The 72,089-nt window shown below is 38.6% G+C and overlaps 4 protein-coding genes across 5 annotated transcripts; 3 read left to right on the forward strand and 1 right to left on the reverse strand.

Annotated features, from left to right (window-relative positions):
- Positions 1-14,384: 14,384 nt before the first annotated feature.
- Positions 14,385-27,633, reverse strand: LOC122001777 (A disintegrin and metalloproteinase with thrombospondin motifs 18-like). The gene is made up of 6 exons (XM_042556694.1): positions 27,439-27,633; positions 21,378-21,536; positions 17,588-17,755; positions 16,494-16,648; positions 15,238-15,404; positions 14,385-14,863 (listed from the first exon to the last, which is right to left on the reverse strand). The coding sequence occupies exons 1-6, from the start codon at positions 27,614-27,616 to the stop codon at positions 14,809-14,811; spliced, it is 882 nt and encodes a 293-aa protein (XP_042412628.1). The 5' UTR covers positions 27,617-27,633; the 3' UTR covers positions 14,385-14,808.
- A 13,918-nt stretch (positions 27,634-41,551) lies between these two features.
- LOC122001778 lies at positions 41,552-45,058 on the forward strand. 2 transcript variants are annotated; one of them, XM_042556695.1, is made up of 5 exons: positions 41,552-42,006; positions 42,101-42,171; positions 42,265-42,406; positions 42,958-43,130; positions 44,763-45,058. In XM_042556695.1, the coding sequence occupies exons 2-5, from the start codon at positions 42,145-42,147 to the stop codon at positions 45,018-45,020; spliced, it is 600 nt and encodes a 199-aa protein (XP_042412629.1). In that variant the 5' UTR covers positions 41,552-42,006; positions 42,101-42,144; the 3' UTR covers positions 45,021-45,058. The 2 variants fall into 2 exon arrangements, with proteins under 2 accessions (XP_042412629.1, XP_042412630.1); XM_042556696.1 differs by lacking the exon at positions 44,763-45,058 and adding an exon at positions 44,343-44,756.
- Positions 45,059-45,966: 908 nt separating this feature from the next.
- LOC122001779 (GTP-binding nuclear protein Ran1B-like) lies at positions 45,967-50,148 on the forward strand. The gene is made up of 7 exons (XM_042556697.1): positions 45,967-46,520; positions 46,977-47,025; positions 47,113-47,230; positions 47,732-47,817; positions 47,897-48,084; positions 48,142-48,219; positions 49,728-50,148. The coding sequence occupies exons 4-7, from the start codon at positions 47,791-47,793 to the stop codon at positions 49,795-49,797; spliced, it is 363 nt and encodes a 120-aa protein (XP_042412631.1). The 5' UTR covers positions 45,967-46,520; positions 46,977-47,025; positions 47,113-47,230; positions 47,732-47,790; the 3' UTR covers positions 49,798-50,148.
- Positions 50,149-51,871: 1,723 nt separating this feature from the next.
- Positions 51,872-53,215, forward strand: LOC121999526 (probable receptor-like protein kinase At5g20050). The gene has a single exon (XM_042554195.1). It carries the CDS (start codon positions 51,872-51,874, stop codon positions 53,213-53,215), a length of 1,344 nt encoding a protein of 447 aa, XP_042410129.1.
- The last annotated feature ends 18,874 nt before the right edge of the window (positions 53,216-72,089 follow it).

Genomic DNA, 72,089 nt, shown 5'->3' on the forward strand with positions numbered 1-72,089 from the left:
CACTTGTTGGGACCGATTATGTAGCTAGAGGGGGGGGAGGTGAATAGCTCGATGCGCTCTTCGTTGCTTGTTTCTGTTGGAATCCTAAGGTGTTTTGATGTGATCAAACAAGCTAAGTTAGGTCCTGCGTTTGTTTAACCCTTGTGTCTAAGTGTGCAGGAGCTTAGGAACACAGGAAGTCGAGCGGAAGACGCGGCTAGCGAGAAGGACGGCACGGGAGAGAGCCGACGGGCTCAGTGCGTCCGAGGGACAAGGTGTCCGTGGAAGAGTACACCGGTGGACGAGAAGAGCGTGCGCGACGCTCGAGGGACGAGAAACCGGGAAGGAAGGCTGCTCGAGGAGAAGGCCGGAACATGGGTTCGGGTGAGCCCTATTCCGGAAGGCCGAGATCACCCAAACTAGCGGAGCCGGAGCGAACAGAGCCGGACCAAGACGAGTCGAACTGAGACGAGCTGAACCGGAGCAGAGAGCCTGGACCAGAGTCAACTTTGTTGACTTGACAGGTCCGGGCGCCCGGAACCATTCCAGGCGCCCGGGGGTTCATATTTGACCAGATCGAAGCTGATCGCGAGATGACCGTTGGGGGATAAAATTTATCCCCCCGGGGGCGCCCGGAACCCCTTCCAAGCGCCCGGACCAGTACTATAAATAAAGTACTGATCCGTACATTCAATACAACTTACTTGTAATCAATTCCTTCTGTGCTTTCAATTCTGTTCTTTTCATTTGTGCTGTCAACGTTGTAAAGAGGCTACTCCGCCCAGAGGAGAATCAGATAGTGCGCTTACATTCCTTGGATTAGCAATCCCCTGATTGCAAACCAAGTAAAACTCTGGTGTCTGCGTTTCTTTACTTAGTCTCTTTTATTTATTTATTACAAGTGTTCATTATACAGTTGAAATCCGAGAAAGGTTCGAGTTTTATTTTATAGGGCAATTCACCCCTCCCCTCTTGCCGGCCTCCAAAGGGACCAACAGTTTCTTCAAGATATGCAGCGGAAAATACAAAGAAACAAAATACACAATGCTAACAAGAGGATTTACTTGGTATCCACCTCACAAGAGGTGACTAATCCAAGGATCCACACACTCACACACCTTTCACTATGAAAAACTCTCCTTTATGGTAACTATCAAAGGCGGAGAAGCCCTACAAGTTCACACTACAAGAAGAAAAGGAAAGGGAACAAAATACAAGCAAAAGCTTACACGTTTGCACAGGAAAAACCCTAACCCTAGATTTCTTCTTCTTTTGTAGATCTGCCTCTTGGCTTGGAAATGCCTCCAAGAAACCTCAAGATCTGGCGTGAGAACTATGGAGAAGTGGTTAGAGTCGCTGTAAGGATCGGAGATGAAAGCTATGGAAGTTCTACCGAAGGAATCGAACGCCTACAGCTAAATATGATGCCAACGGTCGGATCCCGATCGATTGGATTGCTCCCAATCGATCGGGGAGGCTTTGGATAGATCAACCGATCGATCCAGAGCGCCTCTGTGCTCTCGGAAATTGCCTGGATTGATCGGCTGATTGATCCAGGGCTTATCGCGCACAAACAGCAGTTCCCAATCTATCCATTGATCGATTGGGACCTCTGGCAGCGATATTGAAAGGGTCACATACATCACTATGTATAAGTCCTAGCAAGTCAGTCACTCTCTCGCTGTGTCCACTAAAGGGAGCCTTGGCCATCTTGCCCAGTAGGCATGACTCGCATGTCTCATATGATTCAAAATCAAATGAGTCCAGCAAATCATCTTTATGGAGCTGGGATAAGCGTTTGTCATTTATATGACCTAAACAACAATGCCAGAGATAGGTTTGGTTCATTTCATTTGACTTGAACCTTTTGGTATTTATGTTATAGTTGGGGTTCTCTAATTCTAGAATATAGAGTCCGTTCATGAGAGATGCACTACAATAGAACAGATCGTTTAAATAGACGGAACAACATTTGTTCTTTATAATAAACGAAAAGCCTTTCTTGTCCAAACAAGAAACTGAAATTATGTTCTTAGTAAGAGCAGACACATAACAACATTCATCTAATTCTAGTATAAGCCTAGAGGGCAGAGATAGAAAGTAAGTCCTTACAGCAACATCAGCAACCCATGCTCCATTGCCTACTCGTAGGTCTACCTCGCCCTTCGTCAATGTCTTGCTATTTCTCAACGCCTACACATTAGTACAAATGTGAGAAACACATCCGGTATCTAATACCCATGATGAAGAAATAGAGAGATTAACTTTTATAACATATATACCTGAAGTAGAAGTCTCACTTCCCTTTTTCTTAAGATCTTCCAGGTAAACTTTGCAGTTCCTCTTCTAGTGCCCGGTCTGACCGCAGTGGAAGCAGGTAGCATCCTTGGCAACCCCTCCTTTGGGTTTCAGTGTCTTGCCTTTGCCTTTATCTTGGGGCTTTCCTTTGCCTTTAGGCTTACCCTTGCCCTTATGCTTTTGTACCATCAAAATGGAGTTGGGCTTAACCTCCTTAAGGTTGAGCTCAGTAGTTCTCAACATGCTAAGCAGCTCGGGTACTGGCTTATCAATTTCGTTCATGTTGTAGTTCATGACAAATTGACTGTAGCTCTCTGGCAATGATTGCAAGATCAAGTCAGTGGCCAGCTCTTGGCCAAGTGGGAATCCCAACCTCTGTAGGTTTTCTATGTACCCAATCATCTTGAGCACATATGGTCCTACAGGAGTCCCATCTTGCATCTTGCACTGAAACAGTGCCCTAGAGATCTCGAATCTCTCGTGCCTTGCTTGTCCTTGATATAGTTGACGAAGATGTTCAACCATATCATAGGCATCCATCAACTCGTGTTGCTTCTGAAGCTCAGAGTTCATGGTCGCGAGCGTGAGGCATGACACATCTAATGCATCATCTTGATGCTTCTTATAAGCATCTCGGTCAGCTCGCGTGGCAGTGGCAGGAGGTGCCTCCGGAATGGGCTGCTCCAGGACGTACAATTTTCGTTCTTGTATGAGAACAATTCTCAGATTTCTGTACCAGTCCAGAAAATTAGTGTTGGAGCAATCCCAATGGTTCGTGGGACCATGTGTTTTGGTGTTTGGGCAAAGGGTTTAAGTTAGGTTTACCCTCGTTATTTGATATGTGTACTTGAGTTGTGCAGGACTGTAGGTGACACATGTGACTCAGGTTGACGGCTTCGGGTCTGATGAAGGATGGCATTGAGGACAAGCCGCGGGCTTGAATGCATCTGAGGGATCGTGGACAAGGCTGCAAAGAAGAGTCAAGTGAGTCGTGAGGGTCCGAGTGCGAGTGAAATGTACTCGGGATGGGAAACCCTAAGTTTAGGGTTGTACCAGTCGACTGGTACTGGACCAGTCGACTGGTGGTGAGCACAGAAGCATTCTGTGCCCGAAATGGCTGGGATCAGTCGACTAGTCATGGGACCAGTCGACTGATAGATAGCCGTTGGAGTGCCGTTGGGCTGGCACCAGTCGACTGGTGCATGGACCAGTCGACTGGTAACGGGCAAATCAGCAAGGCTGATTTCCCCAAGCTCTATAAGAAGGAGCTTGGGATGGCCGGCCAACTTGACGAAATTAGTGGTGGGTAACCTCTAATTAGTAGTCAACTAGTGCCCTAGCAATCCAAGTGCTCTTGATCGAGTTGTGGCGAGGTTTCTCCACCGACAAGGAGGATTGTGCTAGCCGGAGTTTCCGGGGATTAATCCACCGACGGATTGAGGGATCGTCCACCTTACGGACAGCCGTGGAGTAGGAGCAAGTTATCTCCGAACCACGTAAACGAACGTGTTAGCTTGGTTTGCATTTCTTATTCTTATCTTAAGATTTCCTTGTATTCATATTTGTAGTTAGTATTAGATTTCCGCTGCGCATACTAACAATAGTGTAGAAAGCGATTATTTGGGGGTGTCGTCTATCCAACCCCCCTTCAAGCCGGCCGCCCGATCTCCAACAAGTGGTATCAGAGCGAGGACGCTCTCCGTTGGACTAACCGCCAAGGAAGCACAAGATGGCCGGGTTTATTGTCCCTCCAAAATTTGAAGGAGGAAGCCTTGGGGACATCACATATTGGATGATGAGGATGGAGGTTTTCTTCAACACAGATTGGGATACAATGATGGTGATCAAGTACCCGTTCGAAGTCCCAAGAGACAAGAAGAAAAAAAAGACTCCGACCACGACATTGGACCGAGGAGCAAACCACACGATCGGAGGCAAATTCAAAGGTAATATCAATATTGATTGAAATTTTGCCTTCTAATGTGATAAATCGTGTAGGTGAATACGAGAACGCCCACGAGTTGTGGAGCAAGGTAAAGAAAGTTCTAGGAGAAGAACTTTTGCCTACACATGATGAGATAGAGCCCAAGGAGATGGGCTTAGTAGCTCAAGTAGAGGATGAGCAATCGGAAGGTGAAGATCACTCAACTTCCGAGGAGAAAGAGGAGAAGGATGAAGAAATGCCATCCATTAGTGTGGATGAGGAGACATCCTCAAAGGTTGAGGAAGAATCCAAGACAAGTGAAGAAGAAGTCTTGGAAGTCAACCTAGTGAGTACCTCCACCGAAGCAAAGTCAAAAGATCACATCGTGTGCTTCGGATGCAATGAAAAGGGACACTACAAGAGTAGGTGTCCTTTGGGTAAGAAAGAGGTATATCCTAAACTCAATTCAATTCATTTTGAACCTAATTTGAGTTGTAGGAAGAAGAAGGAGAAGAAGCACATTAGATGCTTCACGTGTGGAGACATGGGACACTACCACACCAAATGCCCAAAGAAGAAAGAGCTCAAGAAGTTGGCGCATTTGAAGATGTGGGAAAAGAAGTGGAGGAAGAATGGAAGCTTATGTCAAGGGGGAGCTCCAAAGGTAAAGGGTAAGGTAAACCCTAATTTAAATTTGAAGTCAAATTTAAATTCCTCCATGCATGCTAGGAATAATTCTTATTATTTACCCATGCAAAACCTTGGATTTAAATATCATGATAGGAATAGGGTAAATGTGGATCATAACCCTAGGAAATCTATGCATGATAAATTTAGAAATGATAGACCTAAGAAAGTTAAATTCTCATTACCTAAGGAGAAGAAGGTAATAGAGAACCAAGGCATTAATCCCAAGAAGGGGAGACATATGCCTAGAAAGGGTAGGTCTAGGAATGTCCAAGGTGGACATGTTGACTCTAGGGTTAGGAACCTAGAAAGGGAGAATCAAGCTTTGAAGGCAAAGCTTGATGGTTTAGAGAAATTCCTTAAGAGATTCACTATTGGATCTAAGGGATTAAGTATGGTGTTGGGGAGTCAAAAACCCAACAATGATAGATCGGGTTTGGGATACCGATCTAGTGTCTCCAAGGTTAAAAGAAGACCATGTGCTAGGGTGGCACATGATAAGGGCAAGGGAGAGTCATCCAAGGCCAATAAAAAGAAATATGCTAGGGTTGCATATGATTATGGTAAGGATGATGTGTCCAAGGTCAAGAAGATAAGGAGATCTTCTAAGGGACATCATTGTGGTTTGGTCACAATAGATGAGTCACCTAGGGAGGTGACTAAGGTAAAGAGCTCTAGGGGGAGCTCCAAGAGTCAATTTGGGACCCATAGCCAATGGATCTCAGGTGGGTTCTACTTGGGGGTCTAGAGGAGCCATGGAGTGTGCCAAGTGATTTAGAGACGGACTTGAGTCTCAAACCTAGGGATTTGGCACACATGGTTTGTGTTTCATGCAAGAAATATGACATTTGGGGTCATATAGCATGATAATTGGTTTTGGATGTATAGATGCCATATAAACCAATGCTAGGGATGCATTGTGGGTTGGTATGGGCAAATACATCAAAAGGAAGCCAAAACTAGGACTTTAGGTCAAGGTTCAATTGAACCATTTAGCTAGTTTTGGATTTTGTGTCAATCTTGGGATTGGTGATAGATACATTTTGTAATGTATTTTTCCCAAGTAGACACTGGTACAATAGACCTCTCCACAAAATTTGGGAATTTTTGGAGGTCTAGGGAATTACTGGTGCATTTCTGAAGTTGGCCTGAAAAGACTGATTTTTTCAGAAAAAGGGTACCAGTCGACTAGTGCAGATACCAGTCGACTGGTAACAGTGTTTTTCGACCACAGAATGTTTCTGTAAGGTTCTGTCGAAGGGGGGCAGTCGACTGGCACTTGGGGCAGTCGACTGATACCAGTCTGAAACTGTTTTCAGCATTGGTATGTGACCATGTCAACTCGGTTAGATGTATGGGATCCAAGGGGGATTAATACATGAGTTTAGGGTCAGTTAGATGATAAGTTTTCAACAATTGGGATATTGTTGGAGAATTTTTTTGGATGTTAGGCAAAGGGGGAGAAGTAAGGTTTAAATTGGGAAAACCTTAAGTGCCTTTGCGTAAGGGGAGCCTTGGGATAGGTTCTTAAAAAGCCCGTGGTAAAATCCTAGCTCATTGGGGAGTTTAGGTGTAGGGGGGGCCTTGGGATAGGTTCTTAAAAAGCCCGTGGTAAAATCCTAGCTCATTGGGGAGCTTAGGTGTAGGGGGAGCCTTGTGATAGGTTTCAATGCATGTTTGCATTTTCATTCGGCGGTTGTCAAGTGTGTAGCCTTGGCAACGTAAGTCCATTCGGCGGTTGTCAAGTGTGTAGCCTTGGTAACGTAAGTCCATTCGGCGATTGTCAAGTGTGTAGCCTTGGCAACGTAAGTCCATTCGGCGGAGTAAGTCCAAGTGTGTAGCCTTGGCATCGTAAGTCCATTGTATTAGCATGTTTATTTGCTATTTGTTTTCCCTAACTTAAACGTATTGCCAAACACCAAAAAGGGGGAGATTGTTGGAGCAATCCCAATGGTTCATGGGACCATGTGTTTTGGTGTTTGGGCAAAGGGTTTAAGTTAGGTTTACCCTCGTTATTTGATATGTGTACTTGAGTTGTGCAGGACTGCAGGTGACACATGTGACTCAGGTTGACGGCTTCGGGTCCGATGAAGGATGACATTGAGGACAAGCCGCGGGCTTGAATGCATCTGAGGGATCGTGGACAAGGCTGCAAAGAAGAGTCAAGTAAGTCGTGAGGGTCCGAGTGCGAGTGAAATGTACTCGGGATGGGAAACCCTAAGTTTAGGGTTGTACCAGTCGACTGGTACTGGGACCAGTCGACTGGTGGTGAGCACAGAAGCATTCTGTGCCCGAAATGGCTGGGATCAGTCGACTAGTCATGGGACCAGTCGACTGATAGATAGCCGTTGGAGTGCCGTTGGGCTGGCACCAGTCGACTGGTGCATGAACCAGTCGACTGGTAACGGGCAAATCAGCAAGGCTGATTTCCCCAAGCTCTATAAGAAGGAGCTTGGGATGGCCGGCCAACTTGACGAAATTAGTGGTGGGTAACCTCTAATTAGTAGTCAACTAGTGCCCTAGCAATCCAAGTGCTCTTGATCGAGTTGTGGCGAGGTTTCTCCACCGACAAGGAGGATTGTGCTAGCCGGAGTTTCTGGGGATTAATCCACCGACGGATTGAGGGATCGTCCACCTTACGGACAGCCGTGGAGTAGGAGCAAGTTATCTCCGAACCACGTAAACGAACGTTTTAGCTTGGTTTGCATTTCTTATTCTTGTCTTAAGCTTTCCTTGTATTCATATTTGTAGTTAGTATTAGATTTCCGCTGCGCATACTAACAATAGTGTAGAAAGCGATTATTTGGGGATGTCGTCTATCCAACCCCCTTTCAAGCCGACCGTCCGATCTCCAACAATTAGCTCCATTGAGCTTGTCCTTGTCAAGGACAGAACGCAGGGAGAAGGAGTTCGTGTTTGTCGACATGACAATCTACAACAGAAAAATATAGAAAATAAATATCATATTCCACTAATCATTTAATTAGGCATTTAATTAAATGATGCTCCCACTGAATTATAGAACCTTTTGTAGAATCAAGTTATGAATGTGGTCAAAACCACACTTACTAGATTCTAACCAATGAGCTATAATTCATGCGGGACAAGATCCACATCATACTACGCCTTGAGTTAGTTTTGGCTAAATCGCCAAAGACTTAGTATAATCGGTAGATAACTAATTATCAATTACATTTCTATGCAACTATTGTTTATAGGATCAAAATCCTCATTTATAAAAAACCTTGAGTTAGCTTTGGCTAAATCGCCCAAGATTTAGTATAAATGTGATTTTATCCTATTTTCCAACCGTTGGAAAAATGCTTATAGTTATACTCGATCCAATTGAGTTAACTAGTTATACTTAATCCAATTAAGTTTGTACTCACCCAAGCTTTGATAGGCAGGACCAAGATTGTCCCTCCGCACCCTACCAAGATAAAATGTGTTGCTCTGCTTTGGCAAATTCAACAACAACAAATGATCGAGGTAGTGATGGGTATCAAAACTTGGTAGGCATTTCGAGTTGAGTTGATTAAGATCTAATCTAATCGTGGATTCGTATCTTATACGCATCAAGGCACTAATTAATTACTCTACATTGTCATGCATCACATACACAAGCAATTAATTAAATTTTGATAAGGTCATGACCCTACTACGATCTTCTCAAGCCAATGAGAAGATCAGACGGTCAACCTAGGGTCAACAGCTTCTTCAAGCTCCTCTCTTTGATCGCCTATGTGTTGCTCGCACCCTCCTCGTCGTTCCTTCTCAAGTGGACCTTCCACCGCTTTATTTTGTACATTACAAATATGAAACTCGAGTTATATTCGAGTCTAAAAATCTATTTTACAACAGGAATATAAAATGAGGGAGGCACAACACGCAGGTCGCATAAGATATACAACACACACATCACACAAAATGACGCTTAGGCCATATTATGAATTACAACACACTTTGTCCAATCAAATTGGGGTTTGGGGCCATGATCATCACAAAATCATATATAATTCTAAATTATGTATTTTACATAAATTTTTGTAATTTTACTACTGTTTTTATAATTTTATGAGTTAAAATTTCCCGACGGCCCCGTTTAGCGATTTTCGGGCGCGATCGCGGGACAATGCCCCTTGCGGGGTTAGGGGCAGCGCCCCTTCTCGCGAAATAAGTCTCACGAGTGTCCTACTACGATCTTACAGTGACTTAAGCCGCTGTCCCAAAACAATTTGGGCGAGACCTTGCCCTTTTAGAAGGTTTTTCTCGGCAGTCGAAGCCTACAAGTGTCCAAGCACTTGTTGCTTCGCCTCTACGAGAAAAATACTCATAAAATACATAAAAATAGAAAATTTACAGATCTGATATTTTTCATAAAAATACAAATGAAACATGTACACGCTTCGCACGTGGCTCTGATACCACTGTTGGGACTTTCGGGCAGCAAAAATCGCTTTTTGCGTTGCGGAAATGCCGAAGTCTTGCCACGGATCCGTGCAAAGATATAAAAACTTTACATGTACATGTTTTCTATCCTAGATCTACACTAGATCTACAAGAAAGTGAGTATACCTTTGAAGCGAAGCCCTTCATAAATCCCGCTCGTCCAAGGTTCTTTGGATCTTAAGTGTGTTCAAGTGTACACACCTCTAGAAGTATCCACACGAACAAGAGATGGAGAGGAAACCTTAGAGTGTGCTAGCACCCCAAGGAGTCTCGGCAAGGATGAGAGGGAGAGCAAGAAAGAAGAGAGGAGGAAGATGATGAAGTGAATGAGCACACAAAAAATTGCTAACTCTTGCACTTATGTGGTCGGCCACATTAAGAGGTTATTATACCTCCATGTAATACCAAGAGTCATGACTCTTGGTATTCCTCATGAGGTGGCACACTCTTGATGTAGCTATGATGATGTGGAACACCATCATTGGCCGGCCCTATGCCAAGTCACAATGACATGACATTTGGTCAAGTCAAGGTCAAGTCAAACTTGACTCTTTATTTTCCCTCTCATATCAAGTCAAACTTGACTTAAATCCCCCATGGTTGATCAAATCTAACCATAGATTCAAGTCAATTTCATTTAATGAATCTCTATTCATTAAATTAAATTGATTCAATGAGTCATAATCTAAATTAGACTCATTGGACACATGAATCAAATTGAGTCCAACTCAATTAGTTTAATTTTTGGATTACTCTTAATCCAATTTGGTTCATTACATGAACCTTATCCTATTGGTTCATCATATAAACATATTCTCCATCTAATTGTCCTTTGTGTGTGACCCTATAGGTTATTGTAACGTTGACAATGCTCCTAAACCCATTTAAAAGCATAAGTAATGAGCGGTATCTAGCAACACATCATTACTACCCAAGTTACAAGAATGTTGAGATCCAACATCACCTTGTGACTACTAATTATGACCATCACAATATATGATAATGTCCTTCTATCCTTGACATCTAGATTGATCAATTTGAGGCATACACCGTGTCATCCTCTAATCAATCTAAATCTTGAACTCCAAGTAGACTCACTCTAATCAAATGAGCTCAATATCTCATATTGGCTCATTTGGGCATGACCATGCACTTAGTGATCTCACTCTATTAAGATTAATGATATCACTCCCATCATATAGGAGGAATAGATCTCATCTACATCACTTACATCCCTCCGCATAATTTGTTACATACCCAGTAATCGCCTTTATAGTCCACCCAACTACGGGTGACGTTTGACGAAGCCAAAGTATGCAACTCCTCATGTAGGGAACCATGGTGACTTTAGGTCCAAGGACTAATAGTCATACTAATAGTCACATGAGAAAGTATATGACACTCATATAACGATCCATGATACTTTCTCATGGCGGGTCATTCAGCATACATTCTCCAATGCATACCCATGTGTCAACTTGATATCTCTATATCCATGACTTGTGAGATCAAGTCATCGAGTTGACCTACATGCTAGTCTCGTCGCATTAACATTGTCCCTGAATGTTAATACTTGACTAGGAATGATTAAGAGTAGTATTCTCTATATCGTCTCACTATCGATTCAACCAATCGATTGATATAGATAAGAACCTTCTACTCAAGGACGCTATTATACTTAGTTATTTGGCACCAATACAAGTAAGTATAATAACCATAAAGAAATGTCTTTATAAATATATAGGAATATGATACATCGAGTCCTTACAACAATCATCATATGATTGGCTCTAGGGCTCTAACTAACAAAGGATTTTTCACCATCAACTACCTCAAATCTCCAATTCCATGATCAATGTACTCTCAAATTTCGGGATTCAAGATATACTCTAGCAATAGGCTTCTCCTTTTCTCATACTTAATTCCTTAACCATCGCCAATGTTGATTCATGTCGTCGATGTATTATGTTCATGATTTGCATGCGTATGTGGTCCACCATAGCCACAATAGGGAGATAATAAGCGGGTTTAACCCAATTATTCCAACACTCGACTATATTATTATTCGTAACACCCCATCTATCACCAAGAAAGAAAGCATTTGCCCAACTTTGAGGATGAGATTGTACAATAAACCCTCTAGCCAGTAGCATGAAGTCAATGATATTGTTTATATATTGTTCGTGCTCTTGCAAAGATGGAGCATACACAACTTTCTTGAATACCGAAGACCAGTACTTTTTGTTATGTTTTAGATAACTTTGCAACACCTAGAATGAGACAAACAAATCATTTCAGATTCAAAACATATATCTGGACAAAAGTAAATAATTAATTATTTACCTGCTTCACAAAATTATCCACTAAATGCTTCAAACAATAGGAATGTTGACTATCCACAAATAATTGCTCAACTGCCTTCATAATCCCAGATAATTTGTCAGAGAAAAAAGTGAACTCGTTAAACAAAATGCTTTGGCATGAAATTAGGTCACTTCTCCAATGAAAACAATATCATTCCTAATTAGCGTCATTCTCCGCATCTACTACAGAATAACTAATTGTGAAAAGATCATCATTAGCATCCTTCGACACAACAACTAGGATACAACCTTTATACTTATTCTTTATATGAGTCACATAAAAAAAAAATCAACGTCCTACAACCAGTAAGAAAATCAACTGCACATGTATGAAAACAAATGAATAACAGTTTGAATTTAGATGTTACAGGATCAATCTCATGCTCAACAACACTGCTAGGATTTGTTTCTCGAATAACATGACAATATCATCTTGGCCTATCGTAGCATATTTTCTCAGTGCCATGAAGATCATGCATCGCTAATTCCTTGCCTTTCCACACTTTGTGGTAGTCTAACTCTACCTCATAATCTCTTTGCAAGTCTTCCTGAATTGTACAAGAGCAATAAGAGGACTCTCCTCTCAATTTATCTTTCACCACATTAGCAATTCAAATTGCATTGGCTTTAGGATGCCCTCTACTACGTAGATTGTTCTCACCACATGTATGCCGCAGATTGCATTTTCGAATCCCAAATATACCATCTGCTTTATATTTTAAAGCATAAATTTTCTATCCATAATTCCTTTCATTATAAATAGTAATTACCTTCTTGCGGCCATTTTTTCTATAAAAAATGAGCGTCTTGTAACAACAGTATAGTTTTTAACACATCTTCTAAAATTAGTAGCATCCTTTAAATTTTGCCCTTTGCCATGGATGCAATTAATCCATGCATCTATATTATCTGGCAACGGGGTCTATTTGATCTCCTCATCACTCCTTGATTGTGTCTGTTCCTCCTCAACCCTTACCAGTTTGATACGATTAATAGTGTCAACTTAACTATATCATATGCACTTGTGCTAGATGTAACATATAACATTATCAAAACCATAATATAAAAAGGGATATAATATATGTTACCTCCCCAAATTTAGGATGTCGTCGACATATTCATTTCTACTCTCTACCTTTAAATTGATCATACTTAGCTTCATACACATATGAAAATGTAGCATTTTAAGTCACATACATCTTCTGCTGCAAAGCTAGGTATTGTAGAATTATAGATTTAGGAGTAATCTCCGCACATTTTCTGTCAAGACTCGCATATATATCCATTAAACTATAACTACTGAAAATTAAAATCACAAACAATTGATTCTTGCACTTACAACTACCCAAAAATGTAAGGTTGCAAAATCCAATTCAAGAATCCATTTTAACCTAATTCACAAAAACATAACTACCCAAAAATGTAAGGTTGCAAAATCCAATTTAAGAATCCATTTTAACCTAATCCAAAAAAACATAATATTCGATTCAATTATATAAAAACTAAAGATCAAAGTTTCATTCATATACAATTCAATATTTTTGTTTTCAGATATTTCTTAATGTTTTAAGATTTTTTTATTTAAAAATTAAACAATCAAAATGTTCCATTAATTCTTCTCTAAATAATATAAACCCAGCCAGAAAACTAAATCCCAAATCTTATCTTGTTCACAAACCCAATTTTATTCAACCTCATAAATTTTAAGCATCATACTACTTAAATTAGGTATAATACTCTATTTATTGATAATCACTACAAAATGTCCACATATCTCATTCTTTACTTAAATTGAAGAAGATGTAATATAAACTCATTCATAAATTTACAATTCCAAAATAGAAATCAAATTTTATTTAACCTCAACCTCACAAAATCAAAAACATCCATGAACTAAAACACCTATGACCTAAAACTTCGATTTTTTTGCACAAGAATAACAAATTAGTTGAAATCTAAAGCAGAAAATTATAATTTATCGATGATTCTTGGGTTGAAGATGAAAGTAGGATTCTATCAATTTTCTGATTTCTGCCTTCAACGTCGATAGAGATGCTTTAGGCTCAAAATATGGGGAGGTTAGGTCGTAGCCGATAGTTTAGAGGGGAAATCGGGGACTGCACCACTGATGGCATGGAGCCACAGAAGCTCAAAGTAAGAGGAGGGAGTGCGTCGACAGTTAAGAGAAAAATAAATAGTATTTGAGAATTTTAATTTAATATGAGGACAAGTTGATAATTGTATATGAATTAGGATGTTAAAATAAATAAATCAGTTTGATCCAATATAAAAAAAAAAACAAATTCTAACACCAAGATTAAATGCAAATGTTTAGATTTGCATAGAAATTTTAAAACAATTTCCCCTTATAAAAATCGAAATCCAACTATTTACTAATATAATTTTATCCACTCAAAATCGTAATTGTTAAAATTAAAAAGTCAAATAAATTTATAATATTAAATTTATTAATCAATTAAATAAATTTTAAATTATCAAATAAATTTAAATTAGGAGTTTAATAACATCAAAATAACTAAATTCAATACAAACTTTATCAAATTGAAACTCATAAAATAATAATAATAATAATAAATATCTATTTTAAATATTTAATTCATTTTAAATTTGACATAAATTATATAAAATTTACTCAACTCATCTACGACTCTAAAGAGAGATTATTTCCGTCATTCGAATATGTGACGTTCAAGTCGCACAGTAGTAACTTTATCATAGTAATAACTTCACCATTAAACTAAGGCTCTTAACTCGTCTACAACTCTAGTTACCAATAATCAAAATAGCATTAAAAAACTTAGTTACCCATAATCACATTGTTCCACACACTGAAGAGCTTTTGAGTAGGAGGCGTGAGGGGCATACCATGTAAGTTTTAGTTGCCTGAATCACAAGCACATAACTGGAACAATCTTTACGGTCATCTTGTGCAAGTGACCATCACCTCATATTGAAGAATCACGACAATGTGTGATAAATCTGCAGAATAAATGGACTGGAACAACTGAAACACACAATCACAAGCATTAGAGAAGATATACAAGAAATTTCCTATCAAGACAATTCTGCCACAGGGATCAGTCCTGTTCAAGAATATCCTTCCAGCATGATATAGACAAAGCCACTTGGCGCAGAGGATCTCCTGTAGGTAAAAGCAAAAAATAAGTAAATCGAGCTGCGGTCTACAGACATTCTAGTAGGATATGCTCAAACTTTGTCAGCCAGAATCTACAAGTAGATCTTCTCATGTTTTCCCGATCTTCTCATGTTTTCCCAAGTCAAATATCTGCTGCAGAGGTAGGAAACCAAAATCCTCGGACATGTTTCTATTGAAATGAATTTATTTTTTAGGTGGAAGGTTTGTTTTGCGTTTCATTCTAAAAACACAGGAGGTTGCAACAGCTTTAATGAAATCTACAGGATTCACTAAGTGAGACCTGCGGTCCTTAGAGCTGGCCTAGAGTCGTCACAATTAATAGAAGCATCAGAAATTTAAGATGGTAATAGGATCCTTACCTCTTGTAGTAAACGTAGCCAGCAAAACCAACCGCTCCTATGGCCACAAGCACAACAAGAACAAGAAAAGCAACCAACCATCCCGACATCCCGCTTGACTTCTCATTTGAATCACTGGCGCTCAAATCTATACAACTTTGCAGATTACAAACCTCCTGCCTAGCAGGCTGCAAACAATCAAGTGGAAGAACTAGCGTTAAAAAAAAATCATCTGGAATTAGTAGCATTCAAAGCTTTGTGATTCGGGCCGACCGTCTAATCTTCGCTGCTTCTATGCAGAAACAATGCTGTCAAGATGCATAATTTACTATGGCCTCAGCCAACCATCTTGGCAATAACCATTTCAGGTCTGGTTGAATGTCATATTTTTCAACCAAAATCAGCAAACTAATATCTTGGCGAGTTTCAACCTAAGATTGTCAATGATTCCAATCATTCACTCAAAATGATTGGCGACAGCCAAAGCGTAGGCTCAACTTAGTAAGTAAAACAGGATTTAAATATATGGTATATAGACTTCCTATTGCATCTGAAATGATGAGAATGACCTAAGCTCAACACTTTTGAATTAAATAGAAAAAATACAGAAATTAGAAACCCAAAAAAAGAACCTTTCACTCTGAAATTGCTCTATATGTGCAGGTGGCGGTGTGGCATTTATTTAGAGGCTTGATAGAATAAAAAAGAAATGAGTTTTCAAAATACTGGATGCAACAACAAATACAACTCATTGCATATTCCTCTGTTATGAATTGTTGTATCAAATCTTTAGTTGTAGAGGTCTGAAATGTTCAGGTATGGTAGGAAAGATAAAATGCATCTGATCGATATCTTGTGAATCATCATCAACGTCAACTATATCTTGAGAGTGTAGCATGAAGTATATAACTTGGGGGAGCAACAAATTCATGCTCATTTGCCTAACAAATTCAAGTTTTCACTACAGATGGCATCCGATGTTAATTCCATAAAAAGAGCAACAAAAAGAATTCAAATCTTGAGCTTAAGGATTTTTGTTTGCAAAGATTTTCCATAGAATTGCATGAAAAAATTACTTTTTCATAATCCAGAAATGATTGCATCCAAGTCATAACTGTAAAATCTAACGTGTCTATTAATGATTGACTATTAACTGCTGCAACTAAAACATGGCGCCAACCTGACACCGATAAAAATATATATTTGTTACCAGTTTTGATACTGAATTATTTAAGCATGTTCACAAACGTCATCAAGAAAATGTTTCTTTAACTCACCATTTCTTGGCCTGGACACCTACTATCATCCACCGGGTAGTGCTTGATGGATGAATCAGTGATACTTCCATAACAGCCAACATCTCTATAGCGAATTCCGCCATCACAAGGAGAAGAGCACTTCATCCATGGCCCAGCAACCCACTTAAAAATTTCTGACATTTGTAGAGGCATTGAGTTGCAACTTTAGAAAAGACACTAAGACCTCTACTCAATATTATGTTTAAACAGCAAATATCCAAATTGGATCTCTAATGTTAGAATATGGGCACATCAAACTGTTCAAATAATACCCACATTAAGTTTCTTCCATTTTACCAACCAAAAGGGCTTGATTGCCAAACTATTTGATGAAACAATTTTAGTTTTCTAAAAGAAAAACTAAAATAGACAATACTTCTTAATTTAATGAGACTTTTTTTTTGAGAAACAGGAAACAGAATAACTTATTCAAAAAATTGTTTCAGATTGTATGTCAAATTTAAATCATTCAAAACCTTTTACAAATAGTAATATCCCCCATTTAATTAAATGCATATTTGTCAAAAAAATATTGAAAAAAAAAAGATGAGCAAAATTAATATAGTTTTGTGAATTTCAGTTATCAAATAATTTTGTCAAACAGCCTGCTAAACTGAAATAATTCATAAAAATGGGGAAAACAGGCAAATGTCTATATAATTTATCGAGTAATCATATTTTTTAAAAGGCCAACATTAATTTAATTTTGCTAAATTCAATCCATCAAGATATTTCACCAAATAGCTAAATGGAATGAAATTGATTAATTTTGCACCTTTATGAACTTAAAAATATATATTTAGCCATAAATGGACCTTGTCCAGTTTTGCATCATGTTGTTTCACCAAACCACCTGATCATCGAAACAACTTGGTGTTCTATTAGAAAAGGCTTGATTTTTGACATTCATGAATCGAAGAATTTGGTTATTCACATTTTTCAACATTAGAGGCCCAATTTGTATATCTACTCAAGTTTGTAAACCATGAGTCTTATTTGTATCCCATGGGAAGCTTCACTACATTTGCCTGTTTATGAGTAGCAAGGTTTACAAAGTTCATAAATATAGTTACCTTGTGGTTTTAATTGGATAGCAAGCTCTGCACCAGTTTTGCAGAAACCAAATTTGCTGCTCTTATCCATTAGATAAGGATCTGAACAATCAGTGCAACATACATACTCATCACCAAAGTCTAGCTTGTTGTTGCATCTTGAGCACTTGCTTGTTACCCTTGGGCGCTCTGCAAATAGGTGAAGGGAAGCTTACTTCACTAAATTTTATAAAATTCAACAAAAATATTAGTCCCATATGAACCAAGAATACCAAATTCTATAAATCTCATCTACATCTAAATCACTAGACAATTTTTTTTCAATAAGGTCATGCAACAGGGTGAATTTGCATTAAAGAACATAATGTCCACATACCTACAGTAGTGTGTCAGATATCTAGGAGATGATTTCAAATTAGAGAAAACATAACACCATGACGGAGATCAACTAGAGATATAAGAAGCATTGTACTAGAATCATATAGAATTTAATTAAGCTTAACTTGTTGAAATTAATTATCTTGAAAATCTTATTAACTTGTTAAAACAATGGATGGAGTAAATCTTAACTTGTTGAGATTCATAAAATCAGAGCCTTTAAATGGGAGGGCTCTACAAAATAATTCATCAATTTCTCAAACTGTTTATTGAAAGAAGATATCTTTCTGAGTTTGAACCTTTCCTACTCTTTTTGAGTTCGAACAACTAGATCAACTGCATCCATACTTTCATGAAATAATTGAGAGCATTGGAGTTGAACACTTTCTTGAGTTGGTCAAACATTAAAAATATAGAACTTAATTGTTATCCACATAAATACACATCCTCATCAACCTCAACAAATAAATTTGACGACATAGGAGGAACTTTGTAACAACCCAAATTTCCTCATTACAAGTCTTGATAGTGCTTACAAATATTTAGAAATGCTTTAGAAATATTCTAGAGATTTTTAGGAATTTTTAGAGTATTTTTATGCAATTTTCGGTGTTCGTTTGGTATTTTTATCAAAAGAAAGAAGTTTCAAAAAAAATAAAGAGGTTCGGCCGAGGTTCGAACCCGCGACCTCCGACCCGACCCAAGACTTAAGTGAACCGCGATAGCCAAGCGTTCACCAGGTGTTTCGTGAACAAATCAATAACGAATTGGTCTTAAGCCATAACAAAATTGGAAAATACCTAAGTATAAAAAGGGTTAAGTAAAGGAGAAGAGGGCATTACCTTTTCTCGCCCGAAAACCCTATCACCTTCTCCCGATCCCGACTGCGTGCGGCGTCTCTGCTTGGGCGAAACCAAAGGGGGAGCTAGGGCTTCGTCTCTATCTCCTCCTCCCGTGCGCCTTCTCCTCTCGGGCGATAGCGAAGAAGAAGCTAGGGTTTTTCTTCTCCGGCGACCGGCCAAGGCTTGTTTCCGAGGAACTCCTGCAGATTCGTGAGCACCTCGTTGGGGAGGACAGGTAGAAGAAGACGCCGAGGCTTACGATTTCTCCGAAAACCTAGAAGTTTTCTTTTTCCGACTATGAGTCGAAGGGAGATCGGTAAGTGTTTCTCATCTGCAGTAGGAGTAGTTCCGGACCCTTGTTCTTCTTGAATTCGAAGCATGTTGTAAAGATTTGTGATTTAGATTGTTGGTGTCGTGAATCTCAAAGAAAGGAAGGAGATTTGTTGTTTAGCCTGTGGTTAATGTTTCTTCAGGTTTTGAATTTAGTATTTTAGTTGGTTGAATTGGATTTTATTGTTTGTGACTTGATGAGCATGTTCGGGTTGCATGGAAGTTAGCAATTCTCTGTTTTTCTTTTGTTGCCGTGGCACATAGCATGAAGAACAATTATGGTTTTGGGTTTACAGTAGAAATAATCCTTGCTAATTGCCTTTTGGGTTCCTTGCTGTGGTACAGAATAGGGGGAAGGTGCTGGTTTTGTTTTGTAAAACTTGCTGCCATGAAACTTAATTCAAATTGTTTAGCTTTGAATGGTTGTGTAGCATATTGGTTTCTTTTGTTTCCTTGCTGTGGTACTGAACATGAAAAGATTTAGTTTACGGTTTGAGCTTATGGTTTAGTATTCCAGTTCAGATCATGTTGTAACATGCTTAAAGACCTCTATTGTTGTTTAAAGGTATAAGCTTTGCATAGGTTTTACATGGATTTTATAATCCGAACCCTATATAGATTGCTTGTGACCTTAAATAGATTTAGTTTTGTGTTGAATAACTAAGCATGAACAACCCTTTTGAGCTGCTATACAGTTTAGCTTACTGTTTAAATGTCGAGGCATTATGTACTAGAAGTAATAAAAGATAATAGATATTTTATTTTAAGAGGCTAGTACCAGACTTCCGAGGTTGTCATTAAACAAATTCAGGTGACCGTTTCCGAGGTCTCGGCCCTGGTAAGACCGAGGTCTTTACCCTTATAGGACTGGTGGCTCGCTACCTCAGTTTCTATTAGGGAGCGCGCAATGGTACTAAGTATGGGCCCAAGAAAGAATTGATTATTATTTTGAAGTATAAAAGTATAAGATTTTAAACAAGTGAAATAAGCTTCACATAGGTTTAAAATTCAACAAGTTTAGTTTCCTTGTATGCTAGCATGTTGTTAGAACTTTCTTATTGTTGAAAAGATGAGCAGCTTTACATGTTTAACATTTCAGTATATTTGATTCCTGTATTATCAGATGAGCATGTGTAGTATTTCCTTTAAAGCATTCAGTTTTAGATTTATTCTTATTCACATGCATATTCGAGTTTTGTGAGTTAGATAACGCTTACTAAGCAATTTTGCTTATAGTTGCATTTCCTCTTACTGCAGATAAAGGAAAGGAAAAGCTATAGCGAAGGAAGGCGACAAGGAGGTGCGGATGGATGTGTGATGTTTGGACTATGGAAGCCTTGGGAATTAGTTTAAAGTTCATTAAGATTTTGTAATGAAGATTTTATGTTTTAGAACTCTTCCTTTTAATTGTTATGAACATTAGTTTCATTATTTGAGAGGTATTATTGTTGCATGCATGATCAGATTAATATATATTTTGTTTAGCATGTTCAGATTGATGTATAGATTTAGTTGTGAACATAAGCCTGAGTAGTATGTATAGATGAGTTATTTATGTTTTTCCGCTGTTACATACTTATATTTACATGTGAGCAATATTAGTTAGTAAAGTTAGTAGTCCAGTAGCGCTCCACCCTCACAGACTAGTAGTGAGGAGGGTGGAGTGTTACAAACTTCATCTTAAACAAAGAATTTTTCACTTTGCTTCTTTGAGTCTCATGACTTAAGTGACTATTGCTACATAAGCAAGACAATTTTTTTTCTGGAAAGACAAAGGCATCCACTTTGAAATTATCCCCATCTTACTAAAATCTAAATCATTTATGAAATATAAGGATCAATTTGGAGTGTTAAGCATGATAGTAATTTCACTAATAAAAAGTGCTACTTCTCAATTTTTGCTAGCAAGAATATAATTAAACCAGAGATGTTTAGAGTAAACTAGGGGGTCAAACATGGTCCAAAACAAGGCACATAAACATGAATGCTCCCTTTCACTTAGTGTAATAGTGTTCAATCAAAGTACTTAGTCTTGACATTCTTGCAAAATAAAATTTAAGAAGAGAGAACGAGAACAGAAGGCCACAACATCCGTATTTTTATCTTCCATTGAAGATGATAAAACACTTTTTAAATGGGAATTTACACAAACTCTTATTAATCATACTGAGCAATGCATTAGAACAGTGGATAATATGAATAAGATAAGTACCATATATAAGATATAATTGATGCATGAAGAAAATGGAGAATAGTAATACCGGGTTTACAACAATGGAAGTGTGTGTAGAAGGGAAGGCATGGAGGGTAACTCGACTCTCCACAAAGACCATTGCAGTTCTCTGACTGATCAGCTACCACAAACCCAGCACCACAACCACCAAGCCATTTGCTTTGACAAGATTCTGTCCACTGACACCCTGCAAATTATACATAAATCTATGATAAAAAGCATTTGCATCATCCACTCACCAGTACATTCAACCAACTCGATGATAATATTACGCCACATAGAGAGCTGAAAATCATCATCATTATCATGTCATATTCATCCAAAACTCTTTGGGATCAGCTACATAAATATTATCCACCAATTGAGCTCTATGTAAGGAAGTTGAAAATAACAATAATGATTTTAACATTTAAAACTACCATCGGGCAACTTAGCTACCTATTGCCAAAACCTTAATTTCCAGTACATGAAAGGGAATCAAGTTAGCTGTAGAGGAACTTGGTGTTATCCTTTTAGGCCAGACTTCAGTTTCTATACCATAACACCAGCCTCAGATATATAAAATGCAAACACAAAAAAAACATTTTATGTTTTAAAAAAAACAACTTAAAGAGAAAATTGGAAAAAAAAAAAAAACCATTTCAGAAGCCTTCTAATAAAAAAAAGTGATTTAGAAACAATAGTCGCAAAACCTATCATGCTTGATGGATACCAGAACCTTGTCAAAAAAAAATTGATAAGTATAACAGCCTATTCAGATAATGATAGGATCCTTTAATGAATCTATTCAAATAAATCCTTTAACTTTATTTTCTTTTCTAAAATAAGTTTTAGCCCTTTTTCTTTTCTAAGATAAGTTTTAATAAGACATTTTCTCTTGAAAATGTATTTTTATTTTATTTTTCTTTTAGACCTTTTCTTTTGAAAAAGTAGTTTAGGTCTCTATTTAAAGAGACGTTATATAATTTTGGAGGACAAGTAATTTCCCTTTTAGTTAATCAATCTCATTTGATTATTGGAGGTCGATTCCGTTGAAGTGATCACCCTATCCCCATTTACATTTTTCTCTTCCAATTTTTTCACGTGATAGGCCTCCGGGTTCCTATCAACTTGGTATCAGAGCACGTTCACTTCATCATCGCCTTATAGTACCACGCAGCAACTTCAACACCCCAAGCCCACATCTACCAACAAGCGCATGGTCTCAACCCGACTTCAAGAGAAGAAAATCCACATGACGACCGAAGGATCTCATCCTGACGCCAAATGGGCTCTGGAATTTGAAGCTAAGCACGAGACAAGGATGGATAAACTCAAAAAAACTACGGCATCATTGGTCACAATAGTACAAGAATTGAAGGATCGTTTAGAAGCAGATTCAGCTCAAGCATACTAATCAAAAGGGGAATAAATCAGCAGTCTCAATAACAACAATATGATCATAAAGCGAACTCAAATGAAGATCGAGAGCACAACCTTCCACGTATGAAGGTGGAATTTCCTCACCGGGAGAACAACGATCCGATTGGATGGATTTGAAGGGTTGAAAAATATTTTCGCTTCCACAGCACTTCGGACAATGCAAAGGTAGAACTAGCATCTATAAACCTCGAAGGCGATGTCATCCAATGGTATGACTGGCTTGAAGCATGCCATGGGCCTCCAAAATGGGAGGAATTCAAAGAAGAACTCATCAATCAATTTGGTCCCTCCGGTTATGAGAATGTTGATGGAGAATTGGCCAAAATTCGACAAACTACAACTATACTAGAGTACCAAGGATGATTCGAGTAACTCTATAATCAAACTTGTGATTGGTCAGAAAAGCAATTACTGGGCACTTTTATTGAAGGACTTCGCCTTGATATACGACGAGAAGTAAAAATGAATCAACCTCGTACCATGAAGGTTGCCTTATCCTTTGCACGACTACAAGAAGAGAAAATCAATTAGGAAGGAAGAAGAAATAACAAGGTAATTCGTGAAAACACATCACCCCGTAGATTGACAAAATAAGAGATCAAGGAAAGAATAACAAAGGGATTATGCTAGCATTGCGATGAAAAGTGGCACCGTGGTCATCAACGCAAGCAAAAGAGGATATTGAATATTGAACCAATAGAGAACTCTGAGGAAGAAGATGATTTCAATGAAGGTGAAACACAAGATAATATCAACAAAATACAAGATGACCTATGGCAATATCACTTCATGCCTTAGAAGGACTACAAACTCCGCAAACGATGAAGGCAAAAAGATTCATTAAAAAACAACCAGTAATGATACTTATAGATTCAGAAAGCACCAACAATTTTCTAGACGCAACCTTAGCAAGAAGGCTTAAACAAAAGATAGAGTAAGCATCTACATTTGATGTTAAGGTGGCGGATGGAAGATCACTTACAAGTTCAGGAAAGTGCGATGGTATTAAAATTTTCTTACCAAATTATGAATTAATCACAGATCTCTTTCTTCTACCCCTAGATGGATGTGATGTTGTACTTGGAGCACAATGATTGAGAACATTAGGAGACATAATATAGAATTTCTCTCAACTAACAATGCACTTCCAAGATCAAGGAAAAGAAGTTTGCATCAGAGGCAAGAGACAAGATACTATCACATCAATCAGTAGTCATCAGGTAGAGTGATTATTAAAGAAAGATTGCTCCATTTTTCTCATGCAACTCTCCATCAAAAAGGATCCTAAAGGTACATCACATACCCCTCAAGAATTAGAGACACTTCTTTCAAAATTTTCTATAATATTTGCTGAGCCAAAGGGACTTTCTCCATCACGTTCACATGGTCATCATATACCTCTAATACCGGGGAGTGCATCAGTAAATGTTAGGCCTTATCGCTACCCTTGCATACAGAAGGAGGTAATTGAGAAGATTGTACAAGAGATGCTTCAAGTTAGTATTGTTCACCTAAGTGTAAGTCCATATTCTTCTTCAATACTACTTGTGCGAAAGAAAGGCCGAAGTTGGTGAATGTGTGTAGATTACCGGGCACTCAATAAAATTACAGTGAAAGACAAGTACCCCGTCCCCATCATTGATGAATTAGGGGGTTCCTCAATCTTCTCAAAGTTGAATCTTCGCTCAGGCTTTCATCAGATAAGGATCTATCAGCCAGACATTCCAAAAACAACCTTTCGGACTCATGATGGTCATTATGAATTTTTAGTCAGGTCTTTCGGCTTAACTAATGCACCTTCTACATTCCAAAGTTTGATGAACGATATCTTCAGGTCTTACCTCCGTAAGTTTGTTTTGATTTTCTTTGATGATATCCTTGTTTATAGTTCATCGTTCGGAGATCATTTACATCACCTTTATAAAGTACTCACTCTTTTGCGTGAGCATTCTCTTTTTGTGAAAAGATCTAAGTGCAACTTTGGGACAACTAAGGTGGAATAACTTGGTCATATTGTAAGCTAAAACGGAGTAGCTAATGATCCCTCAAAGGTGCTAGTTATGAAGGAGTGACCCACCCCACAGAATATCAAGGCATTACGTGGTTTTCTAGGTTTTATTATCGTAAATTTATAAAAAAATATGGCAAGATTAGTGCTCCACTAACAGCTTTGTTAAAGAAAGATGCATTTAGATAGTGTCCTGAAGCAGAAAAGACATTTCAGAATTTAAAGGAGGCTATCGTGACAGCATCAGTTCTTGCACTACCTAATTTCAATAAGCAATTTGTCATTAAAGCTGATGCATCCATAGTTGGAATCAGAGCAGTACTTATGCAAGAAGGCCAACCATTAGCTTTTACTAGCAAAGCACTATCTCTTCTACATCAACATATGTCAATTTATGACAAGGAAATGTTGGCTATCATACATGCTGTTACCCTATCTTCTTGGCCGACGCTTTCAAATACGAACTGACCATAAGAGTCTAAGTTCATCTTGGATTAACATATCTCAAATATGGATCAACAAAAATGGATCAAGAGACTCTTAGGATATGATTATGAAATTGTTTACCAGAAGGGAACGGAAAATACAGTAGCTGATGCTTTATCTCGCCTTCCTAACCAAATAGAGTTCGCTGCTATATCTTTAGTAACTTGCAAAAACTTGGACAACATAAAAAGAGAGCAAAAGGAAAATTCAACGGCACAGACTCTCATCCAAAACATATTACAAAATTCATCGCCTTGGGATGGAGAAATCTTACGATATAAAAACAGAATCTTCCTTCCAACAAACTCAGTTGAAAAAAAAAGTAATACTGGAAGAATTTCATTGTTCACCAATTGCAGGGCATTCTGGCTTCCTAGGATTTCAAGAACTTTCTATTGGAAGGGAATGAAGAAAGACACCATAAACTTTGTTGTTGAATGTGATGTATGTCAAAGAAACAAAGGAGAAAATGTAGCAAGACCAGGTCTTCTTCAACCCCTTCCCATGCTTAAACAAATATGGACCGACATTTCCATGGATTTCGTAGATGGGCTACCCACAGACAAACTACTATCATGGTGGTCGTTGATTGTCTCACAAAATATGTCCATTTTTGTTCATTATCGCATCCTTATACAGCTGCCCGTGTTGCTCAAACATTTGTTGACCATATAATCAAACTACATAGTTTACCAAGATCTATTGTCACTGATAGAGATCTGGTATTCACAATTAAATTTTAGAGAGAATTATTCCAATTGCAAGGCACTAAACATAATTTTAGCACATCCTACCATCCACAGTCTAATGGACAAACAAAGGTGGTTAATCGATGTTTAGAGAATTATTTACATTGTTTGACTGGTGATAGACCCAAAGGGTGGGTTCGTTGGCTTCCATGGGCAGAATGGTGGTACAATACGACCTACCACTCAGCTACTAAGATTACCCCATTTGAGGTCGTTTATGGATGTGTACCACCATCAATTAGCTCATACACACGTGGATCAACAAATGTGCACCAAGTCAACCAAAACCTATGCACAAGGGACCAAATATTGCAACTTTTGAAAAACAACTTATGCAATGCATAAGCAAGAATGAAGCAACTGGCCGAAAAGCATCATTCAGAAAGAGAATTTGCAATAGGAGATTGGGTTTTTCTAAGACTTCAACCATACAAACAAGTTTCAATTCGTCCTTCAACCTCTATGAAGTTGTCACCGAAATTTTATGGCCCTTATAAAGTGATAGAGCATATGGGACCTATTGCTTATTGCTTGGAGCTTCCACAAAATTCTAAAATACACCATGTATTTCATGTGTCTTGTTTAAAGAAGAAATTAGACGACAAATTTACTCCTCAACAACACCTTCCTGAAGTGAATTCAGATGGTGAAGTTAAATTTCAACCTTATGCTATTTTAGAAAGGAGACTTGTGAAGAAGAACAATCAAGCGACATTTGAGCTATTAATTCAGTGGGACAATTTATTTATCGATGATGGAACATGGGAATTATATGATATCATTCAAGAAAAATTTTCAGAGTTTATTGATAAATAACATTGAGGACAAGATTGTTTTGAAGGGCGGTGAAATGATAGAATCCTTTAATGGATCTATTCAAATAAATCCTTTAACTTTATTTCCTTTTCTAAAATAAGTTTTAGACTTTTTCTTTTTCAAAGATAAGTTTTAATAAGACATTTTCTCTTGAAAATATATTTTTATTTTATTTTTCTTTTATACCTTTTCTTTTCAAAGGGTAGTTTAGGTTCTATTTAAAGAGACGTTATGTAATTTTCGAGGACAAGTAATTTCCCTTTTAGTTAATCAATTTCATTTGATTATTGGAGGTTGGTCCCCTCGGAGTGATCACCCTCTCCCTTACATTTTTCTCTTTCGATTTTTTTTTCACGTGATATGCCCCCGGGTTCCTATCATATAACCAATGGAGACGAGAACAAAACACGCTAGTTTACAAATGCAAGAAACCTGGCAAGTACACAAACCCAATGGTAGACAAAATTAAAAATCAGACGAGCATAGGAAATAAGGAAACAGAAAGATTTCATCTGCAACGACAAGACCCCTCAATTCCAAATCAAGATGAGATAACTAACTCGGAATGAGGGTTCACAAGGGATTTAAGCAGGGTTAGGGGCAATTACCATGGAAAGCAAGTTCTTCTGCGATCGCCGGTGCGACTTGAGGGATTATGAGGAGGAAGGAAATGAGGAACAGGAGCCGGCGATGGAGGTGAGAAAGCAGCATCGCCTCTGGCATCTCGCCTCCGCAACGGCCTACCATCGCCTCTTCTGTCAGAAGAAAAGTCACCGACGGCTCCATTGATTTATCACAATTACAAGGTGGGCCCTTGCAGGAGCACCTAGCGTCTCACCTAGCGTATAACAGTAAATTTAGAGGTTAACTGCGAATTTTACTAAATAATTTTGTGGACCCGGGATGTGGCGAGTAGACGGAAGGGAATGAGAGGAGAAGCAGATTTATTGATAATAAGGGACGAAAATAAAGATAATGAAAATTAAATATATATAAAAAATTTATGCGTTCAATAATTTAATATATTTTGTAAGTATTTATTTGTTAAGATTTATGTGTTAAACTAATTATAATTATTTGTTAAAATCGATATCTGTATCAATGTTGGCGTCGATGTCAATATCGAAGTTGATGTCAAAGTCGAAGACGGCATTGGCATAAGTCGATGACGGACTACGAGCATTAGATGGTACGAGTATTTTTATTACAACATAAAAATATTTAAAATAATAATTTTTAAAATTAATTAATATAATAAAATAAAGAGAAAATTAGAATACACCTTAACCTTCCTTGCTCCCAAATCAAGTATAAAAAATTATTTCATTTTACGAGTAAAAACGATTAACTCACTTCCTTCTATATACCGTAACTCCCTCCTAAATAAGATTTGAAGTTTTTCATCTCTTTCTCACCAACTCTCAGATAGTGCGTGTCAATAAAGAAAAAAATGGTTAAAACGTTGCTTAAGACATAATAAAGAGTGATTTTAAAAAAAAATTCTTTCTAATCTATATTGTATATCTAAAGAGTATTTTACTTTTTTTTTCTAATTTTTTTACTTGAACGGTTTAATACTATGTAACATATTTTTTTTATATAATTTTAGCTAATATTGAAATAATTTAAAATATAGTAACAGTGTCAATTCAGTTAATAAAAACTAAAAAACTAAAATATTTTGTCGAGTTGATTTTCTAAGAATACATTTTCAAATTATTTTATATAAACCCAAAATATCCCACTTTTGTTTTTTTTTTAACAGACTCAATCATTTTCCAATTTAATTTTAGGGGAGAGAGAAAAACGTTTCGAAACTACGAGCCAAAGAATAATCATATAAATTTAGGGAGCAAATCAAAATTTATCTCAAATATTTATAAATAAATTTAATATTTAATTTAACAATTTATTTATATTCATCCAATACATATAATCTGACTATTTTATTAAAAATCTTCCCTCTTTACTAACTAACTTTGGTGAAGCCTAAAATGCATTTATGTTAATGTCCTTTTTTTTATTTACAATAAAAATAATTTCAAGGTTTATTAGTAATTCCACAAGCGAAACAATCAGTGATCTAGAGTTCGAGACTCAACTACAACGTATTATTATGAATTTTTCTCATCATTAATTTCCTCATATTGTTTTATATAAAAAATATAGTTCTCTTTAGTCCCATATCTTAGAATTGACAACACTATGATCAAAGAAGTTTCTATAAATATTTTAAGCCGATGATGTTAAAAAAATATACTTTTCTTAGTTTTTTTTACTAAGACAAGTATAATATTAAATTAAAATAATTTTTTACATGGGGAAGTCCGTTACAGTAGTTTGTTGCTGGGATTCTCTAGCTCACTATTGCATGTGTATGGCGAATCTTACCCAAATAATTAATTCTTGGTTTATAAGGGTGACACTAGACCCAAATAATTTATATATTATTATATTACACACAGTCATACTAGTATTAATTAATTGAATCAACTTAAATAACACATTAAATTAAATAAATAAATTTAAATATAAATATATTTATATCATGTTACTTAATAAAGAAATTATCAATATTTAAAAAAATAAAAAATTATATTCAATATGTCACATTTTAAATAATTAACTAAATTTCTACTTAAGAACTCGATAAATTTAAAGGAATCAAACTTAAACTTATAAAAAAAATTAAAATGACATTTTATTTAAAGATTTGGAAAAAAGTGAATAAATTCATTCTTAAACATTGTTTGATTGATGGGAATGAAATTAAAATTTTAGAATGAAATTAAAAAACTTAAGTATTGATGAAAGTCATCTCCTCCCTTGGTTTTGATGGGAATAAAAATGAGAATTATGTTTTGGACGAAAATATTTTTAATATATTTTTTCAATTTTTCTTTCGTATCACTTTCTCTTTCCTTATTCTCTTAGGAATGTAAGTATAGAGGATGATCGTGATCTAAGCTAAGAATAATTAATTTTTATATTAAACAATGGACGGTATATATCCTTCATTTTCATCAGTGAAACCCTATAATACTATGGGTTGTATCGCCGGTAGGGGGGCGACCGCCGATGTCACCTCCCTTGTTGGATCCACCCTGCTTATTATCTTTCATCATACTTTTTCTCTCCTCATTCTATTATTACACTTTTTCTTTGCTCAATCTCTCTCATCTTACACTCTCTTTCCTCATTTTCTCTCATCACATTTTCTCTCTCTTTATTATCTCCTATCATACTTTTTCTCTTCTCATCTTTTTTCATCATGCTTTCTCTTCCATCATACTCTTTTTCTTTATTTTTTTCATCACATTTTCTTTCATCATACTTTCTCTCTCCTCAATCTCTCCCATCACACACACTTTCTTCTAATTTTCTTTCATCACACTTTTTATTTCTATATTTTCTTTCATTACACTTTCTCTCTTATCATATTTTTTTTCTTTTCATCCTCTCTCATCATGCGTTTTAGCATCACATTTTTTTTAAAAATTTTTTCATCACACGTTGTCTCTCTACATTCTTTCCAATAATATTTTTCCATTCATCATATTTTCTTTCTCATCATAATTTTTTGCATGGGGAAATCCGTTACAGTAGTTTGTTGCTGGGATTCTCTAGCTCACTATTGCATGTGTATGGCGAATCTTACCCAAATAATTAATTCTTGGTTTATAAGGGTGACACTAGACCCAAATAATTTATATATTATTATATTACACACAGTCATACTAGTATTAATTAATTGAATCAACTTAAATAACACATTAAATTAAATAAATAAACTTAAATATAAATATATTTATATCATGTTACTTAATAAAGAAATTATCAATATTTAAAAAAATAAAAAAATTATATTCAATATGTCACATTTTAAATAATTAACTAAATTTCTACTTAAGAACTCGATAAATTTAAAGGAATCAAACTTAAACTCATAAAAAAAAATTTAAAATGACATTTTATTTAAAGATTTGGAAAAAAGTGAATAAATTCATTCTTAAACATTGTTTGATTGGAAAAAAGTGAATAAATTCATTCTTAAACATTGTTTGATTGATGGGAATGAAATTAAAATTTTAGAATGAAATTAAAAACTTAAGTATTGATGAAATTCATCTCCTCCCTTGGTTTTGATGGGAATAAAAATGAGAATTATGTTTTGGACGAAAATATTTTTAATACATTTTTTCAATTTTTCTTTTGTATCACTTTCTCTTTCCTTATTCTCTTAGGAATGTAAGTATAGAGGATGATCGTGATCTAAGCTAAGAATAATTAATTTTTATATTAAACAATGGACGGTATATATCCTTCATTTTCATCAGTGAAACCCTATAATACTATGGGTTGTATCGCCGGTAGGGGGGCGACCGCCGATGTCACCTCCCTTGTTGGATTCACCCTGCTTATTATCTCTCATCATATTTTTTCTCTCCTCATTCTATCATTACACTTTTTCTTTGCTCAATCTCTCTCATCTTACACTCTCTTTCCTCATTTTCTCTCATCACATTTTCTCTCTCTTTATTTGTTAGGACCAAAAGTAGCTAGAGGGGGGGGGGGGGGGGGAATAGCTCGTCACGTGCTCGTTTCTCGGTGTTGCTTGTTTCTTCAAGAATGCGCAGCGGAAAATACATAAACAAACACAAACACGCTAACACTAGGAGTTTACTTGGTATCCACCTCCAACGGAGATGACTAATCCAAGGATCCACACCACGCACGCACCCTCCACTATGAAAATACTCCTTTTCGGTAACTACCGAGGGCGGAGAAGCCCTACAAGACTCTCAGTACAAGAAGAAGAAAGGGTAGTAAAGAATAAGCAAAAGCTTACAAGAAATGCAGTAAAAACCCTAGCTTCTTCTTCTTCTCGTTGCAACTCGCCTCTTGACTTGGATGAACCTCCAAGAACCTTCAAGAACTGGCGGTCAGGAGCTTAGAGAGTGCTGGGGAGGAGCTGTGTTGAATCTGGAATGAATCGATGAAGTGCTGCCGAAGGAAATGAACGCCTGCGGCTTAAATCGACGCTAACGGTCGAATCTCGATCGATTGGAATGCTCCCAATCGATCGGGGAGGCTTTGGATCGATCCACGGATCGATCCAGAGCGCCTCTGTGCTATGGAAAAACTTCTGGATCGATCCACGGATCGATCCGGACTGCTACGTGCAGCAGCGGCGTCCCAATCGATCCAGCGATCGATTGGGACCTCTGATCGATCCACGGATCGATCCAGAGGTTCTCTCGAGGACTCACCGGATCGATCGGTGGATCGATCCAGATCTTCGGATCGATCCACGGATCAATCCAAATCTGTCGGATCAATCCACGGATCAATCCAAACTCGGATCAATCCACGGATCAATCCAAACTCAATCCATCCGGATCAATCCAGATCTTGGTTTTTGCCCAAAACCAAGCCCAAAGCCCCCTAAACCAACATCTAGTCAACCATGACTTGTTGGTACATAAGACCTAGCATCCGGTCACCCTTGACCAGCTAGGACTCTCTCACCAAGTGTCTGGTCAATCCCTTTGACCCACTTGGACTTTTCTCTTCTTGCCAAGTATCCGGTCACTCCCTAAGACCTACTTGGACTTTTCTTCCTCGTGCCAAGTATCCGGTCAATCCCTTTGACCTACTTGGACTCTCACCAGATGTCTGGTCAACCTTGACCCATCTGGATTTCTTTTGTCTGGCTTCACTCACCAGGACTTTCCCAATTGCCTAGATTCACTCACTAGGTCTTTCACCTGGCTTCACTCACCAGGATTTTTCTCCTGCCTAGCTTCACTCACTAGGACTTCCCAATTGCCTAGCTTCACTCACTAGGTCTTTCACCTGGCTTCACTCACCAGGATTTTTCTCCTGCCTAGCTTCACTCACTAGGACTTCCCAATTGCCTAGCTTCACTCACTAGGTCTTTCACCTGGCTTCACTCACCAGGATTTTCCTCCTGCCTAACATCCCAGTTAGGACTTCCCAGTCAAGTATCCAGTCATCCTTGACCTACTTGACTCTTCTTCAATCAATATCTTATTGTCAAACATCTAAACCCAAACCAAGACTCAGCTTGGTCAACCAGGTCAACCTTGACCTGAGGGATGTTGCACCAACAATCTCCCCCTTTTTGATGTTTGACAATACCACAATAACACTTACAATCACACATGTAAGTTAGACTAATCCCATAGCCTCATCCTTCATGCCACTAGGTAATGCAAGCATAAGTTAAGCTCTTCATTCTCCCCCTAAGAGGGCAACCTCCCTCTTAGATAATGAAAGCCTAACTTACTCCCTTTCACACGTTCTTTCATTCTCCCCCTATTGGCACACATCAACCTATGCTCCCTCTTTGGGCACACTTCAACAAATCCATTTGTTGAAAACTCTCCCCCTGAAGAGTTGCTCATTATTGGTTACAACTTCACTCGTTGAACCAACACGATAATGAAGGTCCCATCCCCTTCATTTATCCTTAACTTCTTCCTCAATGTAGATAAATACCCAACCTTGAGCATTTTCTAACCTCTTGAGTTTCCACTTGAAATAATGAGGATATCCACTCCCCATTTCAAGTTCAAAAGCTCATCCATGAGCATTTTCTTTAAAGAAGGTTAACCACATTCCAAGGTTCATGAAAAATAATTTTCATGCCTTTAAAGAGTCCCTCCCCCTAAAGACATGGTGGTAACTTCTGTCATTGCACCAACAATGACTTGGAATCCCTAAACCTTTAGGAAACCCAAATTTAGAAGTTTTGAGGTTCAAATGTTCAAAATTTGAAACAAACCTCAACCTAAACTTCAATGAAGTCTTCCTTAACCATTCCATCCTTGTTTTCAACACGAAAACACCCTTTTTATGTATACAAATGTATTTTAAGGGTTTGGAATGGTTACATAGACTAACCATGGTTCAAAGATGCTGAAATCAGTCCTTCCCAGCCAAAATCAGCAACTTGGATCGATTGGAGTTGGGATCCAATCGATTGAACCAACTGAATCGATTTAATATTCTTGGATCGATCGGCTGATCGATCCAGCGAGCTTCTGCTCGTGAGAAATGCCTTCTCAATCGATCGGCTGATCGATTGAGGAACTCCAATCGATCCACTGATCGATTAGAGGTCTGAAATTGCTGAAATTCAATTTCAGCCAATTTCAAAAACCCCTAGAAAATTCTACAAAAATCTAAAAATCATGAAACTTCGTGTAGACATTATTTAGGGCATACTTAATCATGGAAAAATAGTTTTCTATGAAAATACTTCATATTTTCAAAGATTGACACAAACTTGAAAACTTGCAAAAACTTTAGCGTTTTCTTCAAGTTTGTGTCTAACTATTCAATGGTGATTACTATCAAAAGATAGTCTTCACCAAGGTTTTCCAAAAACATTTTAAAACATTTTCAAAACCAATATCCCATCATGTTCCTTGGGCATAATGCACATGACTTGTACATTAGCTTTCCCAATGATGGGAAAATACATAACTATGTGTTTTAATGAACCTAAAACTCAAAAGAATGCACTAAATCAACATCTTGAGTTTTGTTCATCATCATAACATCTCACTTGTATCTAATGTGTACTAAAAACACATACAAGTCATCTTATAGGTCTTTGTGAGATGTAGATTTTGGTTTTGCCCTAATCTAGGGATCATGCATATCTATCTAGACATTTTGGAGATATTAGACACCCACCTAGGATGTCACTTGTTAATAAGTGTTGTTAAATGCCTTTTGTCCTTAATTTTAAGGAATTAAACTTAATTCATGATAATGTTATGACATACATCAAAATGAAATAATTTTCAAAAGAAAATATCCTATAACTACATGATGTATGTATGTCATGACATGGTATTTTTGGATTTTTCATAATAAAACATGAATGCAAAAATAGACATGATGTCATGGCATATGATGGGCAAACAATCATGGCAAGATTTAGTATAAATAAAATATACCTAGATTAACTATCTAAGTATCCTTAAAACCTTAGCTAAACTTACACCTTAAACCTAGATTGCCCTAAAGTGCTTCAAGAAAATGACAAAACCTAAATTGGCATTTCTAATTCCCTTGATTAATTTATGCCAGTCGAAATTAAGCATATCCTCAAATGTTGACATATTTCATTTTTCCACAAGAGAAGTACTTTTAAATTAAGGTCCGGATTGCCTTAAATTTCCTAAAAACATACCAAAATTCCAACTTGGTAGTTCTTATGAATTTCCCAATATGTGCCATTTAAGATTAAAATCAATTCTTCCACCATTAGGCACATTTTACTCTTTCAAGGAGTAAATAATAGTTCCATTTCATTCTCAAAGGTTAACAAAAACCTTGAAAATGCTCCTTGAGTGTCAATTTCCTCAAAGTTGGGTTAACTACCCTTCTAATTGGAGTTGACACTCTCTAACCCATCTATGGGGTAGAGAAAATGCTCCTAGGAACCCAACACCTATTTGTGCTCCTTGGATGCTCTAGGTACTCACTAGGGATAACTTCCCTAGATACCTTCCTAGTGACCTTGTTGAGCTTCTTAGAAGCCTTAGTCACATTTTCTAGGTCAACTCTAGGGATAGCCTCTCTTGTGACCTTGTTAGTGACTTTCTTAGACTTTTTAGAAGTCTTAGTCACTTTGGTTGCAAAGATACTTCTAGGGATATCTTCCCTTGTATCTTGGACTTGACCTCTAGACTTAGGGTTTGTTCCATAGCTATATGGAACCCTATGATAACTAGGCACATCCTTTTTAGCTTTGGGTTTGTATCCCAAACCTCTATGACCATTGGATGACCTTTGTGCTCCTAGACCTAGGCTATGCTTATTTTGGCCTAATAGGATATTTTCCATCCTTCTTAGGGTCTTTTCCATTTTATCAAGTCTTGACCTCAAGACTTGATTTTCCATCACTAAGTCCTTAGTTTTTGGTTTTCCATTAAGTCCATGAGCATTTTTGTTTCTAGGCTTGTAGCTACAATCCTTAGAGTTCTTGCCTAGACTTTTACCTACATTCCTAGCCTTAGGTGTAGTAGTTTTGGCATGTAGGGCCACATGCTTTTCCTTAAAGCCCTCATGCTTCCTATTCTTATGGTAAATCGCATTAAAATGATAAAAATTAGAAATATCATGATTTTTACCATAATGTAAAGGAGTAGGCTCAATAAATGTTACCTTCTTCTTTACCTTGGAGGCTCCCCCTTGACTAATGCCTCCTTGAGCCTTGACCATCTTCTTCCCCTTGAGGCATTGACTCCAGTAATGCCCCTTTTGATTGCAAGAGAAGCATATGATATGCTCCTTGCTCTTCTTTGTTCCGGGAATGGTCTCCTCGGGCTTCTCCTTGCCCTTTTGCGTCACTTGACCCTTCTTCTTGGCCAAGTTGGGACACTTGCTCTTGTAGTGCCCACTTTCCCTACACTCAAAACATATTATATGATTTTTATTTTTAATTGAAACATTTATACCTTCTTGTGTAGGGATGGCACTTGCTCCTCCATTTGCTATTTCTTGAATTTTGGAGGTGGCACCATCTTCTTCTTCTTCACTTGACCCGGATGTAGAAGCTTCTCCTTCTTCTTGATCCGGCGTCACCAAGGATTGCTCCCCCTCAATCCTAGAGGTGGAGGCTTCATCATCTTGAACATGAAACAAGGAGTATGCTCCCTCCTTGTTCCCTTCGTTGCATTCCCTTGAGGATGAAGCTTCTTGGATTTCCTCTTCTTCGGAGGTTGAGCATCTCTCAACCTCGGAGTCCTCCTCTTGGTCTTGCTCCAAAGAGTCACCCTCTCTGGATTCTTCATGATCTTGTACAGTGGAGGGGATCTCTTCATGAAGCTTGGCCAATTTGCTCCATAGCTCCTTTGCATCTTCAAACTCTCCAATTTTGCAAAGGATGGTGCTTGGCAATAAATTGACCAAAAGCTTGGTCACTTTGTCATTTGCCTCGCACCTTTGGACTTGCTCTGGGCTCCATTTGCTTTTCTTTAGAACTTTGCCCTTTGAATTTCTTGGAGCCTTGAAGCCTTCCATTAGAGCAAACCATTGCTCTATCTCCATCATAAGAAAAATTTCAATTCTTGATTTCCAAGAATCGAAACTCGTAGAAGTGTATGGTGGAGCCACCCTTGTGTCAAATCCAAGCCCATCTTGGAATTGCATCTTGAAGTTGAGCTTGATAAAGTCTTGAACTTGAAGAATTTGCTCCAACTTCTTCACCCTCTAGCTTTTCTTGATATGCTTGACCCTTCCGGCGATGATTCCGGTGAAGAGCGGCCTCGCTCTGATACCACTTGTTAGGACCAAAAGTAGCTAGAGGGGGGGGGGTGAATAGCTCGTCGCGTGCTCGTTGCTCGGTGTTGCTTGTTTCTTCAAGAATGCGCAGCGGAAAATACATAAACAAACACAAACACGCTAACACTAGGAGTTTACTTGGTATCCACCTCCAACGGAGATGACTAATCCAAGGATCCACACCACGCACGCACCCTCCACTATGAAAACACTCCTTTTCAGTAACTACCGAGGGCGGAGAAGCCCTACAAGACTCTCAGTACAAGAAGAAGAAAGGGTAGTAAAGAATAAGCAAAAGCTTACAAGAAATGCAGTAAAAACCCTAGCTTCTTCTTCTTCTCGTTGCAACTCGCCTCTTGACTTGGATGAACCTCCAAGAACCTTCAAGAACTGGCGGTAAGGAACTTAGAGAGTGCTGGGGAGGAGCTGTGTTGAATCTGGAATGAATCGGTGAAGTGCTTCCGAAGGAAATGAACGCCTGCGGCTTAAATCGACGCTAACGGTCGAATCCCGATCGATTGGAATGCTCCCAATCGATCGGGGAGGCTTTGGATCGATCCAGAGCGCCTCTGTGCTCTGGAAAAACTTCTGGATCGATCCACGGATCGATCCAGCACTTATCGCGCGAAGCAGCAGCGTCCCAATCGATCCACTGATCGATTGGGACCTCTGGATCGATCCACGGATCGATCCAGAGAGGTTCTGTTCGCGGGGACTCACCGGATCGATCGGTGGATCGATCCAGATCTTCTGGATCGATCCACGGATCAATCCAAACCTGCTGGATCAATCCACGGATCAATCCAAACCTGCTGGATCAATCCACGGATCAATCCAAACCTGCTGGATCAATCGGCTGATCAATCCAGATCTTGGTTTTTGCCCAAAACCAAGCCCAAAGCCCCCTAAACCAACATTTAGTCAACCATGACTTGTTGGTACATAAGACCTAGCATCCGGTCACCCTTGACCAGCTAGGACTCTCTCACCAAGTGTCTGGTCAATCCCTTTGACCCACTTGGACTTTTCTTTTCTTGCCAAGTATCCGGTCACTCCCTAAGACCTACTTGGACTTTTCTTCCTCGTGCCAAGTATCCGGTCAATCCCTTTGACCTACTTGGACTCTCACCAGATGTCTGGTCAACCTTGACCCATCTGGATTTCTTTTGCCTGGCTTCACTCACCAGGACTTTCCCAATTGCCTAGATTCACTCACTAGGTCTTTCACCTGGCTTCACTCACCAGGATTTTTCTCCTGCCTTGCTTCACTCACTAGGACTTCCCAATTGCCTAGCTTCACTCACTAGGTCTTTCACCTGGCTTCACTCACCAGGATTTTTCTCCTGCCTAGCTTCACTCACTAGGACTTCCCAATTGCCTAGCTTCACTCACTAGGTCTTTCACCTGGCTTCACTCACTAGGATTTTCCTCCTGCCTAACATCCCAGTTAGGACTTCCCAGTCAAGTATCCAGTCATCCTTGACCTACTTGACTCTTCTTCAATCAATATCTTATTGTCAAACATCTAAACCCAAACCAAGACTCAGCTTGGTCAACCAGGTCAACCTTGACCTGAGGGATGTTGCACCAACATTATTATCTCCTATCATACTTTTTCTCTTCTCATCTTTTTTCATCATTTTTTCTCTTCCATCATACTCTTTTTCTTTATTTTTTTCATCACATTTTCTTTCATCATACTTTCTCTCTCCTCAATCTCTCCCATCACACACACTTTCTTCTAATTTTCTTTCATCACACTTTTTATTTCTATATTTTCTTTCATTACACTTTCTTTCTTATCATATTTTTTTTCTTTTCATCCTCTCTCATCATGCGTTTTAGCATCACATTTTTTTTAAAATTTTTTTCATCACACGTTGTCTCTCTACATTCTTTCCAATAATATTTTTCCATTCATCATATTTTCTTTCTCATCATAATTTTTTGCATGGGGAAGTCCGTTACAGTAGTTTGTTGCTGGGATTCTCTAGCTCACTATTGCATGTGTATGGCGAATCTTACCCAAATAATTAATTCTTGGTTTATAAGGGTGACACTAGACCCAAATAATTTATATATTATTATATTACACACAGTCATACTAGTATTAATTAATTGAATCAACTTAAATAACACATTAAATTAAATAAATAAATATAAATATAAATATAAATATATTTATATCATGTTACTTAATAAAGAAATTATCAATATTTAAAAAAATAAAAAATTATATTCAATATGTCACATTTTAAATAATTAACTAAATTTCTACTTAAGAACTCGATAAATTTAAAGGAATCAAACTTAAACTCATAAAAAAAAATTTAAAATGACATTTTATTTAAAGATTTGGAAAAAAGTGAATAAATTCATTCTTAAACATTGTTTGATTGGAAAAAAGTGAATAAATTCATTCTTAAATATTGTTTGATTAATGGGAATGAAATTAAAATTTTAGAATGAAATTAAAAAACTTAAGTATTGATGAAATTCATCTCCTCCCTTGGTTTTGATGGGAATAAAAATGAGAATTATGCTTTGGACGAAAATATTTTTAATACATTTTTTCAATTTTTCTTTCGTATCACTTTCTCTTTCCTTATTCTCTTAGGAATGTAAGTATAGAGGATGATCGTGATCTAAGCTAAGAATAATTAATTTTTATATTAAACAATGGACGGTATATATCCTTCATTTTCATCAGTGAAACCCTATAATACTATGGGTTGTATCGCCGGTAGGGGGGGCGACCGCCGATGTCACCTCCCTTGTTGGATCCACCCTGCTTATTATCTTTCATCATACTTTTTCTCTCATCATTCTATCATTACACTTTTTCTTTGCTCAATCTCTCTCATCTTACACTCTCTTTCCTCATTTTCTCTCATCACATTTTCTCTCTCTTTATTATCTCCTATCATATTTTTTCTCTTCTCATCTTTTTTCATCATGCTTTCTCTTCCATCATACTCTTTTTCTTTATTTTTTTCATCACATTTTCTTTCATCATACATTCTCTCTCCTCAATCTCTCCCATCACACACACTTTCTTCTAATTTTCTTTCATCACACTTTTTATTTCTATATTTTCTTTCATTACACTTTCTCTCTTATCATATTTTTTTTCTTCTCATCCTCTCTCATCATGCGTTTTAGCATCACATTTTTTTTAAAAATTTTTTCATCACACGTTGTCTCTCTAGATTCTTTCCAATAATATTTTTCCATTCATTATATTTTCTTTCTCATCATAATTTTTTGCATGGGGAAGTCCGTTACAGTAGTTTGTTGCTGGGATTCTCTAGCTCACTATTGCATGTGTATGACGAATCTTACCCAAATAATTAATTCTTGGTTTATAAGGGTGACACTAGACCCAAATAATTTATATATTATTATATTACACACAGTTATACTAGTATTAATTAATTGAATCAACTTAAATAACACATTAAATTAAATAAATAAATTTAAATATAAATATATTTATATCATGTTACTTAATAAAGAAATTATCAATATTTAAAAAAATAAAAAATTATATTCAATATGTCACATTTTAAATAATTAACTAAATTTCTACTTAAGAACTCGATAAATTTAAAGGAATCAAACTTAAACTCATAAAAAAAAATTTAAAATGACATTTTATTTAAAGATTTGAAAAAAAGTGAATAAATTCATTCTTAAACATTGTTTGATTGGAAAAAAAAGTGAATAAATTCATTCTTAAACATTGTTTGATTGATGGGAATGAAATTAAAATTTTAGAATGAAATTAAAAATCTTAAGTATTGATGAAATTCATCTCCTCCCTTGGTTTTGATGGGAATAAAAATGAGAATTATGTTTTGGACGAAAATGTTTTTAATACATTTTTTCAATTTTTCTTTCGTATCACTTTCTCTTTCCTTATTCTCTTAGGAATGTAAGTATAGAGGATGATCGTGATCTAAGCTAAGAATAATTAATTTTTATATTAAACAATGGACGGTATACACTACAAGAAAATTGGGATTCTACAACACTTAAACGACAACGCTTTTTATAAAAAGCGTTGTCTATTTTTTTTTAACAACGCTTTTAGTGAAAAGCGTTGTCTATTTCATTATTTTCTTATTAATAGACATCGCTTTTCTAAAAACCGTTGTCTATTAGTGATTTTTACGGGTCAAAGACAACACTTCGTAAAAAGCGTTGTCTATTAGATTGATTTTTAGTGTCTACGACAACGTTTTATAAAAAGTATTGTCTATGTTTAAAATCTCATCTAAATCTTGATTAATACAAACCGTTGGATCTAAATCTTGATTAATACAAACCGTTAGATCTAGGTAAGGAGTAGAAAACCGAACCCTTCTCCCAACTTCTATCTTCCGATCGTTTTTGATCCCGAACCCTTCTCCCAACTCCTCATCTCATCGCAACCTTCTCCATCCAACTCCTCTCCGCGAACACCCTCTCCTCCTCTCACGTCCTCTCCAGCAAACCCCTCTCCGGCGAACTCCTCTCCGCGAAGCTCCTCTCCTCTGAATTCCTTCACGCAAATGCCCTAATCACGGTCGTGGGGAGAAGAAGCAAGGATTCTTCTCGGTGCTAAGGGAGGAGGTTGCGAGGGGGCTTTCTCCATCACGGTCGAGGTTGCGAATGCGACGACAGGATTATGGCGAGGGTCAGCGCGGTTGAGTGGTTGAGGAGCGGAAGCGGCAGATGCTGCTGTTCCTTCAAGCGGATCACCTTTGTGATTTGCTGCGTTAATCTGGTTGTCGCGCTCCTCGTGATTCATTCGTTCTACACTTCCTTCTTCTTCTGCCCTTCGTCTGGGCTCAACCGAAATTATCTCGCCGGTACAAAGATCAACCTTTTCTTGTTGCGGTATACATATGTTGACTTTTTTTCGGTAATTTTAAAAATAAAATTGAATCTTTTTTGTTGTTGCAGATCAGACAAAGAAAATGGAAGAATCGATCCGGATATGAAGAGAAATGGGGCCTTTGGCTCTCGTTAATGCGGTAAGCTCGCAGGCTTGATTTCTGTTCTTTAACACACGGTTTGGGATTGAGGATTTAACTGGTGGAACTTCCCGTTTCATTGGACTTGAGTAGGCGAGGATGCTCAGAATGAAGTTATCCAGAGAAGAGAAAAAGGGTTGTATTCAGTTGTCACAACTGGTGATGCATAAGTTGGCCAGCGAGATTCTGCAGATGCTGCAAGGTGTGGGCAATACTAACGTGACGGAACAACAGGGTTGGTTATCCTTTTCATGTTTATTTGAGCTTATTGATCAGTTATTTTCATGAATTTGTTCACCAAGTTGGATCATACGTTCATGCATAGATAGCTTGATCGTTTGGACTTTGGTGAGCTAAGGTCACAGGATTAGAAAATGATATCTTTAAGAAGGACTTCGATCGGGTCAAAGTTCATAACTCATCCTAAATTTCAATCTAAGTTACATTGTTTATCCTTAATGATAATCTGCTGAAACAGTGGTTATCCACCGCTGGAACATTGAAACTGCAGCAGTAAGGTTTTTGAAGAAATGACAAGAATAGTGGAACCCAGCTGGTTTGACGACTAACTTGTTCTTTTCTTCCTCAACGATCCATTAGTTCTGTTGAGTGAACCATCTAAGTTCAACCTTGTAGTCTTAATTGAGAGATTATCCAAATCATCCAACTTCTCTAATATATCATCAAGATTTACTCGTAAATATATCTTGTTTTGGAATTTTGTTTTTAGAAAAGAGAAAAAAATAACGTTAGCTCTAAATCAACTTAGTTTCTGCAATTCTGAAGAAAACGGCATTGGTCCACAGAATGGGGCGCAATATGGGGCTCCGTTCGTTGAGGAGGAATGGGAAGAACAAGAGATTGCTAATGGAGTGGTCCTGATGCCCGATGCTGAGGATGATGATGATGCTGTTGACGCTCATGATCAGGAATACTTGGAATTCAATGATCTTCTTCAGGTAACATCTCGTTTGTCTTCTTAAGCATGGTTGAAATAAAAAGGAAAAAAATTCTTGAAATGTTACCATGTGCATGAATGCTGCTAAAACAAAAAAGAAAGATGTTGAAACATGTGTCTGTTTGAATATCTTTATAGTTCTTCAGTTCGCAATTTTGGGATAAAAAGATTGACATGGTATGGACATATTCAATTACCACCAAGAATCATGGAATTGGACAAGTTGAATCAATTAGAATTAAAGGTGGAAGAGGTAGAGTCAGACCAATGAAAATTCAAGTTAATATAATAAAAACGTCTAATTGATTTGAATGTTACAAGTTGTCTTGCATAGAGCTCAATTTATGGGAAAGATCTATGCGCTGACCCAAAATAGTTGTGAATTAGACTATCTACATGTTGAAAGCTAACACAACATAGTATTGGTTTTGACCAAACAAGAAGATCGGGGGAGTAAAATATAATGTGCCTTCATTATTAAATTGCATGATCACTGTTAAGATAATCAGGTTAGCAGAGAAATGCTTATTCATTTTTATGCAGCCGATTATCTTCTGCCTGCTAATTATATTTCCTCCTCTATTGAAGATTATTAAATTGACAGTGAAAATGCATATGCATGCATCTGGCCATTATATGCCTGTATTAATTTTCATAACTTCCCAATATAATTCAACATTCTTTTGGTTTATGTTTCTTGTAGCAACTATATTTATTCATTCTCGGCATTTGTGGCAATGTAAGAGCATGTCATATTCATAAAGGATATTATTTACTTGGTCGTCTCCATTTCAAATATGTTTTAACACAAACTAATATACTAGAGAATTTTTAGATATACTGGTGATTATTAATCAATTTACTGTAGTTTTTTCTATTCAATTTATTTATACATTGGAAAATATGACATAAGTTCAATATTCCCATCGTACATGGATTTAACTACATTTATGATCTCCTATTGATATTGTCACAGAATTGTGCAAATGCACACACTCAAGATCAGATTCTATAGTTTCTCTACAAATGACATAAGGGCTTATACTCTAGCTTAATTCATTCACAACAAAGAGAAGGATTCTGATGTGAATGTCTGCAATTTTCTTTATGTTTTAAACTTTGCTTTCGTTATCAAGGAACAGAAGTTACTTTGTGAATTGAAGATATTCCCAATTTGTCATGTGTCTTGATCTCTGTCATTTCAATTTTGCAGGATCAAATAGTAAGTTGGATTTTTTTATGTTCAATTTCTTTTATAAACTTAAACCAGTCCTGAGAGAGTTACCTGAAATGAAAATGAAATTCCTTATATTCTGAACATTGAAAAGGGCTACTATGGCAATTCTGAAGGTTGTGAGTATTTAATAGTATCTAGGTGGTAATAATATCATATTTCACATGATTTACTACGGTTATTTTAATCGTAGTAATGCAACTTGTCTGACGAAATGCTAATCGTGTTGACTTTTACATTCTCCGATTCCTCAAGTAAAATTCCTATTTGTAGGATTTGATAATAAAAATACATGACGCATTTCCTTCCATAATTTGATAAATTCATCCTATTTTTCAGCTTATATTTTCCTTGTTAAACATAGCTTTCTAGTATTTGTTTTTTAACTTGTTGTGGCAGGAGACTTCTTCAACACAGTACATCCTCCAGCAGTATATAGCTGCATCAGGAGGTTTCAAGCTTCTCAGTTCCATTAGGAATACATATTCAATGGGGAAGGTGAGGATGGTGGCTATTGAGTTTGAGACGGCAACCAGGATCACCAAAAACAGGAACCCAACAAGGGATGCTGAGTCTGGTGGATTTGTGCTTTTTTTTGTTTTAAATTTGAATGTCACTAACTACTTTGAAACAGAAATATTCAATCTTTGTGTATAGTTGAATTCTCCTGTAAATACTAATACTTTGTAGTTGAATTCTATTGTTTGGTACGAGTTTGAAATCATTAGCTGAGCTAATTAATGCTATTTTATATGTCAAATTCGAATTTGGACATGGTAAAAGAAAATTAATAGTTTTGTAAATATGAAAAAATGATTTTGTAAATAGATTTTTAAATTTTTTTTAAAAGACAACGCTTTTAAAGCGTTGCACAAGTGTTGTCTTTGCCAAAAACAACAACGCTTTTAAAGCGTTGTAATAATGATGTTTTTGCAAAAAATACACAACGCTTTTAAAGCGTTGTCTTTGCTACAAACGACAACGCTTTAAAAGCGTTGTCGTTGAGCAGACTTTTAACAACAGTGCCTTTAACAACGCTTTTTCAGGCACAAAGACAACGCTTTAAAAGGCTTGTCTATTAGCTTTTTTCTTGTAGTGATATATCCTTCATTTTCATCAGTGAAACCCTATAATACTATGGGTTGTATCGCCGGTAGGGGGGGCGACCGCCGATGTCACCTCCCTTGTTGGATCCACCCTGCTTATTATCTCTCATCATACTTTTTCTCTCCTCATTCTATCATTACATTTTTTCTTTGCTCAATCTCTCTCATCTTAAACTCTCTTTCCTTATTTTCTCTCATCACATTTTCTCTCTCTTTATTATCTCCTATCATACCTTTTCTCTTCTCATCTTTTTTCATCATGCTTTCTCTTCCATCATACTCTTTTTCTTTATTTTTTTCATCACATTTTCTTTCATCATACTTTCTCTCTCCTCAATCTCTCCCATCACACACACTTTCTTCTAATTTTCTTTCATCACACTTTTTATTTCTCTATTTTCTTTCATTACACTTTCTCTCTTATCATATTTTTTTTCTTTTCATCCTCTCTCATCATGCGTTTTAGCATCACATTTTTTTTTAAAATTTTTTTCATCACACATTATCTCTCTACATTCTTTCCAATAATATTTTTTCATTCATCATATTTTTTTTCTCATCATATTTTTTTCATCAATATTATTTTTAAGAATAAGAGGCCACCTAAATTAAAATTTAAAAATCATTTTAACGATTTAATTTTGACTGACCACCTCACTAATGGGCCGAATCACAGTATAGAGCATCAGGTCCAAATCAAGGATCACGTCGTCGACAAAGGAATCCGACGGCTGAGCGAGTTGCGTTCCCATGAAGCAGGGCTTTGCATAGGAGGGGAAACGACGTCAACTCGTAGCCGTACAGGGTTCACCAGTCGCCGTCGCCCTTTGAAATCGCAGGCCCTACTTCCACATCTTTACCATCCCGCCTCTCTGAAGTCAATCCAATGGCGACGTCCCTGGACCCTGATCGACTTTGCCTCTTGTTCTTCTCGGAGTTTTGGGGTGTTTGATTTGCTATTTTACGATTATGTCGCTGTCAGGCGTTGCCGAATTAGCAAACGGTGGACTACCCGAGCTTTAAGCTTGTTCTTGTCAGTGATGGTGTACAGGTAACATAGTTCTGATTTCGTCCCTTTTTTCCCCTCTTTCCTGGCGCAAGTCGTCATCTTTGCCAGCATGATTTAGTTTACAAATCAGTGGTTCACGATCTGTCTTCATCGTTGTCCGCTTAGGGATACGAAGATTCAGAACTGTTGCTTTATTTATCTCGACCTCTATTACGTGAAATGTCTGTCTAGAAATTGCTTCTGCTGGTATGGAATTAATATTTGTTTATGTTGATTAAGCATTCAATGCTGGGCGATTCCTGAATGTGTAATGATGGAATACACAAAATTTTCTTTCATCTTTTGTTTTTTCCATTCAATTTCTGTTTGTTTTAGAGCAACATAACACCTCACTTGAAGTGCTTCTAGGTCGTTTTTCCCCCTTTCTTTTCTGTGAAGAAAATGAGTCCTTTCATTTGTACTTCTGCACCTATATCCATATTATTCTATGTGATGCAGGAAAGACAACATTTGTGAAGAGACATTTGACTGCTAAATTCGAGAAGAAGTATGAGCGTAGATATTATGTTAATTTGAAATTTTTATTTGTTTTGATGGGTAATATATGCATCATATTATCTTGGAGGCTTTTCAGCTACTATTGGCGTTGAGGTCTGTCCCTTGTATTTCTTCACAAACTGTGGGAAGATTAGATTTAATTGCTGGGATACAGGCGGTCAGAAGAAATTTGGTGGTCCGAGGGATGGATACTAGTAAGTTCTGACTCATGTTTTTTTATAATCATCGAGATTTCTGGTGGATGAAATAGGCTAGTTCCATTTTAGCACCTGCTGTTGGTCATTTTGATATCATTGGTTTTCTTATTAATATGTACAATTTATTTAAGATTGAAGATCTTCAGATGGTTAGAAATTTTTATTGTAGTCAATAGTGTTTATTAGACAGAGTTTTCCTTTTTTTTTTTTTTGTAACTTGAGTATGGTGCTTCATAGATCAACATTTTGACGTATAATTTTATTTGTTCTCTATCATATATGATAAGCTTGTTGTACGTGTCGAGTGCATTTACTAAAACAAACTGCTTAAGTGGGATTTTGGAAAATAGATCAAGTCTCAACGTTGAAAAACAATGAATAGAAATACCTTTTTTTTTGTGTGTGTACCCATTGTTCCCACATTTTGTTTGTCTCGGATTAAATGTTTATACAGTACTGCTGTTTTTTCTTATCTTGCTTGGCTATCTTTGTTTGCAGCATCAATGGTCATTGTGCCATTATCCTGTTCGATGTAACTGCGAGGTTAACTTACAAGAATGTCCCAACATGGCATCGTGACATCTGTAGGTTGCTTTGTAGAATGCATTGAACTAAATATGCATATTGGGGCATTTTGGAATATCTAATAATTCTGTTACTTAGATGAAACCAGGGTTTGTGAGTATTCCTATTGTTCTTTGTGGCAACAAGGTTGATGTGAAGAACAGGCAAGTTAAAGCCAAGCAAGTTACCTTCCACAGGATGAAGAGCCTCCAATATTATGAGATCTCAGCAAAGAGTAACTATAATTTCGAGAAGCCATTCCTTTATCTTGCCAGAAAACTTGCAGGGTATGTAATTATTTCTGCAATTATAAATAATAATAACAATGAGAAATGCCATGACAGGGACCCTAACCTTCACTTTGTTGAATCGCCTGCACTGGCACCTCCAGAAGTTCAAATCGACTTGGCTGCACAGCAACAGTAAGTGCAAATATATATGTCTCTGCTTCTAGATTTTTTTTTCTTCAATTGCTATCTTAGTTTCCATATTTTAGAGATTTCATGGACCATTTACTATGATGATTAGTTACACGCTTATTTTATAAGTACACTTAGGTGCGGTTGGTTCTTGGGAAAGAATAGATAATAAATATTCCGCGTGTCTGGAATGATCAAGGAATAGAGGTTTACGTATAAATGTTCTTTGTTTGATTAGTGAAATAGAATAAAATGATTTTGCTTATATATTTGGTTCATAGGAATGTTATAATAAATAAACAATGAATAATTTTCACAATGATAAAATATATATACATGAAATATATTTTGCCCGATTCATGTAGCTAGTAGCATCGTCTGCCTGTGATGGATCTACATTGATCTCCTGTTAAATTGGCCAATTAATTCTTTAATATGATCTCTGGATTTGACTGACCCCCACCTTTTTAATTGTTGCCACAATTGATCAATCCACTAGTTGCTCCCAGATAGCTGAGTTGGTAAATGGTTGTTAGATTTTCACATGAGGCAGGGGTCGAACCTCGGGGTTGGCGGAGTTTAAATCCTTACAACCCGTATTTCACCCCCCACTTGCCGCTCATTTACCATGAACCAGTCCTGGGGTAAATTGATAGGGGCGCCGGGACGAATGTAATCTCCTTTTGCGACTTGATCAATCAACTAGTTGGCCTACAATGCATTCTGACAAATTCGGGCAACCTATCTAGGTCAGTTTTTGTCTCCGTCGATTAATCTGTTTGGCCAAATTGCCATGTTCAAGACTATTTGGCCCAGCAGTTTGGTTTGGTCCAATCGATTCATCAAGTTGCTAGGTCTGCTAGGCTGCATATGTTTATTCAACCCTCGATCTATTCCCCCCATTAGGCTTATTTGACCTTCCTGAGCTGCCGAAGCCCAATTGGCGTCAGTGGCACACCAGATCAACACGTAGACAGTTGAATAGAGTAATAGTATAAATTATTTGGAAAATAGAATAAGAGAAACAATCCTTATTTCATGAATGGGGAATCATGATTTTGTGGGAATTAGTGCTGCAAGTTCATCTTTCTATTCAAACATGTTATAGTAGCCGCCTTTGGGGCGGTGCGATGGTTAAGACATGGAGAATTGTCACATGAGGTTTTGGGGTCGAAATTCGGCGTGACCGAGCATAACCTCCTCCATGTCTTAGTCATTTGCACTAATGGCTAGTAGTCACCCGTGATTTACCTCTTCCGTATTGGCCTAGGGACGGATTGACGGGGACGCTGGGAGCGAGCGAATCGCCTTTTGTGCCACATGTTATAATAGCCGTCCGTGATTTGATGGGGACGCTGAGACGAATGTATTCATCTTTTGTCATCATGTTAATTGGAATATAGCATGTAGATGTTCTGGATAAAAAGTTCATTAGATGTGTGGACATTCTATGAGTTAATAGATGCTTAATGGAATTTGTCTGTCTGATAGAACTGTTGCATTTTCTTCAGACGTGAATCCGAGCTTGCAGCAGCTGCCGCTCAGCCTCTTCCAGACGACGGCGACGATCTGATCGATTAGAAGCTCCAGTGCAAGCTACTTCTTCATAATTAGCCAGCTCGACCGAGTGAGCCCCCGTAGTCTGCTGTTTTAAGAGGAAGATCCAACGTTTTCTTTCGTTAGTCGATTCAAGGGGTTTTCTACTTAGATGTGCGACACAAGCTGTGGATAAAATTCTGTGTCGGTTTTGACGCCCTTCATATCATTGGACTAGTTCTCCGTGCCAACGCCTGGAAGAAGGTTTTTCCCTGTTTCCTTGAGCAGAAACGGTTTTGCTAGTGTGTTGGCTCTCTTGGAAATGTATCATATTCCATGAGTTTCCTATGGAATAAATAATTCATGTTTGGCCGCAGAAATATTTTAATTTTTACAGAATTATCATTTCTAATAGGGCAAAAAAATCAAATGGGCATTTCAAATTTTGCAAATCAAAAGGACATTTCTCTTTCAAAAAAAAGTTAAATGGTCATCTCATCATATTCCAAAATACTCTTTATTTAAGTTAGAACTATAAATGAATAAAAAAAAAATAATCTGGTGCACAAAATTCCCGTTATACGAAGTCCCGAGGAAGAATCCATTATACGTAACCTTACCTTGTTTTTTACAAAAAATTATTTCCAAGATTTGAACATCTTTTGATCATATGATAATAATTTTACCGTTGCACCAAGACTCTCCTTTTATAAATGAATCAAATATTCATGAATAAATTTAATGTTGATTTTATAAGAACTTATTTATATTCATTTAATATATACAAGATCGATTAAATAAATAAACTTGAATATTTCGTTAAACACATATGTATTTAACTTATTAATGTTCATAAACAATGTTTATAAATCATGTTCATTAATAAAATTCTAATCAATATGATAAATAAATAATTAAATTAATTAAATAAATAAGTTTTAATTATCAAATTTAATAATCAATCAAACAAGTAAAAATTTCAAGCAATCAAAAAATATTGAATTGAAAGCTTGATAGCATCTAAACGAACCATGCTTAAACTAAGTTCAAACTAAACTTGAACTAAGTTCATGCCAAACTTGAACTAAGTTCAAGTCAAGCTTGAATCAAGTTTAAGTCAAGCTTGAATTGAGAGCTCGATACCATCTAAACGAACAAAGCTCAAGACAAACTCTAAACAAACTCAAAATAATAAAATTAAACTAAGTTAAGTTTGAACAATCATTTCAAAGGCTTAGTTCATTTTAAGCTCAGCTTAGTTAAATTATCAAATAAAGATTGAATACCCCAAAGCTCGGCTTACCTTGTTTACTGTCCTAATTTCAATATTGTTATAGTAATAACGTGCAGAAGTTATTCGATAGTTATTAAAATGTAAAAAATTAATTATTTAATTTTAATTAAAGTTATTATATTTATATATATATATATTATATTATATTAAAATATTTTTTATTATCAAAATTATTTAAATTTTATTAAAATGGTTATACAAATGATTAAAGATGCTTTTTGATGATTTATAAAATTTGGACGTCGCCCTTTTTAATATATAAGGCGTAGTTCGATTGATTCTAAGCAATAAATAACAAAACTAATAATTTTGCAAGTGCATATCTATATCCATCTAACAAGCATTAAACGATTGAAAACTATGTCTACCTAATCCTGCCATAAAAACGCAAAAGTTTAAAGTCACTTCATTTCTCAACTAATCTGATTTGAACTTGTCCATTCTCTCAATAGTCAGCTTTACTTTACGCTTATCTTAAGTGTTTTTCATAATCCGTCTTAGATTATGTAAAGAAAAAAAAAATAATAGAATCAATTTATAATGGATTATCAAATACCTAGAATACAAAGAGTCAAAAATTAATTCCGGTAGTATATCCACTTAGGCAACGTAGGAACTACTTCCACCTTTGACATGGAGTGTTGTCTGAAAGGCTAATAAGGAAAAATTATCCATCTCTCTAGAATTAGTAGGAAAAAATCAGCGCACTGAAATAGTTTACTAGTATTCGAGTCAAACCTGTTTCAATCAAGCCGACTTTAAGCTTCATCTCACTTCAATCCATGGCGGCTCCTCTTCATCGTCTTCTGATTCAATTCTAGTTTGATGGAGGCACGGCGAGCGAAGGCCGTTGCGGCGGCCACCGTCCTCTCTCTGTTGGTGCCCCTTCTTGTCCTCTTGTTCCGCTTCGGTCACACCGTCGCCTTCTTCGTCGTCCTCGCCGTGGCCTTCGTCGCCGTACTCGGCGTCCTCGCTTGGGTCCTCTCGCTCTACACCGATCTCTCCCACCGCCAGCTCTCCCTCGCCCGCCGCTCCGTCTCCGACCGCGAGGAGCACCGCGTCGAGTATAGTTTCCTCCGCAAGGTCGCCGGCCTCCCCATCAAGTTCCGCCTCGAATCCCTCGCCGCCGCCACCGACGGCTTCCGCTGTCTCCTTGGCCGCGGCTCGTCCGCCTCCGTCTTCCGCGGCGTCCTCGACGACGGCACCGCCGTCGCGGTCAAGCGCATCGACGCGATTGCGGAGCGCGGGGACAAAGAGTTCCGCACCGAGGTCGCCGCCATCGCCAGCATCCACCACCGCAACCTCGTCCGCCTCCTCGGGTACTGCGTCACGCCCGGTCCCCGATTCCTCGTCTACGAGTTCGTCGCCAACGGATCGCTAGATCGGTGGATTTTCCCCTCCCGCGACGCCGCCGCCGACGCGGCCAACGGCCGCTGCCTCCCATGGCCGATGCGCCATCGCGTGGCCATCGACGTGGCCAAAGCCCTAAGCTACCTCCACCACGACTGCCGCGCGCGCGTCCTCCACCTCGACGTTAAGCCGGAGAACATCCTACTCGACGAGGGCTTCCGTGCCCTAGTCGCCGATTTCGGCCTTTCGAAATTGATGGGCAAGGACGAGAGCCGCGTGGTGACCACCGTCCGCGGCACCCGCGGCTACCTCGCCCCCGAGTGGCTCATCGGCTCCGGCGTGACCGACAAATCCGACATCTACAGCTACGGAATGGTGCTGCTAGAGATTGTCGGCGGCCGTCGAGCCATCCAGGTGACGGAGGATAAGAAATGGTCTTACTTCCCCAAGATCGTGCACGAGAAGGCTTGGCAGGGGAAAGCGCTGGAGGTGCTCGACGAAAGGCTTAATAGAGAGGGGGAGTCGCCGCCGGAGGCGGAGCTGCGGACGATGGTCCACGTCGCACTGTGGTGCATCCGGGACAAGGCGGAGGAGCGGCCGAGCATGGCGCGGGTGGTGGACATGCTCGAGGGGCGTATCGACGTCGACGAACCACCGCCACAGAGCGAGATGCTGATCTACAACATCTTGGAGCACAGCGTGCTCGACGCAGAGGCTACCGACGACAGACGCGCCGCCGCTGCCGCCGCCGGACTGCTGGATCTGGGGCCGCCGTCGTCGGCCCCGGGCTCCATCGAAGTCTCTTTGTCCGGTCGATAGCAACGCTGCTCCCACTTGCCGATCTATCTCAAATTTTGATTTATTATTTTTTTTTCTAAAATTTCATGTTTAAACAAATTCTTATTTCGTCATGGTTTGACAGTTTTGGTAACTTCATATATTTATTTATTTATTATTACTATTATTATTATTATAATAGAATACGGGTAGGTAAAAACATTTAAATAATAATATACCCTTCTTAAAAAAAAAAAATGAGTATCACAATCGATTTGATCTTACAAAACATTTTATGAATCTAATATCTTACGGTTACACACTCTATTTAATATTTTTTTATAAATATATCATAATTATGAATAGAATCATTAGTATATTGATGATAATTTGATATTTTGTTACACTCTAATCGAATCATGAGTATATTGATGATAATTTGATATTTTGTTACACTCGAATTTTTTTCTTTTACCAAAATATATTAATTAACTAGGTAGTAGATCATGCAGAATTAATGGTTCAACAAGGTTGATTATTAATAGTTAAAAAATATCTATCTTTAATCTCAACTTCAAATGTAATTATGATTTCATTAGATTGGGTTCACAATTTATTATTAGGGCCAGCAAGATGTATAAAAAAATTCGTATAATTCCCCTGATTCACCTTCTTAATTAATATCTCACGTTCTTAATTCTCCTGATTCATTTTGGACGCATTTTTTATAATAAAAATTATCCCAAGATAAAAGGAACATTTTATCCTAAAGAAAGTGTGTAACGTAGGCATGTCCATCTACATCTTCCACTCATCCAAGGTAAGTCATTAAAATTAGTTAGTTACAAAGACTAATTAGTTACAAAGACTAAAAAAATCACATAAACTATATAAGAGTTTAGTCATAAAGACCATATCAGAACATCCAATTTATATTTAGAGAAAATGATTCGTGCGACAACAAGCACACTGAATGATAGTCACTAAAAAGATTGTTATATCTTACATAACCGCTCTCTGAGGGATCAATGCTAACAAAGTTGTTACACTTAGTCGTTCTCCCAAATGAATTAGAGGCACTCTCATAATGATACATAGTCTCTCTTCTATGTGGTACATATCTGTTATCCAAGAAACATCTAATCTCCTAGTGGCATACAACCATTATTTTAGAGATATCTATGTCTTACTATTTACCCAAATTAAATAATCTTCATTTACATCAATATGAACATATCTAATCCCTCATAATGACTATTATGTCAAGAGCATATTCTATATTTAATATTCATAATCATTTCTATACATAACAGAAATGGGTCGACCAGTGAATAACATCAAAAGATGCAAATCTATTTAATCTTCCTTTTTAGCTAGAATCTATTCATTCTAATCAACCGCTTTCCTAGTTATGCTCCATAGACTAAGTCATTCATAGTTATAGGATACATGCTAAAGTTCCAGTAACTGATTAAAACTTTAAGTAAATAACTAAATAGTCACTTAGGACAAAATTGAGATTAACTTATAATCTCAAAGGTTTCACATAGTAGAAAAATAGGGATCCATTCTCCTACTACGCTTATTGTCGCTATAGCATATGTGGTATGAATCACATGCTATAATGTTATTCTCTTTACTGAAAAGAGCGCATGTTTTCCTCAAATCTAACATTGTACAGATTTTGATCTAGACATACCTAATGTTTAATTTTGAATTCAATATATGAATTATAATCTGGCCTTCAACAAGTTCAGTAAATGGTGGGTTCATTTACTTCGATCATTATTAACACATAAATGATCTCATCTTGACACAATTATCAAGGTGACATTAACTTATGAATATGTCTCTATTTACAACTACATAAGATGTCTCATAAGTAACGGTCTTACCTCTATTTGTACCTAACAAATAGAGATGATTCTCAATGTGAGTGGATTAATCACAACTTGTCAACATGCTCACCGAGATCTTATATGAATTAACAAAAATAACATACACATTGAATAAATTATGGTAAATCACATAATTAAATCATAGTATCTGATTGTTATTATAATATTGTTATATTCTACGAAGTCCCAAAGACTTTACATGTTCTTTAAATGACTCTCTAGTAATTGACTTAGTAAAAGGATCTGCAAGCATAACACGTGTAGGGACATACTCAATGTTCCTGTTGGAAATCTGAGAAGATGGAGCTGCCGGAATGACGCATCTGGAATGTTGACCGTACCTCCATGATCCGGATGATGCGCTGTCTTCGGTGTTGACCAAGTCGTCAGAAGTCCTCTGGTCAACAATACTTGTATCCAGCGACCGGGTTACCCCGGTCCCTGGTACCCCGATGCTTGAGGTGGGTCCCATGAATATATAAGCAGTCGAATAATGATAGAGCAACTAAATAAATACAAGACGAGTACAGAGACATACCCTGACCCGTGGGGGGGGGGGGGGGGGCGCCCTCGGATGGATCGGTGAGCTGATCGCAGTGCTAATCGAGTCGTCACGGCTCTGATGGGTGGATGGATGTGAGTCAGCTGAGGAGCCGAATCTGAGGTCGGCGACATGGGATCCGATGCAGCAGGGATCCAAAGAGACGACACGTAGGTCGGACATGATAGCGGCTCGCAGGCCGGCACAAGGCACGTCGGCCGGATAATACCAGTAACTCACAAGCATAATAGCGGTGCGAATAGTGAAACACATCGGCTCGATGGTCGGAACCCCGTCTCGACTCGAAGGCCGGCGTGAACAAACAATATGAGCGTCGTCGGCCGCTGGAGGCGGCGGCGGTGGCCGCAGGAGGTGGTGGTAGTGACCGCAAGAGGTTGAGGCGGTGATGACAGCAGCCGATGGAGGTTGCAGCGACAGCGGTGAAGGCCGCTGGAGGTGGTCGATGGAGGTGGCCGCTGGAGGCTGTGGCGACGGTGACAACAGCTGATGGAGGCGCTTGTGACAGCAGCGATGACCGCTGGTAGCAAAGACGATCCTCCTAGGCGGCGTCGGCGGCGTGAGGCGCCGGCGACAGCGACGAGAGGCACTGAGGTCGGAGGAGAAGGGAGGAGGTGGCCCCGAAGATGGTCGTCGCCGGCGGATCTCTCTGACGGTAGCGACGAAGGACCAAGAAGAAGCCGGAACCCCTTCTTGTGGCGGCTGAGGTGGAACCCTGCCCGAAGAAGCTGTGGGATGATCGGTGGCCGGCTTGAAGGGGGGTTGGATAGACGGCGCCCCCAAATCGTTAGCTTCCTACACTATTAGCGCAGCGGAATACAAACAAACACAAATAGAAAGCTAAACACTAAATACAAGAATGGAAATGCAAACCGCTAACACGTTCGTTTACGTGGTTCGGAGATAACTTGCTCCTACTCCACGGCGTGTCCGTAAGGTGGACGATCCCTCAATCCGTCGGTGGATTAATCCCCGGCAAACTCCGGCTAGCTCAACCTCCTTGTGGGTGGAGAAACCTCACCACAACACTCACCAACAACACTTGGACACAAGGGAACCTTGAGCACTTTGGTGACTACTAATTAGGCTTTAACCAAGTCTAATTTCGTCACCTTGGCCGGCCATACCAAGCTCCTTCTTATAGAGCTTGGAACAAATCAGAACCTGATTTGCCCGTTACCAGTTGACTGGTATCAGCACCAGTCGACTGGTGCCAGCCCAACGGCTATCTCAACGGCTCTCTGCTACAGTGCATCAGTCGACTGGTCCATACACCAGTCGACTGCTACAGTACGCTACAGTACTGCTACAATGTCGCTACAGTAAAACCCTAAAACTAGGATTTTACTCCGAGTACAATCTCTCATGCACTCGTACCCTCGCGACTCATTTGACTCTTCTTTGCAGCCTTGACCTCTTGCCTTCAAGCCTACTTCCTTTGGCTCTCGTCCCTCGGATGCATCCAAGCCCGCGGCTCGTCCCCAATGCCATCCTTCGCGTATGCCTTGAAGTCGCTTCCCTCGGCCCTTGTCCTCGCTGCCTTGTCCATGGTCCCTTGGATGCTCCATCCTTCACCGGACCTGAAGCTGTCAACCTGAGTCACATGTGTCACCTACAGTCCTGCACAACTCAAGTACACATATCAAATAACAAGGGTAAACCTAACTTAAACCCTTTGCCCAAACACCAAAACACATGGTCCCGCGAACCATTGGGATTGCTCCAACAATCTCCCCCTTTTTTGGTGTTTGGCAATACGTTTAAGTTAGGGAAAACAAATATCAAATAAACATGCTAATACAATGGACTTACGATGCCAAGGCTACACACTTGGACTTACTCCGCCGAATGGACTTACGATGCCAAGGCTACACACTTGGACTTATAATGCCGAATGGACTTACGTTGCCAAGGCTACACACTTGGCAACCGCCGAAACAATGCACCAAGCATTGGAACCTATCACAAGGCTCCCCCTACACCTAAGCTCCCCATTGAGCTAGGATTTGCACACAGGGCTTTTTAAGAACCTATCCCAAGGCTCCCCCTACGCAAAGGCACTAAAGGTTTTCCCAACTAAACCTTAATTCTCCCCCTTTGCCTAACATCCAAAAAGTTTTCCAACAATATCCCAATTTGTTGAAAACTTATCATCCAAACTGACCTAAACTCATGTATTAATCCCCCTTGGATCCCATACATCTAGGCGAGTTGACATGGTCACAAACCAATGCTGAAAACAATTTCAGACTGGTATCAGTCGACTGCCCTAAGTGCCAGTCGACTGCCCCCTTCGACAGAACCTTACAGAAGCATTCTGTGGTCGAAAAACACTGTTATCAGTCGACTGGTATCGACAAAATGAGCTTACAGAGACATTCTGTGCTCAAAAACACTGTTACCAGTCGACTGGTATCTGTACCAGTCGACTGGTACCCTATTTCTGAAAAAATCAGCCTTTTCAGGCCAACTTCAGAAATGCACCAGTAATTCCCTAGACCTCCAAAAATTCCCAAATTTTGTGGAGAGGTCTATTGTACCCTTATCTACTTGGGAAAAATATATTAAAAAATATATCTATCACCAATCCCAAGATTGACACAAAATCCAAAACTAGCTAAATGGTTCAATTGAACCTTGACCTAAAATCCTAGTTTTGACTTCCTCTTGATGTATTTGCCCATACCAACCCACAATGCATCCCTAGCATTGGTTTATATGACATCTATACATCCAAAACCAATTATCATGCTATATGACCCTAAATGTCATATTTCTTGCATGAAACACAAACCATGTGTGCCAAATCCCTAGGTTTGAGACTCAAATCCATCTCCAAACCTTTTGGCACACTCCATGGCTCCTCTAGACTCCCAAGTAGTACCCTCCTGAGATCCATTGGCCATGAGTCCCAACTTGACTCTTTGAGCTCCCCCTAGAGCTCTTAGCCTTAGTCATCTTCTTAGATGCTTTCTCCACTATGGCTAAACCACAATGGTGCACCTTAGACACATCATCCTTGCCATAATCATATGCAACCCTAGCATATTTCTTCTCATTGGATTTAGATGATTCTCCCTTCCCCTTATCATGTGCCACCCTAGCACATGGTCTTCTTTTAACCTTGGAGGGACTAGATTGGTATCCCAAACCCGATCTATCATTATTGGGTCTTTGACTACCCAACACCATATTTAATCCCTTAGATCCAATAGTGAATTTCTTAAGGAATTTCTCTAAACCATTAAGCTTTGCCTTTAAAGCTTGATTCTCCCTTTCTAGGTTCCTAAACCTAGAGTCAACATATCCACCATGGACATTCCTAGACCTACCCTTTCTAGGCATATGTCTCCCCTTCTTGGGATTAATGCCTTGGGTCTCCTTAGGTCTATCATTTCTAAATTTATCATGCATAGATTTCCTAGGGTTATGATCCACATTTACCCTACTCCTATCATGATATCTAAATCCAAAATTTTTCATTGCTACATAATGATAATCATTATTTCTCCTAGCATGCATGGGAACATAAGAATTTGAATTTGAATTACACTTTAAATTAGGGTATACCTCCCTTACCCTTGAAGCTCCCCCTTGACTCAAGCTCCTCTTCTTCTTCTCCCATTTCTTTAAATATGCAAGCTTCTTGATTTCTCTCTTCTTGGGGCATTTGGTGTGGTAGTGTTCCTTCTCCCCACACGTGAAGCATGTAATGCACATTCTCCTCCTTTGGGCTTCTTCATTCCTACAACCCATGTTAGTATTCAAAATAACTTGATTGAGTTTAAGAGTTACCTTCTTCTTACCCAATGGACACCTACTCTTGTAGTGTCCCTTCTCATTGCAACCGAAGCAAATGATGTGGTCCTTTGACTTTGCTTCGGTGGAGGTGCTCACTAGGTTGACCTCCAAGATCTCTTCTTCCTCCGTCTTGGATTCTTCTTCAACCCTTAAGGATGTTAACGATGCTTCTTCATCCTCCTTCTCCTCCTCGGAAGTTGAGCATGAGTTAACTTCCGGTTGCTCCTCCTCCTCTTCTTGAGCCATTAAAACCATCTCCTTGGGCTCCACATCAGATTGGTCCTTCTTCTCCTCTTGGACCACTCCATCACTTTCTTCGGATTTTTCTTCTTCTTCTTGTGTAGGCAAAAATTCCTCCCATGGAAATTTCTTCACTTTGCTCCACAATTCATGGGCGTTCTCATATTTACCTACACCACTTATCACATTAGGAGGCAATAAATTAATTAAAATTGCTATTACCTTTGAGTTTGCCTCCGATCGTGAGGTTTGCTCCTCCGTCCAATGTCGTGTTCGGAGCTTCTTTCCTTTCTTGTCCTTTGGGACTTTGAACGGTTCATTTACCACCATCATGGTGTCCCAATCCGTGTTGAAGAAGATCTCCATCTTCATCATCCAATAGGTGATGTCCCCAAGGCTTCCTCCTTCAAACTTTGGAGGGACAATCAACCCGGCCATCTTCTTATGTGTTGCTCTTCTCGGCGGTTAGTCCGATGGAGAGCGTCCTCGCTCTGATACCACTTGTTGGATGATCGGTGGCCGGCTTGAAGGGGGGTTGGATAGACGGCGCCCCCAAATCATTAGCTTCCTACACTATTAGCGCAGCGGAATACAAACAAACACAAATAGAAAGCTAAACACTAAATACAAGAATGGAAATGCAAACCGCTAACACGTTCGTTTACGTGGTTCGGAGATAACTTGCTCCTACTCCACGGCGTGTCCGTAAGGTGGACGATCCCTCAATCCGTCGGTGGATTAATCCCCGGCAAACTCCGGCTAGCTCAACCTCCTTGTGGGTGGAGAAACCTCACCACAACACTCACCAACAACACTTGGACACAAGGGAACCTTGAGCACTTTGGTGACTACTAATTAGGCTTTAACCAAGTCTAATTTCGTCACCTTGGCCGGCCATACCAAGCTCCTTCTTATAGAGCTTGGAACAAATCAGAACCTGATTTGCCCGTTACCAGTTGACTGGTATCAGCACCAGTCGACTGGTGCCAGCCCAACGACTATCTCAACGGCTCTCTGCTACAGTGCATCAGTCGACTGGTCCATACACCAGTCGACTGCTACAGTACGCTACAGTAACTGCTACAGTTCACTACAGTAAAACCCTAAAACTAGGATTTTACTCCGAGTACAATCTCTCATGCACTCGTACCCTCACGACTCATTTGACTCTTCTTTACAGCCTTGACCTCTTGCCTTCAAGCCTACTTCCTTTGGCTCTCGTCCCTCGGATGCATCCAAGCCCGCGGCTCGTCCCCAATGCCATCCTTCGCGTATGCCTTGAAGTCGCTTCCCTCGGCCCTTGTCCTCGCTGCCTTGTCCATGGTCCCTCGGATGCTCCATCCTTCACCGGACCTGAAGCTGTCAACCTGAGTCACATGTGTCACCTGCAGTCCTGCACAACTCAAGTACACATATCAAATAACAAGGGTAAACCTAACTTAAACCCTTTGCCCAAACACCAAAACACATGGTCCCGCGAACCATTGGGATTGCTCCAACAGAAGCCCTCCTCCTCACGGTGGTGGCGCTGACGCGAAGAGGCCGGAGGAAAGGGGTAGAGGAGAATTATGTTCATGTCGGGAATCTGAGAAGATGGGGCTGCCGGAATAACGCGTCTGGAATGTTGACAGCACCTCCATGACCCGGATGGTGCGCTGTCTTCGGTGTTGACCAAGTCGTCATAAGTCCTCTGGTCAACAGTACTTTTATCCAGCGACCGGGTTACCCCGTCCCTGGTACCCCGATGCTCAAGGCGGGTCCCATGAATATATTTTTGGAGCAATCTGAGTACCCTAGGTTTTGATGTTTGGGCAAAGGTTTAAGTTAGGTTTATTGTTGTATTTGATATGCATTGTGAGTGTGCAGGATACAGGTACAACAAAGAAAGTCCAAGGGTGAGTCTTGGCAGTGTAAGTCCAAGCATGTAGTCTTGGCAACGTAAGTCCAAGTGTGATCTTGGCAAAGGAGGAAAGTCCAAGGATGAGTCTTGGCGGTGTAAGTCCAAGCATGTAGTCTTGGCAACGTAAGTCCAAGTGTGATCTTGGCAAAGGAGGAAAGTCCAAGGATGAGTCTTGGCGGTGTAAGTCCAAGCATGTAGTCTTGGCAACGTAAGTCCAAGTGTGACTTGGCAATGGATGAAGTCCCGGAGGCACGACCTCTTGGCAAAGGAAGACCCGACAACAATGACAAGGCCGATGGAAGCTCCAGAAGATAAGACATGAAGGATGGGGAGGCATCCGAGGGACGCAAGGCTGATGGAGGAGGCTAGAAGGCTAGGTCTTGGTTGGTTGGGCGAGAACGAGTGCTGAGTGAATGTACTCGGGGTAAAATCCCAAAACTAGGGTTTACTGTAGCATTACTGTAGCGTACTGTAGAAGTACTATAGCAGTCGACTGGTGGTTTCATCAGTCGACTGGTGCAGTCGACTGGTAGCGAACAGAGGGTTGGTATCGAGCCGTTGGGCTGCAACGGTCGAATTTCCACGAAGGGCAGTCGACTGCATGTTTTGGCAGTCGACTGGTAGGCGGGGTTTTCTAACCCGTGGCCTATATAACCAAGCATTGGAAGATTGGTTGAAGTTGACAAAATTAGTGGTGGTTAACCCTAATTAGAGTCTCCTAGTGCCCAAGTGATCTAGCGTGCTTGTATAAGGTTGTGGCGAGGTTTCTCCACCCACAAGGAGCTACACGAGCTAGCCGGAGGTTTTCCGGGGAGTCATCCACCGACGGATCGGGATCGTCCACCTTACGGACAGCTGTGGAGTAGGAGCTTCATCTCCGAACCACGTTAAACAACGTGTCATTGGGTTTTCTTCTTGTTTATTGTTTTCTAGGGTTATCTTTGCTTTTGTTTGTTAGTATTTTTATTTCCGCTGTGCACTAACAAGCGTAGGAAGCGACGATTTGGGTGAGACGCTATTCACCCCCCCTCTAGCGAACGTCAAGGTCCCAACAAGTGGTATCAGAGCTAGGTGAGCTCTTGTTGGACTAATCGCCAAGAGAGCGGCTAGAGGAAGAAGATGGAGTCGGAGGGACCTCTCGGATGGGACATCCGAATCCCACCTCCATACGAGCGCGAGGACTTCAACTATTGGAGGAAGCACATGGAGATGTGGTTCTAAATGAATTGGAACCAATGGATTACGTTGGAGGAACCGTTTAAAGTTCCAACGGACAAGAAGGAAAAGCATCTCCGACGTCGATATTGGACCGATGAGCAAAGGGAGCAATCGGAGACGGACAAGGAGGTAACTAGAATTTTAATTAATTTATTACCTCTTAATGCGATATTGAATGTAGGTGAATACGAGAATGCAAGTGACCTTTGGAAAAAGGTAATTGCGCTTCATGAGAGTCATACACAAATCCAAGAAGAGGAGGAGCCCAAGGAGAAGGGCTCATTGGTCCAAGAGGAGAAGGACCAATCGAATGTTGACACGAGCTCAACATCCGAGAAGGAGAAGGAAGATGAAGAGGTATCATCCACATCTTCAAATGAAGATGAAGAAGAGCAATCCAAGGATGAGGAGATCTTGGAAGCTCAAACCTCCTCCTCAACTACCAAGAAGAGCACAAAGGACCATATCAAATGCTTTGAGTGTGGTAAGATGGGGCACTACAAGAGTAGGTGTCCTTCGCTCAAGAAGGTAAAGGAGGTAAACCCTAAACTCACTAAAGTTAATTTAGAAACTAATGTGAGTTGTAGGAAGAAGAAGGAGAAGAAGCACATTAGGTGCTTTACTTGTGGTGAGTGGGGTCACTACCACACAAAGTGCCCAAGGAGAGGAGAGCTCAAAAAATTGGCGCACTTGAGAAAGTGGGAGAAGAAGAGAGCTTCAAGGGTAAGGGAGGTAAACCCTAACTTGAATTCAAGTTTAAATTCAAATTCCTCCATGCATGTTAGAAATAATATGAATTATTTGCCCATGCATATTTATGGTTTTAGATATAATGATAGGAATAGGGTTAATGTAAGTGATAACCCTAGGAAATCATTTTCAAATGATAGACCTAAAAAGAAACAACCTATCTTTCCTAAGGAGAAGAAGGTGGTTGAAAACCTAAGCATTAATCCCAAGAAAGAGAGACATATGCCTAGGAAAATGGGTAGGTCTAAGGATGTCCAAAGTGGACATGTTGACTCTAGGGTTAGAACCCTAGAATTAGAAAATCAAGCCTTGAAGGTAAGGCTTGAAGAAATGGAGAAAGTCCTAGAGAGGTTCATTATTGGACCTAAAGGACTTGACATGTATTTGAGTGGTCAAAGATCCAAAAATGCCAAATTAGGTCCCTCCAAGACCAAAAGGAGGTCAAGTGCTAAGGTAACACATGACATTGGTAAGGGAGGTGTGACCAAGGACAAGGGAGAGTCATCCAAGGCCAATAAGAAGGAATATGCTAGGGTGAAATATAATTATGGCAAGGATGATGTATCTAAGGTGAAGGGAAAGAAGAAACTAACCAAAGACAAGATGTCTAAAGTTAAGAATGTGAGTTTTGTAGGCCAAGTGTCACCCGAGGTGCACCGAAGTGGCCTAGCCATAGTAGATGAATCACCAAGGGAGGTGACTAAGGTTAGGAAGAGCCTTTGGGACCCATGGTAGATGAGTTATCAAATGTGCCAAGTGGTTTGGAGACGGACTTGAGTCTCAAACCTAGGGAATTGGCACACATGGGTTGTGTTTCATGCTTGAAAATATGACATTGGGGTCATATAGCATGATAATTGGTTTTGGATGTATAGATGCCATATAAACCAATGTTAGGGATGCATTGTGGGTTAGTATGGGCAAATACATCAAGAGGAAGCCAAAACTAGGACTTTAGGTCAAGGTTCAATTGAACATTTTAGCTAGTTTTGTGTCAATCTTGGGATTGGTGATAGATATATTTTTATATATATTTTTCCCAAGTATATATTGATATAATAGACCTCTCTACAAAATTTGAAAATTTTTGGAGGTCTGTGGAATTTCTGGCGTATTTCTAAAGTTGGCCAGAAAAGACTGATTTTTTCATGAATAGTGTACTAGTCGACTGGTACAGTTACCAGTCGACTGGTAACACTGTTCACGAGCACAGAATGTCTCTGTAAGTTCATTTTCATGGGGGCAGTCGACTGGTACTTCTTGCAGTCGACTGATACGGTCTGAAAATATTTTTCAAGCATTAGAAAATGACCAAAAGAGTGGTGAACATGTATGTAATCTTATGGGGATTAATACATGATGTTTATCGTCATTAGAGGTCAAAGAGTCCAATAATTGGGATATTGTTGGAGCTTTTTTGATGTATGACAAAGGGGGAGAAGTTTAGGTTTAAGTGGGAAACTTACATACCTTTGCAAGAAATCCTAGCTCAAGGGGGAGCTTAGGTGAAGGGGGAGCCTAGGATTAAGTTCCATGATTTATGCATGTGTAGATTACATATATTTATTTGCATATGTATTGCTATATTGTTTCCCTAACTTAAACGGGTTGCCAAATATCAAAAAGGAGGAGATTGTTGGAGCAATCTGGGTACCCTAGGTTTTGATGTTTGGGCAAAGGTTTAAGTTAGGTTTATTGTTGTATTTGATATGCATTGTGAGTATGCAGGATACAGGTACAACAAGGAAAGTCCAAGGGTGAGTCTTGGCAGTGTAAGTCCAAGCATGTAGTCTTGGCAACGTAAGTCCAAGTGTGATCTTGGCAAAAGAGGAAAGTCCAAGGATGAGTCTTGGCGGAGTAAGTCCAAGCATGTAGTCTTGGCAACGTAAGTCCAAGTGTGACTTGGCAATGGATGAAGTTCCGGAGGCACGACCTCTTGGCAAAGGAAGACCCGACAACAATGACAAGGCCGATGGAAGCTCCAGAAGGTAAGACGTGAAGGATGGGAAGGCATCCGAGGGACGCAAGGCTGATGGAGGAGGATAGAAGGCTAGGTCTAGGTTGGTCGGGCGAGAACGAGTGCTGAGTGAATGTACTCGGGGTAAAATCCCAAAACTAGGGTTTAATGTAGCGTTACTGTAGCAGTACTGTAGCAGTCGACTGGTGGTTTCATCAGTCGACTGGTGCAGTCGACTGGTAGCGAACAGAGGGTTGGTATCGAGCCGTTGGGCTACAACGGTCGAATTTCCACGAAGGGCAGTCGACTGGTAGGCGGGGTTTTCTAACCCATGGCCTATATAACCAAGCATTGGAAGCTTGGTTGAAGTTGACAAAATTAGTGGTGGTTAACCCTAATTAGAGTCTCCTAGTGCCCAAGTGATCTAGCGTGCTTGTACAAGGTTGTGGCGAGGTTTCTCCACCCACAAGGAGCTATACGAGCTAGCCGGAGGTTTTTCTGGGAGTCATCCACCGACGGATCAGGATCGTCCACCTTACGGACAGCCGTGAAGTAGGAGCTTCATCTCCGAACCACGTTAAACAACGTGTCATTGGGTTTGCTTCTTGTTTATTGTTTTCTAGGGTTAGCTTTGCTTTTGTTTGTTATTGTTTTTGTTTCCGCTGTGCACTAACAAGCGTAGGAAGCGACGATTTGGGTGAGACGCTATTCACCCCCCTCTAGCGAACGTCAAGGTCCCAACATATATAAGCAGCTGAATAATGATAGAGCAACTAAATAAATACAAAGAGAGTACAGTGACATACCCTGGCCCCCAGGGGGGCTGTTGGTTGCTACTTGGAAAACCTAATGATTCCACTGTACAAAAATTTTGTACAAAGGTCTAAACCTTTTCCTAGCTACCATGTGTTCTTTTAAATTAAACTTAGATCGCCTGCAAAACTTAACACGTTTGATCCTAAGTTTAATTTATTTGTTCTTTTAGGTTTAGACTTGGATCTCCTGCGGAACTTAACACGTTCGATCCAAATCACCTAGATTATTAATTCCATTAAATATTAATTTCCAAAATTGGCTTCCAGGACTGCATGGAGAGGCACATGACCTTCTTGGATATGGGAACAACCACCACCGCCTAGACAAAGTCTTTTAAGGAAAGCTAATATTTAATTTCCTTAAATAACTTTAGGTCAACCAAAAAGAACAATCAAATCACAAGGAAAAAAAAAATAAAAGAACACAACATCGAAAACAAATTCGAAATACTAGAATCACATGCCTCTTGTATTTGATATTTTTACATGGAGATAAAACTAACATGATGCAGAAAACTATATTAGTTATACCTTACTTAGTAGATAATGATCTCTTGATCTTCTACCGTATTCTTCTTCTAATCCCGGACGTTGTGTGGGCAACGATCTTCCGAGACGAGAACCACCAAGGCACCTTCTTCTTCTTTGCAAGGTTCGGCCACCACATGACTCCAAGAAAGGATGAGGTTCGGCCACCACCACCAAACTCCAAGGGATGCAAGAGCGAAGCCTCCTTTCTCTCCTTTTCTCCAAGCTAGATCCGACCACCACAAGGACTCCAAGAGAACAAGATGGTTCGGCCACAAGAAGGAGAAGAGAGAAGAGGAAGAGGCCGGCTACCAAGGAAAAGAGGGAGGAAAAGAATAATAGAGTTGTTCGTTCATAAAGCCTCCTCTACCATCTCTTTTATAATCCTTGATCTTGGCAAATAAGGAAATTTAAATAAAAACTTCCTTAATTCTTTTGCCATGAAAAGGAAAAATTTATTTAATTAAAAATAATTTTTCTTTTCATTATAACATGGCCGACCACTTATTTCCCCAAATCAAGGAGAGTTTTAATTAAACAAGAATTAAAACTTCCTAATTTGTTTCCGGAAATTTATAAAAATTTCTCCAATAATTTTTATCCCTTCATGATTGGTTTATAAAAAGAAAATTTAATAAATTAAAATCTTTCTTTTAAACATGTGGATAAAAAGAAAGTTATCTCTAAAAATTAAAATATCTTTTAATCTACAAATAAGGAAAGATATCAAATCTTTTCTTAATCTTTTGTAGAAACTTATAAAAGAGAATATTTAATTTTTAATCTCTCTTTTAAATCATGAACATGGTTAAAAAGGAAAGTTTTCTTAAAATTTAAAATCCACCTTTTAATCAACAAATAAGGAAAGATTTCAAATTTTAAACTCTCTTTTAAACATGTAGATGATTTACAAATAAGGAAAATTTTTACCAAAAATTAAAACCATCCTTTTAATCTACAAATAAGGAAAGAGATTAATCTCTTCTCCTAATCTTTTGTAGAAAGCTATAAAAGGAAATTTTTAATTTTAAAACTCTCTTTTAAAACCATGATATCCACATAAGAAATAATTTTAATAAAAATCCTTTTTAATATTTTAGTGGCCGGCCACCTAAGCTTGGGACCCAAGCTTTGGTCGGCCACCAACTTGGCTCATCCACTTGGTCTTGGCCGGCCCTAGCTTGGGTTCCAAGCTAGCTTGGCCGACCCCATTGGATGGGAAAGAAGGTGGGTATGTGGTGGATATAAATCTCTATATACAAAAGGCTACGATAGGGACCGAGAGGAGGAATTGATTTTGGTCTCCCGATAAAATTAAGCATCCCGTGTTCGTCCCGAACACACAACTTAATTTTATCAATAATAATTCATTCCACTAGAGAACTATTATTGAACTACCGCACCAATCCCAAATTACATTTTGGGCTCCTTCTTATTATGAGTGTGTTAGTCTCCCTGTGTTTAAGATAACAAATGTCCACTAATTAAGTGAGTTACTGACAACTCATTTAATTAATATCTTAGTCCAAGAGTAGTACCACTCAACCTTATAGTCATGTCGGACTAAGTCCACTTGCAGGGTTTAACATGACAATCCTTATGAGCTCCTCTTGGGGACATTCTCAACCTAGATTATTAGGACACAGTTTCCTTCTATAATCAACAACACACACTATAAGTGATATCATTTCCCAACTTATCGGGCTTATTGATTTATCGAACTAAATCTCACTTATTGATAAATTAAAGAAATAAATATCAAATATATGTGCTTGTTATTATATTAGGATGAAGAGCACACACTTCCATAATAACTGAGGTCTTTGTTCCTTTATAAAGTCAGTATAAAAGAAACGATCTCTAATGGTTCTACTCAATACACTCTAAGTGTACTAGTGTAATTATATAGTTAAGATAAACTAATACCTAATTACACTACGACCTTCTAATGGTCTGTTCCTTTCCATCTTGGTCGTGAGCTACTGTTTATAATTTATAAGGTACTGATAACATGATCTTCTGTGTGTGACACTACACACCATGTTATCTACAATATTAATTGAACAACTACATTTATCATAAATGTAGACATTTGACCAATGTGATTCTTATTTCTAGATAAATGTTTATACCAAAAGCTAGATTTTTAGTATATATCCTAACAATCTTCCACTTATACTAAAAGACTAAGCTGCTATATCTGCTGCCATACATTTGATTCCCAACCCATCAACATGCCCATGAAAAGCTCTTGCCTTAAGGGCTTTAGTGAAAAGATCTATAGGTCATCATCTGATGCAATCTAGGCAGCAACAACTTCTCCTCGTTTATACGATTTCTCGTATTGGGTGGTACTTGCGCTCTATTGTGTTTACTTGCCTTATAGACTCATGGTTTCTTCGAGTTTGCTACTGTACCTCTATTATTACAATAAATTGTAATAATCTTTGGACAAACCAGAAATCATATCTAAGTCTATCTTGAGGTTATTGAGTCATTCAGCTTTTATGACTACCTAAGAGGTTTGCCATATACTCAGCTTCTATGGCGGAGTCCAGAAAAATACCTATGTTTATCACTCTTCCATAGTTATGACTTTACCTCCTAAAGTAAACACAAAACCCCGAGGTTGACTTACTATTGTCCCTATCCGACTGGAAGTCAAAATCCCTGCAACCCACAAGGACCAAATTAACTGCCTTGTAAGCTAGCATATAATCTCTAGTACCTCTAAGGTACTTCAATATATGCTTTATTGCAGTCCAATATCCTTGTCCAGGATTACTTTGATATCTGCTAACTATGCCCTTGGCAAAACAAATTTCTGATCTCGTGCATAGCATACATTAGGCTTCCGACAGCCGAAGTATAAAGAACTGCCTTCATTTCCTCTATCTCCTTTGATGTCTACGGAGACATTTCTTTAGATAAAGTTACTCCATGCTAAAAAGGTAAGAAACCTTTCTTGGAGTTTTGCATGCTTAAAACGAGCAAGGATTTTTTCGATATATGAAGCTTGGGATAAGTAAAATATTCTTTTCTTGCGATCCCTTATTACTTTGATCCCAAGAATATATACATTCTCCCAAGTCCTTCATATCGAATTGTTTAGACAACCATACCCTTACTTCTGACAACATTTTGATATTGTTTCCAACTACTATAAATGTTATCTACGTATAGTACAAGAAATACCACCACGTTTCCATCACACTTTTTGTATACACAAGACTTATTCGGTTACTAAATAAATCCATAGATCTGGATTATTTTGATAAACCGGATATTCCAAGACCTTGAAGCTTTGCTTCAGTCCATAGACTGATTGAGCTTGCGCACAAGATGCTCTTTGCCCTTTGCAATGAACTCTTCTGGTTACTTTATATGGATGCTTTCTTCAAGACTTCCATTAAGGAATGTTGTCTTGACATCCACTTGCCAAATAGATAGAAGAATCCAGATAGACTTAAGCATGGCTACTAGTGAAAAAGTTTCCTTTTTCATCAAGCCTTGCTTTGAAAGTTTCCACCTTCCTGTCTATCCATCTTTTCCTATTGTAGACCTATTTTTACCCAATGGCTTTTACACCATCTGGTGATTCTACAAGCTTCCAGATTTTATTAGAATACATATATTCTAATTCTGTATTCATTTCTCTTTGCCAAGATGCTGCATTTTTATCTTGGAATGCTTCATCATATGTCCGGGATCAGACTCATGTTCATTTGGGATCAAGTCCAAAAACTCTCCCAAAACATGAATTTTATAGGTTTGCTTGACAACCCTCCCACTATGATGAGCCACTGTCTGTGTATCATTTATGATACGTGTTACAGTTTCTTGTGATATTTCATCTTGTACAGTTGGTACTAGATTAGACATGTCCTTTATAATTTCTTTAAGAACAAATTTACTTATGGGCTTGTGGTTTATTACATAGTCATTTTCTAAAAATTGGTCATTGATTCTAACAATGACCTTCTGATTTTTAAGACTATAAACCTACTTTCATTTTTTTAGGATAACTCACAAACAAGTGAACTCCTGCCCAACTTATCAGTGTCTCTCATGTGCTAGACCACCCAAATCCGAATATGCTTCAGACTAGGCTTACGCCCATTCTGCAATTCTATGGGAGTAGAGAGTTCTGACTTTCTGTTTCTAGTGTATATCCTTAAAACGAATTTGGTAATCATCAATCTACTTATTTCCATAAGAGTCTTATACCTTCTTTCTACTACACCATTCTGTTGGGGTGTACTAGGTGCAGTTAGTTGGGATTGAGTCCCGACTTTTGATAAGTGACTCCTAAATTGTCCCAAGAGGTACTTGCCACTACGATCTTACCATAGTGACTTGATACTTTTACTTTAACATTTCTCCGCATCAGCCTTGTACTTTTTGAACTAATCAAAGTACTTAGTCTTGCGGCACATCAAGTAAATGTATTTGTATCTTGAATAGTTGTCTAAAAATAGACGAAATATTCGATACTACCTCTTGTCTGGATAGTCATAGGATCACACAAATCAGAATGAACCAATTCCAACATATCTTTGGTTCCATACCCCTTAGACTTAAAAGCTTCTTGGTTATTTTTCCTTCCAAGTAAGACTCGCAGGTTGGAAAGATTTCCACTACTAATGAACCCAAAAGTTCATCAGCTACCAATGAATCCTACTCAAGTTAATATTGTAGGTCCCTTTGGAGGCCGGTAAGAGGGGAGGGGTGAATTGCCCTACAAAATAAAACCAAAAACCCTTCTCGGATATTCAACTAACTTAAAAGAACTTGTAATTAAAAGAGCAGAGACTAATTAAAACAGAAAATAGACACAGAGGAATTACTTGGTTTGCAATCAGAGGATTGCTAATCCAAGGCAAAGAAGGCGCACTAATTAATTCTCCTCTGGGCGGAGTAGCCTCTTACAGTGTTGAAAGCACAGAAAGAAATAACACAAATGAAAGCACTGGATTACAAGTAGTTGTTCTTGATTGATGATTGCTTCTGGACCAAGGCTATATTTATAGTCTTGGTCCGGGCGCCCCCGGGGGGATAAACTTTTATCCCCTAACGGTCAGATTGCGAAAATCACGATCCTGGTCAAAATCATGCTCCGGGCGCCCCGGACAGCTCCGGGCGCCCGGAATGGTTCCGGGCGCCCTGGAGCAAAAAGTCAACTGCGATTGACTTTTTGTCCGGGATCACTTCTCCGTTAAGTCCCAATCTCGGTCCGGGTCTGTTCGCTCC

This window comes from Zingiber officinale, chromosome 7A, assembly GCF_018446385.1.
Source record: "Zingiber officinale cultivar Zhangliang chromosome 7A, Zo_v1.1, whole genome shotgun sequence".
NCBI classification, from domain to species: Eukaryota; Viridiplantae; Streptophyta; class Magnoliopsida; order Zingiberales; family Zingiberaceae; genus Zingiber; species Zingiber officinale.

What these genes read in the sequence shown, in the direction of transcription:
- LOC122001777 (XM_042556694.1), bottom strand. Translation starts at nt 27,616, where the DNA reads ATGGAGCCGTCGGTGACTTTTCTTCTGACAGAAGAGGCGATGGTAGGC. An exon ending in CTTCCATTGTTGTAAACCCG is followed by an intron (nt 17,756 to 21,377) that starts GTATTACTATTC and finishes ACCTATTTGCAG; the next exon opens with AGCGCCCAAGGGTAACAAGC. An exon ending in TATCCAATTAAAACCACAAG is followed by an intron (nt 16,649 to 17,587) that starts GTAACTATATTT and finishes TACAAATGTCAG; the next exon opens with AAATTTTTAAGTGGGTTGCT.
- LOC121999526 (XM_042554195.1), top strand. Translation starts at nt 51,872, where the DNA reads ATGGAGGCACGGCGAGCGAAGGCCGTTGCGGCGGCCACCGTCCTCTCT.
- LOC122001779 (XM_042556697.1), top strand. Translation starts at nt 47,791, where the DNA reads ATGTCCCAACATGGCATCGTGACATCT. An exon ending in AACATGGCATCGTGACATCT is followed by an intron (nt 47,818 to 47,896) that starts GTAGGTTGCTTT and finishes TCTGTTACTTAG; the next exon opens with ATGAAACCAGGGTTTGTGAG. An exon ending in CTTGCCAGAAAACTTGCAGG is followed by an intron (nt 48,085 to 48,141) that starts GTATGTAATTAT and finishes ATGCCATGACAG; the next exon opens with GGACCCTAACCTTCACTTTG.
- LOC122001778 (XM_042556695.1), top strand. Translation starts at nt 42,145, where the DNA reads ATGGGGCCTTTGGCTCTCGTTAATGCG. An exon ending in CTTTGGCTCTCGTTAATGCG is followed by an intron (nt 42,172 to 42,264) that starts GTAAGCTCGCAG and finishes GGACTTGAGTAG; the next exon opens with GCGAGGATGCTCAGAATGAA. An exon ending in TAACGTGACGGAACAACAGG is followed by an intron (nt 42,407 to 42,957) that starts GTTGGTTATCCT and finishes GCAATTCTGAAG; the next exon opens with AAAACGGCATTGGTCCACAG.